At 52.6% G+C, this 60465-nt stretch overlaps 2 protein-coding genes across 2 annotated transcripts; both read right to left on the bottom strand.

The window, feature by feature from the left end:
- Positions 1-26: 26 nt before the first annotated feature.
- Positions 27-6173, bottom strand: XXYLT1 (xyloside xylosyltransferase 1). Its single transcript, XM_056852085.1, has 4 exons — positions 5706-6173; positions 4245-4392; positions 3951-4083; positions 27-428 (listed from the first exon to the last, which is right to left on the bottom strand). The coding sequence occupies exons 1-4, from the start codon at positions 6171-6173 to the stop codon at positions 32-34; spliced, it is 1146 nt and encodes a 381-aa protein (XP_056708063.1). The 3' UTR covers positions 27-31.
- Positions 6174-9932: 3759 nt separating this feature from the next.
- ACAP2 (ArfGAP with coiled-coil, ankyrin repeat and PH domains 2) lies at positions 9933-58611 on the bottom strand. The gene is made up of 24 exons (XM_056852092.1): positions 58542-58611; positions 52334-52391; positions 45844-45963; positions 44375-44428; positions 40978-41036; positions 40407-40590; positions 38685-38729; positions 37266-37361; positions 33524-33598; positions 30540-30652; positions 25942-25993; positions 25047-25147; positions 23096-23201; positions 22190-22398; positions 20967-21036; positions 19974-20068; positions 19035-19213; positions 17862-17950; positions 17733-17736; positions 15876-16063; positions 15624-15733; positions 14485-14595; positions 13393-13454; positions 9933-10036 (listed from the first exon to the last, which is right to left on the bottom strand). The coding sequence occupies exons 1-24, from the start codon at positions 58592-58594 to the stop codon at positions 9933-9935; spliced, it is 2337 nt and encodes a 778-aa protein (XP_056708070.1). The 5' UTR covers positions 58595-58611.
- Between the last annotated feature and the right edge of the window lie 1854 nt (positions 58612-60465).

A 60465-nucleotide genomic window follows, 5' to 3' on the forward strand; every position in this document is an offset into this window, starting at 1 on the left:
CTTAACCACCACACCAGGGAGGTCCAGGCAGCTACTCTGCTGGGATCGGTGTGTTGCAGTTGCCATGGTAGATCCTGACGTGGCCGTCGCACTGGTAGTAGTGGTCAAAGACCTCACTGTAGCCGTGGTCCCGCCACCAAGAGCAGAGCTGCCGGTTCCAGGTGCAGTCCAGAATGTGGAACAGTTCGGGGTGCTCCATGCCAGCCAGCGTGAAAAAGTCCTGGTCTCCGAGGTGACCCTTGAAACGGAACTTCTCCGCCAAGTGCCGCACCGCCTCCGGCTCCAGCAGGCGGTTGTAGAGCGCGGACTGGCGCATGGCATCCAAGTTCAGCAGCAGCACACCACTGTTGAAACCGGGCAGTCCATCTGGAGGGGGCTCCCCCACTTTGGTCCCGGGGTGCTCTTGGCGGTACTGCCAAAAGATATGCCTGGCGAGGGAAGAGCAGAGAAAGAGAGAGAGATGGTGAACTGAGAAGAGGGGAAGACATCGTTGCCTGCCAGCTCCACCCATACCCTTCCTGCCAGCCACAGGTATGCCCCTTACTGGCCAGTGAAAGGATGCCACCTCTGGGCACCTCAACAGCGAGGCTGTTTCCAAGGCCTAGCCCTGTTCCTGCAAAGGAAATAATTGTGTGCCACGAGAACCGATAGAGCCAGGGGTGGGAAGCACTTGCGTTCTTGACACACCTGACTGCTGAGCCCAGTTCTCCTCTGCCTGGGACACTGGCTAGCCAGGAAGCCCTGCCTGCTGCTCTTGAGGGGGCTGGGCAGAAGGTGGCACGATGGCAACAGAAACAGCCCCACGGCTGTGCCTGTGGTGGTAGGGCCTCCGGAAGGCCAACTCAGCCTCAGAGGAGACATAGAGAACAGCAGAGCATGTTCCACACACCCTCTCCATGCCATCACTTCAGTAGGGACTCCATCTCCACCTGCAGACCTTCGGGCTTTGTTCCTCAAAGTGTTTCATAACTCCTTCATTAACAAAGAATTTCTACTAACTGACCAGGAACTGATATTAGGTCAGCTCACCCATCATTTCCTGGTTCCTCTGGTCCTCTTTTTCAAAACTGGACCAGTCTTGCAATTTAGAGGCAAATTTTAGCAACAAATCACATCTACTGGTTAGCTGACCGATAATTTCGTATTTGAGTTCTCAATAACCTCAAGACCAGGCCCTACAAGGAAAAACTGAGGGAGCTGGATGAGGTTGAGGGTGGACATGAACACACATGAAGCTGCCTTATACTGAATCAGGCCCTGGGTCCATCAAAGTCAGTATTGTCCACTCAGACCGGCGGTGGCTCTCCAGGGTCTCAGGCAGATGTGTTACACATTACCTACTTGCCTAGTCCGTTTAACTGGAGATGCCGGGGATTGAACCTAGGACCTTCTGCATGCCAAGCAGATGCTCTACCACTGAGCCGAAGGGCTAGGAGCTGTTCCTGTTGGCAGCAGGGGATAGGACTTGCAAGAATGAGTGTAAATTATGGGCAAGAAAGTACTGGCTGGACATTCGAAAAAATTTACAGTAAGAGGAATCAGCCACCTAGGGAAGGTGGTGAGCTCCTCCTCACTGGCTGTCTAAGCAGAGGCTGGACAAGCACTTGTCAGGGATGCTCTAGGCCAGGGGTGTCCAAACTTTTTTCAAAGAGAGCCAGATTTGATGAAGTGAACATGCGTGAGGGCCGACCATTTTGCCTGACATTCTTAATTAAATTAATTAAATGCAAATTAACTATTTTATGCAATGTTTATTGCAAATGGCATACTTATTATGCCCATAACCACAGACTGCACCACAAAAACCATGGCTACATTCCTTCCTTTCCCCAAAACCCCTTTAAGCTCACCGGACGCAACCCCAGCTTCTAAATCTCCAACCTTCCTTCTGTAGGGAGGGAGCAGGAACTCTTCCTCCCCCCCCCCCCCCGCTCATGTGCCTCTCTGGGACTGTTGACTCTCCCCCTTCAACCATTCTGGGGGTATTCTGTCCTCCCCTCATCTGAGCCAGGAAATAAACTGGTTTTCATTCTCATGGAGTCCAAGATTCAAACACTCTGACATCTCCCGTGCAGGGAGGAATGTGGAGTTTTTCTCCCCATGAGAGCCAGTGTGGTGTAGTGGTTAAGAGCGGTGGTTTGGAGCAGTGGAGTCTGATCTGGAGACCTGGGTTTGATTCCCCACTCCTCTACCTGAGCGGCGGAGGCTAATCTGGTGAACTGGATTTGTTTCTCCTGCTCCTACACACGAAGCCAGCTGGGTGACCTTGGGCTAGTCACAGCTCTCTTAGCCTTACCTACCTCACAGGGTATCTGTTGTGGGGAGGGGAAGGGGAGGGTGATTGTAAGCCACCCTTAAGTGGTAAAGAAAGTGGGCATATAAAAACCAACCCTTCTCTTCTTCTTTCCTTCTGACCTCTTTGCTCGGGGCTTTGACCTCCGGAATGAACACAGGTGTCCTCTGCAGACTCGGCCCCGTCTGAACACGCCTCGTTTCCAAACACGATACATGCCAGGAGTCATTTATTTCCCCCACCGCATCCCTTCTTTCGAAGCAGCCACTTGCCTTGGAGAGAACCTGCTGGGGGGGGGGGTCTGACTCCAAACACTTCCTTCCCCCAAATCCAGCCCCCTCTCCCCCCTGCCTTTCCTTGACTCACAATCCCCCCACTCAAGACCCATCCAGTCTCTCCCCTCCCTCCCACCCACCCTGCAAATCTGGATCCCTCGTGAGGCCTCCGCAATGCATCTCCCCCCCACCCCAGCCTTCTGCAGAAAGGAAGGAGGAAAAAGGAGAGCCAGACGGAGGAGCCCCCCCCTCCCAGGCTTTTCGGTGTTTGTGTGTGTGTGTGTGTGTGTGGGGTCTTTCCTCTCCCGGATTGGGGCCAGCCTCTGACCTCCCTTGCATTTCCCTTCCCCCCCCCCCGCCACCTTTCCCACCCTCAAGTCCCCCCCAACCCATCCTCAGGATCCCCCTTGACCCACTCAGGAGGAGCTGCTGCTGCTTTTCCATGCGTCAGAACAACAAAGGCCACTCCCCCCCCCCCCCCGCGGGCTCTGGGTAAGAAGGAAGTGGCCTCTCTAGGGTTTCAGACTCGCTGGCCTTCATTCCGGGGTGGGGGTGGGGCTGAGACAGCCAATCAAGGCGGCCCTCCGCCCAAGCGCAGCCCCCACGCGCCCCCTTTTCTCTCTCTGCAAAACAGGCTGGGGGGCCATATTAAACCCGAAATAGAAGATTGGAAAGAAAAATTGTTGGACTATGCCAGTATGGCCAAAATGACTTATGTTAAATCCAAACTTTAACGAACATATAGAACAATTTGATGAAAAGTGGGAATCATTTTACACTTACATGACCTCCAGTTAATCAAATGAATGACACATACTGACTAGTACGAAAACGAATAACAGGCAATGCTCCATTTAACATGTCTAATATGTTTCAGCTGCTTGCTAAGTAAATGCTGGGCTTTAATATGCTATATTTTTAATGTCTCAGAATTAGATAGTTTGAATGATTTTTATACTTTTATAATTACTTTTTTAGATATATTATATCGCATTCGATCAGTATTTAGGCTTGTTATATGTTACTGTAATTGACCAATGTTTATCTCTCAAATGAAATTGCCATATTGTTTTTGTATATCAAATGGTTTACCTTTCCCTTTTTTCCTTTTTGTATCCCCTTAATTATAAAATTAAAAAAATTTTTTTTTTTAAAGTAATTGCTTTGCTAAACATAAAAAAGAGAAGGGATCCCCTGAGCAAAAGGCACCCTTCAACTATTCTTGAGGTCTGTCTCTTGCTTTTACATGGGGGAGGGAGGAGAGAGCACCCTGCCTGGTGTGGCAGGCAGAACTTACGCCGTTGTTTTTTAGAGGCCACCCCAGAGGCTACAATGTCAATTTGGCCCCACCTCCTTCCCCACCTTCCTGGGAGGAAACGTACCGGTAGACAGGCTGCATCTCCTGAGCGATGCCAATCACAGCTCCTTCTGGGAAGTTGTCAAATTCTTCAAACAGTTCCCTGATATTGGTCCTGTACTCCACGTCCAGGTCCACCTGGATGATCCGCGAAATCTCTGGAAGACAAAAGAAGGGGCTGTGATACTCCCGGCATCTCCCAGCCCTCCCAAGCCCGGGGCTTTGGCCCACACCGAGCCAATCAGATGCGGAGGGCACTGAAGACACTGAATGCATTGCTGCCCACTTGCAAGCTCTGCTGCTGCAGAGATCCACTCACCTCTGGGCATGACCCTGTGCATGGCAACCGAGAGGAAAAAGATGGAGTCACTGTAGTAGGTGCCGGTGCCTGCGCTGAACAGCTTCTGCATGGCCTCCACGATGGGCAGCAGCTTTTCAGTCAGAACGTTCACATCATGGAAGATCACCTGGAGGGGGGGGGGGAGAAGAACATGAGAAAAGCCCTGCTGGATCAGACCCAGGCCCAACAAGTCCAGCAGTCTGTTCACAGAGTGGCCAACCAGGTGCCTCTAGGAAGCCCACCAGCAAGATGGCTGCAGCAACATTATCCTGCCTGCGTTAAGAACATGAGAACCTAAGAAAGGCCCTGCTGGATCAGACCCAGGCCCATCAAGTCCGGCAGCCTGTTCACACAGCGGCCAACCAGGTGCCTCTAGGAAGCCCACAAACAAGACGACTGCAGAAGCACCATCCTGCCTGTGTTCCCCAGCACCTGATAGAATAGGCATGCTCCTCTGATACTAGAGAAAATAGGAATGCTTTATGGCACATTCATAGCCCTCTCCTCCATAAACATGTTCACTCCCCCCCTAAAGCCTTCCAAGTTGGATGGGCAAATTCATAAGAACATCAGAAAGGCCCTGCTGGATGAGACCCAGGCCCATCAAGTCCGGCAGTCTGGTCACGCAGTAGCCAACCAGGTGCCTCCAAACAAGACGACTGCAGCAGCACCATCCTGCCTGTGTTCCCCAGCACCTAATATTAGAAGTGAGCTCCCGTGATCCTGGATAGGCATGCATCATGATTTGTTGTCATTTTGACTAGGATAGCCCTCTCCTCCATGAACATGCCCACTCCCCTCTTAAAGCCTTCCAAGTTGGCAGCCATCACCACATCCTGGGGCAGGGAGTTCCACAATGAGAACATCAGAAAGGCCCTGCTGGATCAGACCCAGGCCCATCGAGCCCAGCAGCCTGTTCACACAGTGGCCAACCAGGCGCCTCTAGGAAGCCCACAAGCAAGACGATTGCAGCATTATCCTGCCTGTGTTCCACAGCACCTAATCTAATGGGCCTGCTCCTCTGATCCTGGAGAGAATAGGGATGCATCATGATTAGTATTCATTTTGACTAGTAGCCATGGATAGCCCTCTCCTCCATGAACATGCCCACTCCCCTCTTCAAGCCTTCCAAGTTGGCAGCCTGGGGCAGGGAGTTGCACAATGAGCACCTCAGAAAGGCCCTGCTGGCTCAGACCCAGGCCCCTCGAGCCCAGCAGCCTGTTCACACAGCGGCCAAGCAGGGGCCTCCAGGAAGCCCCCAGCCAGCTGCAGCAGCAGCAGCAGCACCACCTGTGTCCCACCCCCCCGCGCCCAACCGAACAGGCCGGGTCTGGGCTGCTCTGGAGCGGCCCCCGCAGGCAGCTCAGGCCCCGCAGTCTGGCGGGTGCGGCGGTGGCCCCCTCCCTCTCCTGCAGGGAGAGCGTCGCGCGGGCCGCCCACCTTGTACTTGAAGGGGGCGTCGCGCAGGGCGCGGCGGAGCAGGTCCTTGGCCAGGGGCGTGCTGGGCGCGTCGCTGAGCAGGTGGAGGGCCAGCGCCTGGCGGGGCCCCAGCTTGGCCAGGCGCGCCAGGGAGCGCAGCGCCGCCTCCGCCTTGGCGCGCAGCGCCGCGTTGCGCTCCGCCTTGGCCAGCACCAGCAGCAGGGGCAGCTCCTCGCCCGACGCCTCCGACGCCGCCTCCTCCACGCCGCCGGCCAGCCGCCGCTCGGCCTCCTTGGCCTTGCCCGCCGCCAGCCCCGGGGCCGGAGGGGCTTCGGGGGGCTGCCCGACGCGCGTCTCCTGCAGCCGCCGCGGGGCGCCGGACCCGCTCTCGCCGCCCGGGCCGGCGTAGTAGAAGGCGCACACGGCCAGCGCCGCCGCCGCAGCCAGGGCGCACGGAGGAGCGCGCCCCATCGCCGCCCAGCGAGCCATCATGGCCCCCGAAGCCCCCGCCCCTGCTTGGCCCGGCCCTCCCCTCTCCTCGGCAGGCGTCTCCGGACCGCCTGGCCCCTGCGCGCAAGGGATGGAGGCGGCTCCCGGGCCGGGGCCGCCCTCCTTGCAGCGGCTGGCGCAGGCGGCCGAGGGGATGGGGACGCCGCTGCGCTCCGATGCTCGGCCCCTTGCTCCGGGCGGGGTTTTGCAAACGCCGGCCTTAAGGGGCGGGGTGCAAGGGGGGGGAAGAGGGCATTCCCTGGGCAGGGCCTGGGCGCTGGCAGCCAAAGGGAGGCGAGCGCTTTTCTCTTGGGCTGGGGAGAGGAGCAATGAAGGAGCCGCTCGCTCTGCCCCGGAACACCGGGCGGGCGGACGGAGCCAATGGAAGCAGGGGCCGCCTACGGAGCAGCCGGCTCAGCCGCAAAAGCCAGGGCTCGCTGGCACAAGACGGTTTCGCGGGTGTAGAAAAGTCCTGTAGCACCTTGAAGACGAACACAAATCTTTTCTGGCGGGGTGTGAGCTTTCGTGAGCCGCAGCTCGCTTCTTCAGATAAGCTGTAAGCAAAGTTGGTATCTGAAGAAGTGAGCTGCGGCTCACGAAAGCTCACACCCGGCCAGAAAAGATTTTTGTTCGTCTTCAAGGTGCTACTGGACTCTTGCTCTTTTCTACTACTGCAGACACACACAGTTACCCACTGTGAATTATCTTGTGTGTGTTAAGTGCAGTCAAGTCGCATCCGACTCATGGCGACCCTATGAATCAATGGCCTCCAAAATGTCCTCTTTGACAGCCTTGCTCAGGTCTTGCAAATTGGGGGCCGTGGCTTCCTGTAGTGTATAGAGTCCATCTATCTCTTGTTGGGTCTTCCTCTTTTCCTGCTGCTCTCAACTTTTCCTAGCAGGATTGTCTTTTCCAGTGACTCTTGTCTTCTCATCATGTGATCAAAATACGATAGCCTCCATTCGGTTATCTTAGCTTTTAGAGTCAGTTCAGGCTTGATTTGATCTAGAGCCCGCTGATTTGTGTGTTTTTTTGGCAGTCCAGGGTATCCGTAACACTCCTCCAACACCACATTTCAAAAGAATCTAACCTTTTTTAGACTCCTGTTCACATCCACACTTTGCTTACATCATTCTCCTCACCTCCATTTTATCCTCAGAGCAACCCTGCGAGTTAGGTCAGGTGAAGAGGGTGACTGATAGGGATGGCAGCCTCCAGGTCGGACCCTGGGAACCCCCCAGAATTACAGCTCATCTCCAGACTACAGAGATCAGTTCCTCTGGAGAAAATGGATGCTTCGGAGGGTGGACTCTATGGCATTGTGCCCCACTGAGGTCCCTTTCCTCCCAAGGCTCCACCCCAAAATCTCCAGGAGTTTCCCAACCTGGATCTGGCAACCCATCCCCCACTAGTGGCTCTTGGGGACCTGGCAAAGCTTCTCAGGCACAGCAGGCATTCGAACATGGACCTTCCAGCTACACCATGTGGTGTTCAAGATGCATTCAGAAATGGAAGAGAACGTTTCTTGATGAGTAATGACACTTCTGTGGGTAAGAGCTATGCATTTCTTTGGACCCCCACCACTGGGGGGGCGAGTCTGTCTTGACTAGCGGCAATAGCCCTGGCCCTTCGCTGGATCTCCCACCCTAGTGTGGTCCAAATAACGTTGAAGAGTTGCAATCAAAGGACGTACGCTTAGTGTCTTTACGTCAACCCAAGCTGGACCTTGTTTTTCTCCTGGCCAAATAACATGCTTGAGGACTGAGTTTGTCCCCCCCCCCCGCCCCAACTATACGAGTCCGTGTAGAACACATTCCAACACAACCTCATGGGTGTCTTTGCAATGCAAGGAATCCTTGCAACCAAAAATGTCAGGGTGCTGCCAAACAGCATCACCATCTCAAATCTGCCATCTCGTGCAGCCTGTCAGGCAGGCTTCTGCCACAATCCCCCAAGGCATCCCATCCTCATAAAAGTTTGGACGAGGATTTTCTTCTGGTTTTTAAAATATAAACCACGGTGCTGCCCGCTCACAAAAAGAAGGGTTGGTTTTTATACCCCGCTTTCTCTACCAAAAGGAGACTCAAAGCGGCTTATGATCTCCTTCCTCTCCCTACAACAGACACCTTGTGCGGTAGGTGGGGCTGAGAGAGTTCAGAGAGAACTGTGACTGGCCCAAGGTCACCCAGCTGGCTTCATGTGGAGCAGCGGGGAATTGAACCCGGTTCTCCATAGTAGAGTCTTCCGCTCTTGACTATACACCACGCTGGTATTGTGGCTGCCCAGAAATTGAGCCTCCACAGTCACTGCAGCTGATTTTGCTGGGCAAAAGGAGACCCTGGACGTTTCAGTTGATTGACCTCTCAAGATGACATCCGCCTACTGCAATGACACGCCTTCAAGTAGTTGCAGACTAGGATTACCACTTAACCACTACAACATTCCCTCCAGCCATTGCTCTAGATCCCTTTCCCAACCCTGGCCCAATCCAGCAGAGAAGCAAACCTGAAATGCGTGTGTGTGTATGGCTAGCACCTGGCCAAAATCGCATTTGTTTACATGAGTGGTAACTAACGAGAGCCAAACCCACCCCCCGTGATGCACAGGGGCCAGGAGGCACGTGGCCCCTGCTCCATTACTATAATCGGGAAGAATGAAAATGCAGGAGGTGGGGGAGTGGACAATTCATTGCCCACTTGGAGGCAGAGCAAAGTCAACGGCATGTTGTTCCCCCCCCCCCACACACGCAAAATTAAACAGGAGTCCAGGGGCAGCTTAAAGACTTGACAAAATTTATTTTATTATTCTACTTGAAGAGGGGCTATGACTCACAACAGTTCATACTGAACTAGATGTTAAGTCTTTATGGTGCTGCTGGACTTTGTTTGTTTTGCTATAGCACACTATACCATGGCTACCCCTTTGTAGCCCCCCCCCTTTGCACCTACACTATCATTCCAATGCATGTGCCCTCTGGTCTCTACGAAATGCACCGTGTAATGTGCCCAGTCAGCAGTGTGGGCAACAGGAGGGTACAAGCTCTGTCAGGGACAAGGTCCTGCCGAAAGCCTAATGGAGAGCTTCAGCCCCATGGAGGAAACTGTCCAGGGAGGCACCGGTTTGCACCATGCTACAGAGTCACCTGCTGCAGATGAGGTCAGGACCAGGCGAGAGGCGATTCAGCCCAAGGCAGGGGGAACTGCCTAGCTGCCAAGTCCAGGCTGGGTAGAGCAAAGCCTTCAGCCGTCGGCCGGGCCTCCTCAGACTACGTGCTCCAATGACCTAGGGAGGCACCCGCAGGGCCCTCGAAGCGCTCTAGGAAAGGGGCAGCCATGGCCACGCTCCTGGGATCTTCCACTGCCCACGACGGCTTGGCCCAAGAGTTGCAGCAGCTGGGGTCTTGGAACAGCCCCAATTCTCACCTGGGAGAGCTGCGGAAACTCAGGGCCTCGTCCGCATCCTGCTGGCAACACAACCAGTCAGGGAAGGAGGTGCATGGAATACAGGAATAGGGGAGGATTTGGGGCAGCAAGAGTGTCGCAGACGCAAAGGGGACCCACCAGTTTAGAGGATACCCCTCCTTCTCAAAAATTGTCTCTGGCTACACCAGCCGCACTTCTCGGACAATGGAACTGCCAGCAAGACAAACATGTAACCAAAGCCTTTTTATGTATAAAAAAGAGAAAGGGGTGGGGGGAGAAGTACAGCTCTGCATGGGGGGGGGGAGCATCAGGGTCACTGCTTGCTCTTGTCTGCCTTTCAGGGCTTCCCTGCGTCCGGCGGCTGAAAGCGTTTCAGCTTCTCGGGATTGTTGGATGCCATTTGCGAAAAGTCACGAAATATGTCCTGGTAGGTTTCGTCTCCTGTGGAAGGAGGAACAAGCTTAGGAAAGGCAGATTCCAGCAGCCGAGAGGGAACTCTGCGCCCCACTACGCCCACACAGGCTTCTGATCAGCCTAGCAAAACGGATCCCGTTTTCAATGGTGAAAATCTTTTTTCCTACGCATTCTTTCCCCCAATGGAATTGTGCACTTGCACACAGAATCTAAACGCTCTTCCCTAACACATAGCATTTCTGTTGGGGGGGGGGAAAGCCTGCTGTATTCCCCCACAGCCTCAAAAAAAGCAGCACTTTGTTGCTGGGAAATGAACCCCAACCCCCAACCCCAGCTAGACCCTCCATGTGCAACAGGACTTGCTCCTTGAAATGGCCGCGGGTAGCGTCTTCTGGGCAGGACAGGCACCAACATGACAAGACACATGTTATCCCCCACACACAGCCCACTGCCTTTTTAAAGAAGAGTTGGTTTTTATATGCCAACTTTCTCTACCACGTAAGGGAGACTCAAACTGGCTTACAATCACCTTCCCTTCCCCACAACAGACACCCTGTGAGGTAGGCGGGGCTGAGAGAGCTCTAAGAGAACAGTGATTAGCCCAAGATCACCAAGCTGGCTTCATGTGGAGGAGTGGGGAATCGAACCTGGTTCTCCACATTAGAGTCCGCCGCTCTTAACCACTGCACCAGCCCTTGGATACTGGCAGCTTCTCCCTCTGTGATGCAGGTCTCCTCCCTGCCCCATGCCCAAATATAAAACCCTAGTGATAAAAGGAAGGTGTGGGGCTCTCCATCAAGGGAGTCCTGCTGCCAGGCCTGGCCCCAGTGGCCCACACCTAAACACATGGCACACATTTTCTTTGCAATCCAGAGGCCGCCTGGGCAGCATGCATACATCGGGGAAAACAAAGCAGAGCCAGACTCTACCTGAAGAGAGGACCTCGAGCGCAGCCACAGAGGGGAAAGCTCAGAGTTAGAAACAGATGGCAGAATGGCAAGAGCAAGAGCGAAGACGTGGTTATCAAGACGCAATGGGCAGGAGGGTGGGGAGGAGAGAGCAAGAGGAGGCTTTGGGGGCTGAAGGAATGTGGGGGAGGAGAGACCGGCCTGCACTCCCAGCTCACAGGTCGAGCCCCTCCTGGGTACCACTGCCAATTCCTGGAGCCCCCCCCCCAGGTTTCCAGGGGGCTGCTGGAGCCCTCCAAAGGTCAGGCATGTGGCCACTGTCTCTTCTGCAATTGAGAGGAGAGACAGAATAGAACAGAATCACAGAATCAGAGCTGGAAGGGGCCGTACAGACCATCTAGTCCAATGCTCTAGACCAGATGCTGCCGTCTCTTTTCAGCATTTGTGCTATGTTTTATTAGAAGGAAGAGAGTTCCCAGAAGCAGCAAATCAATTAATGGGGCATAAGTAGGGCCCAAAGCTGAAATCTCCAAAGCTGTCCCCACGGCCGCATTTTCTTTCTCTCTCACACACACAAAGTTAGTCTCTTATCTCTGTGATTATTATCAAGTAAACCAGGATGAGGCTGTGAGCTGCCATTCACCTTCTATGTAAAGGGGGGAGAAGCATGTCTTTGGGCCGTTCAAGGTATTAAGCAGAATCCCTACAAAGAGAAGGGAGTCAAAGAAAGCGGCTCTCCAGCTCCACACTGCAAACCCAACATTAGAGGCGTGCAATGCTTCACGTACCGGCTTGGATCAGAGTCTCCGCTTTCCTTCCAAACCAAATTTTGGTGCCTTCCCTTCCCACAAACTGAAAAGGCTCCCAAGCAAAATAACACAGCAGAAAAAAAAGAAGTCAAGAGAGCCTTGCAGATCACCAAGAGAAGGAAGTTCTTGGGCCAGTTTGGATTCATTTGGAACCCGCTGGGAAGTATTAGAGGAAGGGCGGGCCAGTGGCTGCCTTTCGAACACAGACCCCCTTAGGGACTCCTCCTCATGAATTTCCAAGGAGAAACGTAGCACGCTCCCCACACCCTCTCCAGCCCGGCTTACGCCTGACACGTAACGCAGCACTCCCCAGATCTCACTTTTTAGATCTGGGGGTCCCCAACCTTTCTGCACCTGTGGGCACCTTTGGGATTCTGACATGGCGTGGTGGGCGCAGACACAAAACGGGTGCCAGCTGAAGGAGGCGGGGCCAGCCACAAGATGGCTGCCACAGTGAAGATCCTTGTGCTGTGGTAGCAGCTGCCGCCAAAGCAACATTTTTAAAAAAATATGCAAAGGAATTCTAATCTCCAGTGGCCAATCAGAAGCCTAAATTGGCAAAAAACCCATCTGGCCCTGCCCACTTTCTAAAAACACTTGATGGGCATCACCACATTGGGGACCCCTGTTTTGGATCAATCCCTCAGCTGAGGATCCAGGAGAAGCTTTGTCTGTCTGCCCAGCAACACAACGGAGCTGTTAATGGGGCCACAACCCGCCCCCCCTGACAAGAGGGCCCACTGTGGCAGCCCCAGCCTGTTACCGAGGTTCTTTTAGCAAGAGCCCTCAACGGACGTGCCGCTCTCTGCTTAAACCATCCATGTGGAGAGCAGTTTGAGGTAGGAGGAGTGGACGACTCCATTCCTCTTTGCCTGGAAGACTGATTCTTTTTCTGTCTTGGACCGGAAGCACCGATCCAGCTCTTCAACGCTCAGCTGAGGCACGCTGAGAGCACCGCCGTTTCTACTAGTGATGATCTCAGAGGGAGGACCAGGAGGCCCCAGAAAAGAAGCCCCTTGCCGGCACCTCTGGCAACACCAGAAGACGAAGCCTTCGAAGCAGCCTGCGTGTGTGGTGTGGAAGTGCAGTATGATTTGCACGGGAGGCGGGACTCCCAGTGCAAATGCAGAAAAGTTATGCAAAGGGACTTATTTGCCTAATTTAACCAGCATTTCTGAGCGTTTTTTGGAAGTGCAGAACGCACGTTCCACTGCTAACCCTCCCCAGAAGAAGTGGCAGCTCTCCCAGTGGTATTCCCACACAGACCTCGGGACGACGTTACTGTTTGAACACACTGAACCAGCATCTGGGGCCCCACATTTGTGCTGCAAGGCCCAGCAGAGAACAGCAACCTGGCGGGGCCCCGGGGGAGGACCTGCAGAAGGGGGCACACCTGTCCGCCCCACTGCCTCTGCAGAGGTCACTCCTTGGGGGATGGGGTGGGCTAGGGGACCCAGCCCTTCCTGGGTGGCTGCCCAGTGCTCCTACCCACACCGGCCTCCTGGACCTGCCCTCGGTCAGTCCCAAACGGCCCCCGCAGCCTGCCCGCAGTAAGGAGAGGTCCCCTGCGGCTCAAAGGACTACGCCTCATCTAGCTGCAAGCTGATGAACTCCTGAATGCATTTCCTATACTGCATCTCAGTGTGGTTGTCAGTGGAGGGTTGACCTGGCTGGCCGTAGAGTCCTTCTGATTCCCGCATCTCTTCGTTCATCCTCGCTAAACGCAACCTGTGAGTGGAAGGTTGGAAAGAAGAGGAAAATCAAAGGCAGGATCCAAAGACTTGCAGAGCCGACAGGGTGGCTTCAAATCCCCGTGACCCCCAGCTCCATGCAACATCTGTTTCCCAAGCCCATTCCCAAGCCCATCTCAGCTCCTCAGCAAAGGCCCAGGTCTAGGCAGCCTGGCCATCTGCCTTCTATTAATTTATTTCATTTATTATTTACACTTATATTTCACCCTCCCCCTCCATAGCAGGGCTCAGGGCAGCTGACAACATAAATATAATACAAGTAATTTAAAACTGTTAAAAATGAGAACTATAAATATACTTAATTACATCTAAATTATCATCACATTTAATAAAACAACACAACAGCTGCCGTCCCCCCAAGATTAAATCTCAAGTAAAATAAAAATCATACAGAATCAGGGGGTGTATAACTGCCAACCGTTAGGACAGGCTGGGGGCATCTCTACTGAGACGGGACTAGCTTGCGCTTGGGCTATTTCATTGCATCAGACAAGAAATTCTCAGTCTTTGGGGGTTTGTTTCAGCCATATGAATTAAGTTATGCTAAGAATAAGGGGAAGAAGAGTTGGCTTTTATATGCCGATTTTCTCTACCTTTTTTTAAAGGAGAACCAAAATGGCTTACAATCTCATTCCCTTCCTCTTCCCACAACAGACACCCTGTGAGGTAGGTGGGGCCGAGAAAGCTCTGAAAGAACTGTGACTAGCTCAAGGTCACCCCAGCAGGCTTCATGGGGAGGAGTGGGGAATCAAACCCGGTTCTCCAGATTAGAGTCTGCCGCTCTTAACCACTCCACCATGCTGGCTCTCTACGTGTGCGTGTGTGTAGGGGTGGGGAGGTCGCGACTAGAAACACAAGACAGCAGACGCGGTCTCTGTATCAAAGTTATGCTGAAGGCCTGGAACACGAACTCGCAAGATCTAGACCAGAACACCTTGAGAAGGAGGGGTCCCTGCCGCCCACAGAACGTGGCCCTGAAACCACACAAGACCAAGCATGGCACTTACAGCGTCACAATATCTGCGCTGGCTGCTTCTAATGCGACACTCAGGGGGTCTTTCCCTTCCTCGTCAGTGGCATGCTGATTGGCACCTCGTTTCAGGAAGAGGCACACTTGCCTGTCCAAGAGAAAGTGCCCAGCTACAGCATTTCCAGCACAGATGCAACAGGGCCTGGCCCCTCACCCCCACCGCAGAGGCAGCGGCAGCAAGGAGAGGAGCTGGCCACAGAAGGAAGAAGAGTTGTTGTTTTTTATGCCGACTTTCTCTGCCATTTAAGGAAGAATCAAACCGCCTTACAATCACCTGCCCTTCTTCTCCCCACAACCGACCCCTCTCCCCACTTTCTCTTCCCACAACCGACCCCTGTGAGGCTGAGAGAGCTCAAAGAGAGCTGCGACCGGCCCAAGGTCACCCAGTAGGCTTCGTGTGCATGAGCGGGGAAACCAACCCAGTCCTCCAGATTAGAGTCCGCCGCTCACGTGGAGGAGCGGGGAATCAAACCCGGTTCTCCAGATCAGAGTCCACTGTTCATAATCACTACACCTCACTTACTCTGGAAAGGTGTCTTCAAGGAAAAGGCACTTTCTGAGAAAAAGCCTCCCCCCCATAGGCAGTTTAGCACTTGTTCAGATGAGCAAGGATAAAGGCTCTTCGGAAACCCGGGACTGTTAAATTACTGAAACATGGTAGAGTTCGCAGAGGAGGAAGGATACCTAAGAACTGAGTAGAGCTTACTCATCGAGCACGCGTTATAGAGCTGGAATAATCCAATTTTTTTGTATAGCTCTTAATAATTGATATAGATTTCCTTCCCCCACCCCTTAAGGCCGGCATTTGTAAAACCCGCCTGAAGCAGGGGGCCAAACGACCGCCAAGCGGAGCGGGAGGCGTCTTCAAGGGAAAGGCACTTTCCAAGGAAAAGCCTCCCCTGGCAGTTTGGGGCAATTTAAGCCTCTACTGGCAAGGATCCAAAGGGAAGAGGCGGGAGAGGAACTCAGCAGCCTTAGAGCAGCTTCCCCTTTGGGGAAGCTAGAATTTATTCATCCAGGAAAAGAAATGTATTCTGCCTCCAGATTAGAGTCTGTCACTCTTAACCTCTACGCCATGCTGGCTTCCCCAAGAAAGGCAAGTATGAGGTCACCTACCCTGTGTGCCCCAGAACCGTGGCATGGTGCAGAGGCCCTCTGCCTTGGGCATCCCTGAGGTTCACGTTGGCGCCATTCTGGAGCAGGAACTCGCAGCTGACCAGAGAGCCCTGTGAAACGGAGACACAAGACCACCCCGGGGGGGGGGGCTTTTCAGCAACGTTGCTGGGCTCAGGCAGCCCCCCCCATCCCAAGCCAGCAGAGCCATGAGGGGGGGAGTTGCCGGGTCCCGACCCCTGCAGCAGCACTCACCCCACGGACTGCCTGGATCAGAGGCGTGGATCTGCCCTCTGCCTCATTGACCCAGTTCACTGCTGCCCCGTGGGCCAGGGCCTCCGCCATCTGAGGGAGGTTCTTCTCGTAGGAGGCCTGGTAGAGCCACAGCCCTGTGGCGGACTCTCTGGAGTGACCAGCCGTGACGGCTTCCTGCTTCTCACCTTCTGAAAGCGGAGAGATGGTCAGACGAGCTCTGCTGGAACCAGCCAAAGATGACCCATCTTGGCTCCCGTAATGGTTGACCCAACTTCCCTGAAAGCCCATGGAGGCCAAATCCTCCCCCTGGCCACTGGCATTTGCAGGTATACTGCCTCTGCACATGGAGGTCCCACACAGCTACTGTGGTTGCAGCCCTCAATGGGCTTTCTAGGAGGCAAAAAGAAAGGGGGGCCCACCAAAAGAAAACGGAGACAAAAAGCAACAAATGGTGCAAGGCAATTAAAATGTAATAAATAAAGTACCCCTACGCGTTTTGCATGAGCTTCCTGAGGGGGATCTTCCTCTGCTCAAGCATCTCATGCAAGCAATAAAACAATTGCATGGGACGCCTGAGCAGAGAAAGATCATCCTGAAAAAGCTCGTGCGAAACGCGCAGGGGTACTTTATTTATTACATTTTAATTGCTTTGCAACGTTCGCTGCTTTTTTGACTCCGCTTTCTAGGAGGCAGCAAATTCCCGTAAATCCTACTCTCGGCACAGGCCGGCTCCAGCATCTCCAGAAGTGCTAACGTTATGAGGCCCTGTTTCCTTTGGGAGAGGGGGCTAGAGCAAGAGATCCACCTAGTCCTGCATCCCGTGGACAGACAAAAATGGTTGATCTTCTAACCTATATATGTAACTTGTCGATAAAACTGCTGTCTGTACTGAAGGACTGGGGGGGATTTTGGGTGCTGTCAACTCACAGTTGACTTATGGCGACCCCGTAGTGATTTCAAGGCAAGAAACGTTTGGAAGTGGTTTGCCATGGCCTGCCTCCGTGTCACGACTCTGGTGTTCCTTGGTGGTCTCCCATCCAAATACTAACCAGGGCCGACCCTGCTTCGCTTCTGAGATCTGATGAGATCAGGCTAGCTTGGGGCTATCCAGGTCAGGGCAGTTCTTCCCAGTCAGGGCCACCAAGGCAGTGAACCATTAAAAAGAGAACGTTATAAAGCACATTTAAAAACCAACTAAAGCACAAGAAAGATACACCAGAAGCAACCCAGGGAATTACAGGCCAGGTAGAAGAAGTAGTAGTGTTGGTTTTTATATGCAGATTGTCTCTACCTTTTAAGGAGTCTCAAGGCACCTTAGAATCTCCTTCCCTTCCTCTGCCCACAACAAGCACCCTGTGAGGTAGGTGGGGCTGAGAGAGCTCTAAGAGAACCATGACTAGCCCAAGGTCACCCAGCTGGCTTCATGTGGAGGAGTGGGGAATTGAACCCGGTTCTCCAGATTAGAGCCCGCCACTCTTAACCACTACACCACGCTGGTAGACTAATTTCTGTCCCAGGCAAATTAGTAGAAACTGTAATCAAAGATAGAAAGAAGAAGAGTTGCTTTTTCTAAGCCGACTTTCTCTACCACTTAAGAATCAAACCGGCTTACAATCACCTTCCCTTCCCCACAACAGACACCCGGTGAGGTAGGTGAGGCTGAGAGAACTGAGACTTGCCCAAGGTCACCCAGCTGGCTTCATGTGTAGGGAGTGAGGAAACCAACCCAGTTCATCAGATTAGCCTCCACCGCTCATGAGGAGTGGGGAATCAAACCCGGTTTTCCAGATCAGAGTCCACCGCTCCAAACCACCGCTCTTAACCACTACACCACGCTGGTGTCCCAATGTGTATCACCTGGCTGAAATTCTCTTAGATCGCTATTCTCTCATCGGTCTCCTCACCCAAGTAAGGCAGTTTCCCCCCATGTTTCCTCACAGAGGGATTCCCCCCGCCCAGCTCCCAGGAGAACTTACCTGCCTCTACCTCGTACAAGGTATTTGCGGATACAGTGGAGGCCAAATGCTCCCTGCTTTCCTCTGCGCTGTGCTGGAATCCGCTGTCGTTGCTTCGCACTGTTGGAATAAAGAGCTACTGTGGGGAAAGGAAGCGAGGAGAAGCAGCCCGATTCCCTGACGGGCCAGGAGGCCGCTGAAACCAAGCTAAACTCCGTCACTTTGGCTTCGAAACCGCTGAGAATGAAACAGTCATCACCGAGAACAGCCCCGAGCGCCCTCCCCCCGCCCCAAGCAAGGCAAGCAATTGAAGGAAAGGAGACGCAAGAACCTCTTATTCCCTCACAGAAGCACGCGGTGGCGGATGAGAAGGGGGGGGGATCAGAGAGGGCCGCCCTGCGTGTGGCGAGTCACGAGAACCGCTTGGAGAAGGGTACTTACTACTACGCAGTTTTGAGGAGGTATCAAAGTAGGAGAAGAGCGAGTCTAGCTCATCGGGACAGAAGAGAGACTCCCGCTTGGCCTCGTCGCTACTAACACCGGCCACTGGGGAACATGCGAGTTAGCAAAGCAGAGGGCGGGCAGAAGGGGCGGAGGTGGGGAGAAGAGGAGGCCGTGGGGAGGAAACAGGCTGGTTAGTACCCCGCAGAAGGCTCGCGTTCACACACACACGCACTTCCAACCCTGACAGAATTATGATGGTCTGAGGGCTTCCCCAGACAGAGGGGTCTCTCCAAGCATCGCCCCAACCGTGTGGATCTCCCTGGGAAATGGAGCCTTGACCGTCTCCCCACTGCATGGCAGAGCTTTTCCTCTCCCATTAGCACAAGGCCTTCCACCCCCCAGCTTCCGCTTCCCGCTGCTCTGGCATTCGCTTCCTTTCCCCCTGCCATGCCCGCCAAAGGGGCCCCCGGCCAACCACCCTCTACAACAAATCCCAGCCAGCCAGTGCAGCCCCTTCCCGCCCTCAGTCGGGCCTTCCGCTGCACTCCCCTCTTGCCTTGGACTGGAGGGCGGCCGGTGCTGACAGCGGCACCCCTGGGCCTGTCTGGGCACGGCCAGGAGGACAAGTGGAGCCCCAATTCGGTAGGAGCCCTCCCTCCTCCCTCTCCCCAGGCCGAGGGGGGGGGAGCCGTTCAGTTTTCTTGTTCTGAGCCCTTGCGCCCCCCCCCCCACTCACATGGATGCGTCAAGAAACTGGTACCTTTAGGAGACTCAGCCAGAGTCTCATTGGCCCCTGGGGGCTTTTCGGGGCCGCTGTGCCGTTTCACTTCTTGGCTCGGAGGAGGAGCTTTCACTGCCGGACTTTCCGAGGAGGAGGGGCCTCTTTCCACAAACCTCCGGTCCACGTACTTTGCCCGGACGTAGGCTTCCTTCTCCTGCCTGCACGGAGGAAACAAGCCGAGTAGCCCTCAGCTTTGCTTGTGTGATCCGCCCCCCACATAAGAACATAAGAAATGCCCTGCTGGGTCAGACCCAGGCCCATCAAGTCCAGCAGTCATAGAATCATAGAGTGGGAAGGGACCACCAGGGTCATCTTGTCCGACCCCCTGCACAATGCAGGAAATTCACAAGTACACCCCCAATGACCCCTGCTCCAGGCCCAGAAGATGTGGGGGACGGACTTTCCGGGATCCTTGGCCCATCTGGCCTGGAAGAGAATTGCTTCTTGATCCCTAAGTGGCAATCAGCTTTACCCTAGGCGTGTAAGAAAGGGCCACAAGAGCTGGACACTTACGCAACCCTTCCTGCCCTCCCTCTCATGATCTGCCTAAGTTCACAGGATCAGCATTGCTGACAGTCTGTTCACTCAGTGGCCAGCCAGGGGTCTCCAGGAAGCCCACAAACAAGACGACTGCAGCAGCACCATCCTGCCTGTGTTCCACAGCACCCAATACAACAGGCCTGCTCCTCTGACTGCTAGTCCTAAACGCTCTTCAGCCAAAGATGCAGCTTCCAGACCAAAACAAGAGAACAGCTGCATTCCCGCCCCCTCCATACACCTCTTAAATATTTCACGTCTTTCTCCCCCTCCAAAGGAATAAGGCGAGGGTCATTTTCTGCCCAGCAGCTCATTGTTGTGGTCTGGTCCAGTACCCATTTTTTTTGTGTTCGTTCGCAAGAAAGCAAAGACCGTTTGTACCTCTGGCTTCCAGGGTGGGGCTTCTTCACTCCCATTTTTTCATTCCGTGCTTCGTACACCCTGTTTATGACGTCATTCCCCAATTCACACATGAGCTGCAAGAAAAATGGCAACGAGTTTACCAAACAGCCGGGTCTAATAAGGTTCATCTTCATGTCTTCTGTGCAGTCCCACATGGGAACTGCGCAGGCGCAGGCCAACCACGGGGATATTAAAAGCTTCTATAAAGCCTCAGCTCTTCAGAGCGCTCCCCTCCCCCCAGCTGTTAGAGTGACCCAACAGGTCACCATAAAGAACAGGCAAGACCCCCCCCCAAGCCATGACAGCCCTCCAGCTATGGTCACCAGGTACCCCTTGGCCAACGACGGGGGATGGGGGGGTAGGGTTACCAGATCCAGGTTGGGAAATGCTTGGAGATTTTGGGGATGGAGCCTGGGGAGGACAGGGACCTCAGTGGGGTACAGTGCCATAGAGTCCACCTTCCAAAGCAACCATTTTCTCCAAGATCTCTGTAGTCTGGAGAGGAGCCATAATTTCGGGGGGTTCCCAGGCCCCACCCGGAGTTTGGCATCCCTAAATCCAGCCCATCTGAACAGAAGTTGCTTCCTCACGGCACTGGGAATACCAGCCAGACTTCAGCAGAGGGAAAGGGAACTGTTACCCCCATGAACGCATATGCACACCGGAATGGGTGTCAACAATCCTGGCACCTTCTGCATCTACACCCTGGTGCCAGTGGCTATGAGGGGCTTCCCCAACACTGCTATTTGGCCAGCCCCGAGGAAGAGACGCCCCCCCACCTGGGACATGGAACCAGGCCAATCGCTATCCGCTTCTAGATGTGGCCCCCACAGTCAGAAGCAGGACGGGGCATCAGCACTGGCAGCTGTTTCTCCTGAACATGCTTTGAAGCGCCAGCCCTGCCCACGCACAGGAAACCGTCAGTGGCCAGCACCCGATGCCCCCCCCCACTCCATTCCCTATGGCCAGTACCTTGAGAAGCTCCGGCTCCCACGAATCGAGGGTTAAGGACCGGACTTTGGAAAAATGGACCCCCAGGCTCCTAAGCGGAAAGAAATAGTCATGAAAACAGGGGAGGATGGAGGGTCCTCTTAAGAACATAAGAAACACCCCACTGGATCAGACCAGGGTCCATCAAGTCGAGCAGTCTGTTCACAGAGTGGCCAACCAGGGGCCTCTAGGAAGCCCACAAACAAGGCAACTGCAGCAGCATTATCCTGCCTGTGTTCCATGGCACCTAATATATTCGGCATGCTCCTCTGATCCTGGAGAGAATAGGCATGCATCATGTCTAGTATCCATTTTGTCTTGTAGCCATGGATAGCCCCATCCTCCATAAGAAAATAAGAAAGGCCATGCTGGATCAGACCCAGGCCCATCAAGTCCAGCAGTCTGTTCACACAGCGGCCAACCAGGTGCCTCTAGGAAGCCCACAAGCAAGATAACTGAAGCATTATCCTGCCTGTGTTTCACAGCACCTAATAATGTAGCCATGCTCCTCTGGTATTGGAGAGAATAGACATGAATGTAAGAACGTAAGGAAGGCCCTGCTGGATCAGACCAAGGTCCATCAAGCCCAGCAGTCCCAACATAATTGAGAAAGTGGCAAAATACCTTCAGAGTGTCATAAAAGTACGACAGGACAAAACTCAGGGATGAATATTGTTTATGTTTGTAACATTATTCGAGCCATATGTAATACTTTATTGTATAACTTAAGGTTTCTTTTTTATGCCATTAAAGGTTTTGGTATTGGACTGCAGCAGCACCATCCTGCCTGTGTTCCACAGCACCCAATATAATAGGCATGCTCCTCTGATATTAGAGAGAATAGGTATGCAGCATGACTAGTATCCAGTCTAACTAATAGCCATGAATACCCTTTCCTCCATGAATATGTCCACTCCCCTCTTAAAGCCTTAACATAAGAAACATAAGAAAGGCCCTGCTGGATCAGACCAAGGCCCATCGAGTCCAGCAGTCTGTTCACACAGTGGCCAACCAGGTGCCTCTAGGAAGCCCACAAACAAAACGACTGCAGCAGCACCATCCTGCCTGTGTTCCATGGCACCTAATATATTCGGCATGCTCCTCTGATCCTGGAGAGAATAGGTATGCATAATGACTAGTATTCCATTTTGAGGGGGCCTGGGGGGCTCAGAAAGGGAATAAGGACCCCCCCGGCCTCTGCCCACCTGTGAATGCCCGAGCACTCGATGCACAAGGTGATGCCCAGGTTGATGCTGGCCCACCGCGGGTCTGCTAGGCCACAGTCACAGCAGACAGCGTTGCCGGCGATGCTCTGGACCCTCTGGAGGGAGCTCTCCCCTTTCAGCAACTTCTCTCTGGTCTCGGCGCCAAATTCAGGGCTCCCCGCCGACGGGGCTGGCTTTCGCTCCACCTTGTGGAAGACGCACATGAAGTCAAGAGGTTCCCCCCGCACAACTTTACCTTCCCCCCCCCCCCACGGCTTGGCCCACCGGGAAGTCTTTGCCAAGGTAGCCCCTTTCTGCAGTGTGCCTGGTTGGAGAGTGGCACGCGTCCGAATGGGGGGCTGATGGGAAAGGCAGCCGCATGAACGGCAGCACAAAACACAGCCTGCCTTCATAAAAACATAGGAAAAGCCCTGCTGGATCAGACCAAGGCCCATTAAGTCCAGCAGTCTGTTCACACAGCAGCCAACCAGATGCCTCAAGGAAGCCCCCAAGCAAGATGACAGCAGCAGCATTGTCCTGCCTGTGCTCTCCTGCAAGGGAGCTTGGCTTTGACCAGCCAAGGAAACTCACTTTCGTGCTCAATTCAACTCCTGCCTGCAGAGTTCATTTGAATGAAACCTGTCCAGTAGAAGGAAAGGTCTCCAGTTGTGGACCGTCCAGCAGAAAGAAGGGTCACCAGTAGTGCTCCGCTGCCTCCCTACGTTCCTCCCCTTCTCCAGTTGTGCCGACTAAAGCTGGGCCCAGCTGCCCCCCACACACAACTGTCCTGCGGCCACCTCTGGGAGAGCTCTTCTTTTTTGTCTCCTCCTCCTCCGCTGCCAAAAGACCCTTCTGGCCCTCTGCACCCTTCCCCGAAGTAGTCAGAGCTGAGTTAGTTCTACTTGCTTCGGACTCGTCCCCCTTCTCCCGGTAGGCGGTGGCGATGCTGGCCTGCACCGCCTGAATCCACGCCTGCCGCAGCTTTTCCGAATCAGCCTGCAGGATGCAGCTTCTGCAAGAGAAAGCGGCAGGGGCTTGCATCTGCCGGCTGGATTTCCCAGCAGCAACCAGCCCTGCCGCCGCTCCCCACACCTCCCAGGCTGCCCCCTCCAATGCAGTCAGGACCCAGCACAATCCGGGTAAAAGGCCGGAGGAGAGGAGGAATGGAAAGTGCCGACCACCAAGGCTTGTTGCCAGAGACCACATGACCCCCCCCTCCCTCCCAGAGATGACATATTTCTGCCTTGAGACAAGCCAACCCAATAACTTATCTGCAGCTCCATCAGAATAACTGAAGCCAACAAAATAAAGCCCCTGGCAGAGTTCACTCTCATTTTATAGGCTTGAGCTCCAGAAGAAGAAAACCTGGTTTTTATACCCCGCTTTTCTCTACCTTTAAGGAGTCTCAAAGTGGCTTACAATCTCCTTCCTCTCCTCACAACGGACACTTTATGAGGAAGGTGGGGCTGAGAGAGTTCTCAGAGAACTGTGACTAGCCCAAGGTCACCCAGCAGGCTTCATGTGGAGGAGCGAGGAATCGAACCCGGTTCGAACCCGAGGAATAGAGTCCGCCACTCGTGGAGGAGTAGGAAATCAAACCCAGTTCTCCAGATTAGAGTCCTCTGCTCTTAACCACTGCGCCACGCTGGCTCCCTAATACTCATGCTGGCTCTCCAATGACAGCATCACAGAATCATAGAGTTGGAAAGGGCTAGAGGCCATCTAGTCCAACCCCCTGCTCAACGCAGGATTATCCTAAAAGTATCCCTGACGAGTGTTCGTCCAGCCACGGCTTGAAGACTGCCAGTGAGGGGGAGCTCACCACCTCCTTAGGACAGCCGATTCAGTGGCAGAGAGCATGCCTCAGACACGTTCCAACTTTCCTCAAGGAAGCCGGACATTCTGCAAGTGTCTGTTCTTGGCGCCAGCTGCCAGCACCGGCACAAATGCCAAATGGGAGTGAGCAGGGAGCTGAAATAGGGGGGGAAAGGAGGATTTAGTCCCTCCTCTTCCCCCAAAGGGGTTTTTTAGGAGGGGAGGAGGGGTAGAAGGGGCTTGTGGATCAAGCGTCCCCTCTCTCTTAGACTTAAGACAGTGCTTCATTTCTACTGTAAACGTCATTGCCGCTGCTGACCTCCAAATGTCTTGCCCTAACATTAGAAATTGGATAATTTTCACCCCCTACAGACCAGTGCAGAGTTTCCTTCTAGATTTCTGCTTTGTTTCAGATTTCTGCAAGTCCTAATCCTATCGTCTCACTTATGAGATCGCCCATCCTGTAGATATTACTGACTTACATTGTGAAATTCCACCTTGAATCTCAGTGAGAAAGGTGGACTATAAATCAGGCAAATAAAAATAAAACAATAAATACATTCTGTTCTCATAGCTTCACTGTGAGGGAGGCCAGGTGGGGCACTGTGAGGTTCATGGCTCAGCAGGAATTTGAAGAAGGGGAGTTGATTTTTTATAAGCCAATTTTCTCTACCACTTAAGGGAGAATCAAACCGGCTTACAATCACCTTCCCTTCCCCACAACAGACACCCTGTGAGGTAGGTGGGGCTGAGAGAATTCGGAGAGAACTGTGACTAGCCCAAGGTCACCCAGCAGGCTGCATGGGTAGGAGTGGAGAAACCAACCTGGTTCACCAGAATAGTCTGCTGCTCATGTGAAGGAGCGGAGAATTTAACCCAGTTCTCCGGATTAGAATCCACCGCTCCTAACCGCTACACCCCAGGTCCGAGTCTAGCAACCTACATTCCCAAAGCGCTAGAGAGAATCTTTCAGCAGTGCTTGAGCTCTGCGGGCCAAACACCAGCATTCCTACAACTGAGCTCTCAGAGGACTTCTCCTTACTTTGTCGGAGAGACCACCTCGAAACAGAAGCGCCTCTCGATGTCCTCGCAGGGCTTCACTGTGCAGAGCCGCAGATCTTCGACAACTACGGTGGGGTTATCCTAAAGAGGGAGGATGAGAAAGGTGATCAGATCCCATCTGCTTGCTGCTGCCGCCGGTCCCCCCGCCCCCGATACATGCTTAACTAGAATGCATGGACCACCCTAAAAGACCCCTAAGTGGCCATTCTCAGGAGGAGGAAATGGAATTTCAGTACCCTGTCCCCACAGTGGACGATCTGCTGGTTTGGGCTGGTGCGGTGCACACACTGCTAACCCAGTTCCTAGCAGGGGACAGTGTGTTTGAAAGGGGCCTAGGTACATTCACAGAGGACAGGCCCATCCGTGGATATTAGCCGTAAGTGTCTAAAGGAAACCTCCATGACCACAGACAGAGAAACTCTGAATGCCGGCACTAGCGGATAACATTGCGGGAAGGTCTTGGCCACTATGCTGTATTGTTGGCCCTCTGAAACAGCTGGGTGGCCGCAGTGTGAGATGGGATGCTGGACCGGCTGGACACCTGGTCTAGCAGGGCTCTTCTTACATTCTGATGTTCTTATGAAGGCCTCAGCCTCTATGCCCTGTAGTCGGCCCCTCCCTCCAGAGGAACTGGCTGGGCACTGTGTGAGACGTGATGCTGGACTAGATGGACCCCTGGTCTGATCCAGCAGGGCTCTTCTGATGTTCTTATCAGTAGGGCTCCTTATCAGGGAAAAGGCCTCAGCTGCTATGCCCTGTTTTTGGACCTCCAGAGGAACTGGTTGGCCACCGTCTGAGAAAGGATGCTGGACTAGACCGACCACCGGTCTGATCCAGCAGGGCTCTGCTCCATTTAGAGAACGCACGGGACTCACCTTAAACTTCTTCTGGTACACCAGCTGATTATTCTGTATAGAGAACCAGCGCCTACAAAAGGGAAGCAAAGAACATCACTCTTCTTGCTGTAAGAAACCAAACAGCGAGAGGAGTGTGGCCTCCCAAACAGCATCAGGAACTCTGTCACTAACCAGGCTCCACTCGATTCATCAGTATGGCAATGAAAGCTTTGAGCAGAGATTAAAAGTTGAGAATCATAGAATCATGGTTGGAAGGGACCACTAGGGTCATCTAGTCCAACCCCCTGCACAATGCAGGAAATTCACAACAACCTCCCCCACACACCCCCAGTGACCCCTACTCCGTGCCCAGAAGATGCCCTCCCTCTCATGATCTGACTGAGGTCATAGAATCAGCACTGCTGACAGATGGCCATCTAGCCTTTTAAAAACCTCCAGGGAAGGAAAGCTTACTACCTCCCGAGGAAGCCTGTTCCACTGAGGAAACGCTCTTAACTGTTAGAAAGTTCTTCCTAATGTCTAGACGGAAACTCTTTTGATTTAATTTCAACCCGTTGGCTCTGGTCCGACCTAGGGCAACAGAAAAAGACTCGGCACCCTCCTCTCTATGACAGCCCTTCAAGTACTTGAAGATGGTTATCAGATCCCCTCTCAGTCTTCTCCTCTCCAGGCTAAACATACCCAGCTCTTTCAACCTTTCCTCATAGGACTTGGTCTCCAGACCCCTCACCATCTTGGCTCCCCTCCTCTGGACACATTCCAGCTTGTTTACATCCTTCTTAAATCTGAATGGCCTGGGGGGTGGTAGGGAGCCGGGGGAAGCTCTAGGAGAGATGGGACCGAACACCGAGGATTCCTTACGAGCTCTCTGGCGACTCACTCTCAGCCTCACTTTGCCAGGTGAAAAAACGGGGATGACGCTGGCCCACCTCGCAGGGCTGCTGAGCATGCCCCAGAAAGCAAAAGCAGCCCAAATGATCTGCAAAGTCAAACTGCTGAAGAGGTCAGGAGTAAGTCACTCTTCCTCCCCCAGTTCAGCTCACTCGGAGGGGCCGAGAAGAAGCCATCCCTGGGGGGCGGGGTGCTCTTGGAAAGCCCGCACTAGAGGAGTGTTGCCCAGGCACACTGAAAAAAGGGAGGGGAGAGCATTTCCTTGGAGGCCTGCCCCTTCCTTCCCAGAAGAGCACCTGCCGGTCAAGGGGACACCAGGATGGGATCTGTTGCCTCTTCACGCCCTAAGCAAGAGACAACTCCGTTCTGACCAAGATGCAGAGGCACTGACCAGCATCAGCAAAGAAGGAATCCCCCGTTCAGCACAACACAACCGGCACTCATTGCAAAGGGATGCTAGGCTTTGTCAGTCCAAAGCAGCAGCTTCACTCAAGAAGTTAAATCGACACACAGCCAACTCGATCAGACCCAACTTTACACTGTTAAAAAGCATCCTGTGACTGCGGGGCATTGAGCAGACAGCTAATCAGGCCAGGGTGCAGATTTCTAGAACCCACAACAGGAAAAGGAGGAAGAAGAGTTGGTTTTTATACCCTGCTTTTCTCTACCTTAAGGAGTCTTAAAGTGGCCTACAACTGCCTTCCCTTCCTGCCCACCCCCCCACAACAGACACCTTGTGAAATAGGTGAGGCTGAGACAGTATGGAGAGAACTGTGACTAGCCCAAGGTCACACAGCTGGCTTCATGCGGAGGAGTGGGGAAACTAACCCAGTTCACAGATTAAAGGAAAAGTAGGGGTACTTGACTAAGAAGAAGAGTTGTTTTTTATATGCCGACTTTTTCTACCACTTAAAGAAGAATCAAACGGGCTTACAATCACTTTCCCTTCCCCTCCCCACAACAGAGACCCTGTCAGGTAGGTGCAGCTGAGAGTGTGACTAGCCCAAGGTCACCCAGCTGGCTTCATGTGGAGGAGTGGGGAATCAAACCTGGTTCTCCAGATCAGAGTCCACCGCTCCAAACCACCACTCTTAACCACTACACCATGCTGGCTTGCTACACGTTTCACAATTTGCTTTGTCAGGGGATCTTCTATAGAAACTTTTCAGCTCCCTTGAGAGCTAAGAAATTTCTGCAGAAGATCCGCTGACGAAGCAAATTGTGAAAACGCGTAGGGATCAAGAAGAGCTAAATAAACCCTCAAGTCTTGCACCTTGCTGTCCTGTCTTCTGAAAAAAAAAGGAGCGCATGAAATAGGAGAAAAATCACGAATTTGGGAAGGTTGGGGCTTTGCAAAGGGGATCGTTCTGAGCACGCTTGAGGGGGGCCTCAACCAGGAAGAGCCCAATCCCCCCAGTCAGTTTCCAAACACACGCACACACACACTCCAAAACGGCCATGTTCCCAGGGCCATGAGCGAGGGTAACCTTCATGCACATGTGCAGAAGGCGTCTGCCTCTCCCCACACCACATCCCGCCGGTGACCCAGAAGCCGTCAAACCTGTTTCAGCCAGTGAGGTGGTGGGCAGCAAGGGCCCTTCCCGAGTGGGACGGAGACACTTCCTTTTATCCATGGCAAGTCACACCTGAGTGGAAAGCGAGGGCTACATGCAGAGCTTGCATGCAGGGCCAAAGAACAGGGGGGAGGGGGAAGGGATGCGAGAAGCTGGCTGGTACCTGATGCGATCGGGCCTTTTCCTGTCGTGTGGAAAAAACGGGGCAGGGTTAAACATAAGAGGGGAGGAGGAGAAGACGAAAAGAACGCAGAGAACACCCCAGCAAAACAACCGCAGAAGCAGCAAGATGTGAGGATGCAGCGGGGGTTAAGGCGACAGAGGGAAGGCGCCCTCCTCAGCTAAGCAAACCGATGGCGGGATGCAACTTTTAATCCCCCCTGCATGTGTACCGTCTAAGGCAGGAAGAAGAGTTGGTTTTTATAAGCCAACTTTCTCTACCACTTAAGGGAGAATCAAACCGGCTTACAATCACCTTCCCTTCCCCTCCCCACAACAGACACCCTGTGATGGAGGTGGGGCATAGAGAACTGTGACTAGCCCAAGGTCGCCCAACTAGCTTCTTGCGGAGGAGCGGGGAAACAAATCCAGTTCACCAGATTAGCCTCCGCCGTTCATGTGGAGGAGTGGAGAATCAAACCCGGTTCTCCAGATCAGAGTCCACCGCCCCGAACCACCGCTCTTAACCACCACACCACGCTGGAAAGACCCTCTGAGAAACACCATTAGGAAGGCCTCCACAGCACTGCTGTGGGTCCAGCCGCACGTGCTGATCGAAGGCGTTGAGAGAGGGCCCTGGTGTGTCAAGCGTCACAAGCACAGCAGCTGCGTCGCTCAGTGTCACTCCTAAGCGCCACAGCCCGCACAATCCGCCGCACATTGTCCTGGGATGGGAAGTGGTACAACCCACATGCAAAGCAGCCCTTGAGCGCGCCAAAGGGCCCCTCAGCAGAAGAAGGACTGCGCTGTTGCTGAGTCTTCAAGGGCGGGGCCCAGAGCTGGGAAACGAGGGGAAGCCAGTTTGCAGAAGCCTGAATCTGTTACATCTTCATTCCTGGAGCAGGGGAAAGGCTTCTCACATTGTAGAACAGGAAGAAGAGGAGCTGGTTTTTAAATGCCAACTTTCTCTACCACTTAACGGAGAATCAAACCGGCTTACAATCTCTTAACCACCACGCTGGCACAAGGGGCAGCCCGTTGATTAGCAATGGTTTAGACTCCATGCTCCTGCACACACAAACACACACACAGTCAGAGCGAAGGGGAAAGGCGACAAATATGGAACGCGCCCACAGCAGCCGCCTTCCCCAGAACGTGTCCTGCTCAGAGGATGTGCTGGATGGAGCAGGCACCTCGGCCTGTGTGTCCCCGTGAAGGAGGTGTTGGGCTGCCCAGCCAATCTGCATGAATTGGCATCCAGGGGAACGCCATCTCCTACCCTGTGCCCCCTCAGCCTGCCACTCCTGATACCTGCTTTTAGGGTCAAAGGGCAGTGAATTGAAGCCAAAGCAAACAGCCTCCAGGGGCAGCTTTCAAAGATGTGACATCCCAGATGTGACTGACAGACGAGACTCAGCCTCTGAAAATTTCACCCTCGTGGTTTCCAGGGGTCCCAGGAGCACCTACCTAGGGTCTAGGCAACTGGTCAGCAGCAACCAATCACTGACCAGGCTAGGAAAAAAGGGATTCTGCCACAGATCTTAGGGAGATCATGAGAGGGAAGGCATCTTGGCCATCTTCTGGGCATGGAGTAGGGGTCACTGGGGGTGTGGGGGGGAGGTAGTTGTGAATTTTCTGCATTGTGCAAGGGGTTGGACTAGATGACCCTGGTGGTCCCTTCCAACTCTATGATTCTATGGGTCACTGGGGGTGTTAGGGGGAGGTAGTTGTGAGTTTCCTGCATTGTGCAGAGGGTTGGACTAGATGACCCTGGCGGTCCCTTCCAACTCTGATTCTATTCACAGCAGAGGAGTGCTTTAAAACGCCAAGCTGGAGGAAACGTGAAGCGTCCTCCGGACTCCCAGCCGGACGGTCCCTGGGCTCGCAGACACATCCGGAATAGGAGGGGGAGAGGTGGCAGGAGCCGTTCACAAAAAGCACACACGGCAAAGCCCAGGCGGAGAGGGAAAGGGAAGCGGGAGAACACGTCACCTGTTCCAGGTCTTGAAGGCGTTGCTGGCTCGTTTGAAGAGGTATCCTTCCATGACAATACCATTGGCCGCGTCGACGTTGTATTCAAGCTTCGTCTCATCGTTGGAGAAATCCTAGTGGGGAAACAAAGTCCTACTTCGACAAAGTGCCACGTGGGCCAGAATCCAGCAGATCCTTGGGAAAGCCTCCAAAAGGCTCTGCCAGGCACAGCCAAGACTGCGGGTGAAGAGTGTGAGCGAGGGGGACTCGCCAGGCTGTGGCACTCTGAAGAAGAAGAGTTGATTTTTATACTCCGTTTTTCTCTATTTTTGAGGAGTCTCAAACCGGCTTAAAATCACCTCCTCTTCCCCTCCCCACGACAGGTACCTTGTGAGGTAGGTGGGGCTGAGAGAGTTCGGAGAGAGCTGTGACTGGCCCAAGGTCACCTAGCAAGCATCACGTGGAGGAGTGGGGAATCAAACCCGGTTCTCCAGATTACAGTCCGCCGCTCATGAGGAGTGGGGGATCGAACCTAGTTCTCCAGAATGTCAGGCCTTTGTTGTTAGCAGGAGTAAAGGCTCTTTACATGAGTAGGCCAGGTTCTGGCTACACGTCAGGTCCTTGGTTCTCATGCCTGTAAACTCTGTGTACAGTTTCGCTCGTCCTGTTTTCCACAGCTGTGCTCTGATGTTTAGTCTTCCTTCCTGGGAATCGCTTATCTCGGGGTTGCTTAGCCATGTTTACCTTCACAGCCTGTAGTGCTTTTAAACATGTAACCTATGTTTCGCCATTACCAGCCTCACCTGCCTGTAGGCAGTCAGTCCTTTAATCTGTCTTTTTGCTCCTAATAAAGTATTACTGCTTCAGAGCTACCTGCCTGGATGAGTTTGTTTAAGGGATGCTAGGGACGGACGCCTGATCCTGACAGATTAGAGTCCGCCTCTCTTAGCCAATACACCACGATCCTGCTCATACTCACAAGAGGGGCCACTGCCACATGGCAGACTGGGCAACTGCAGCAGCCAGAGAGGGGGGTGGGTGTGGGACCTGGAATTGGGAACGTCCAGCTGGACCGTGGGGGCTCCTGAGCCGCTGAAAGGCACCGTCTAAGATATCTTCCTCTGCCTCTCCCACAGAAGGCATCAGGAGGACAGCTTCTCTTCCCTTTAAAGCGCTCAGAATGTGAAAGCGAGCTGGCCGTGCGTTCCCACTGCCCAAGCACTCTCCCAGTACTGGGACTCTGTGGTGGCAAACCACCTGGGAAGGGGCTGCAAGGGCAGACACACAGACAACCCCGCCTGGAGGACAGCCAGAGAGACCCAGCGCCCAAGCCCCCCCCTGACCAGACAGGCTTCCATTCTACACCCATTTGGGAGCAGGACGCATCCGGCCACCTTTCAGGCTGGGTCCTGGTGACACAAGCCTCTCCCAGAGTCACCGGCTGGGAGCCTCGCATGCCACGGAGAGCGCGGAAAAAGGCAGAGGTTGGTCCCCAGGAATATGGTGGAGGAAGTGAGACCCCTCCCCTGGGGACTACAAGCGGCTGGCCTTTGTCCCCACTCAGTGGCTCCAGCTTAGTGGAAGCCAATAACCCGGGAGGGCCACTGCGCCGCCTGATGGAGCAGGCCGAAGGGGGGAAGTCGCCTGGGGGCCCCAAGTGGCCTCTGCGTTTCCCCTCAAGAGACTTTTGCCTGAGACCCTGGAGAGCCGCTGCCGGTCTGAGTAGACAATACTGACTTTGATGGACCAAGGGTCCGATTCAGTATAAGGCAGCTTCATGTGTTCATGAGCACAGGCGACTCTGCTGAGAGCTACAGTTCCTGGCATTCCAAGACAGAGAGACAGTCTCCTTCGGAGCAAGGCGCTGCCTCCTCGGCTCTGCCTTCCCAAGCCTACACCGGCTGCTCCTGGAAGCTTGGCTTGGAAGAGATGATGCAAGAACCCCCCCCCCCCAAAAAGCAGGTTCTTGGGTCAAGCCAGCATCAATCCGTTATGCTTGTCAAAGGGACACATGACTACCCACTAGCCAGCCGGGGTGATTGCTTCTCTCCGTGTGGGGAGGTCATGTGAGGCACGCCATTGTGAGCCAGACTGTGAGACTACCAACGGTGTGCCCTGGGAATCACCCGCCTCCCACAGGGCAAGCGAGGCTCAAGGGGGCACCTCTCCACAGAGTCAGCAGGTGGCTCAAGGTCTCCTTCCGAACTGGCTTCCTCTCACTGGCTTGTCCAGAACTGCCGCCTGAGCGACCTCGGAGGCGCTCAAGCTCACCGCAGAAGGCACCCCCGCGCCCGCATCTCCTGAGTCTTCCTCAAGGATCTGTGCTCCACCTTGACACACGGGCTCAGGTCTCAGCTCCGACACCGGCTTCTGCTTGGGGAGAGTCGGTGTGGAAAGCGGACCCGGTTGTGGCTTCCTTCGCGCTCGGACAGACTATGGCCCCCTTTGGCCGGACAAGGCTACATTCAGCCAGTTCCGGCCCTCGTATCGCTCAGCCTCGCCTCCTCTGCCGGACGGTGGCTCTCCAGGGCCTCAGGCAGAGAATGTCCTTTGCTGCAGCTACCTGAGGACTCATAACTGGAGACACCAGGGACTGAGTGGGTGACTGTCTGCATGCAAAGCAGACGCACCAAGACAGAGCTACAGCCTCATATGGCCGAGGAACATCTATGCATCATGTCCCCACTGAAGGGCCAAGGCTGCGATCCACACAGCACCTCTGGAAATTCAGAAGAGTTCTCAAACGTACCCTTTCCTCCCATTCTTCCTGCCAGCAGCCATGCAGCAGGGCTCTGGAAACCACCTTTCAAACCCACTGCTGGGGTGGAAAAGCAGTTTGTGACGTGGCAGAGAGGTTCCTGTGTAAGGAGCAGAAAAGCAAGAGCCCTGCTGGGCACACAGGCCAGGCTCCAGAACTCTGCACCACCCGATGGGAGTCAGGCAGCGTCCTGCGTGTGACTGGGGCCCTGGACAGTCCACGTCTGGGCCTCCCTGTTGGTAGGTACCTTTTGCTGAATGGTGGAGTGCTTATGCTCCATCTCCCTCTTCTCCCTTGCAGAATCCGCTGCCAGACGGTCCAGCTGCAAAAAGGAAGAGAAAAAAGGGCACTTCAGGGGGAAAAACTGCTGGGAGCCACTTGGGGGACTTACGCGGGTGCCCCCCCGGAGAGGTACCTGGGCACCAGCGACCCCGCCTGCCCTCCCCCGCCCCCAGGAGCTTTCCTGACTACGGCTGGGCAAGAGACCTGTCCTGCCTCCTGCCTCCCCTTCCAAGGAGCTGGCAGCTTTCAAAAATAGCAGCGGTGCCAGGGACATGCGGCTGGTGCATCGCGCTGGAGAAAAAAGGATGACTCACGCCCGAGCAGCTTTAGCAGCCGGCTGGCCCTCCCCTCCCCTCCCTCCTTCTAGCAGCAGGAGCCCTGAGCCAGAAGCTGGAACGCCACCTCTCCCGCAGAAGCAGGGCAGAGGACCGAGCTCCCAGGCAAGAGCAGCATTCAGGCCCCTCAGGGTACAGCTAGACAGGATCTTCCTTTCCTTCCAAGCTCCCATGACCCACAGGTCTTGAGCAGTTAACAGGGAGGGATTTTTTTTCTATTTCTTTCAGGAAAATATGGTGGAGAGATTTTTGGCCACTGCCAATGTTATTCTTGCATCTGTGTCCACCTTTCCTTTCCTTTATCCCTTAGAAGCTCCTTGATCCATTGATCTTGAGCAGCGTGATTTTAGATCTAACGATTGAGGGATATAAGGACTGAAATAAAACTTGCCACTGACAATGTAGCCTTGGGATCCCTGTCACTTAATAAAAAAGCCATTATGTCAGACACAGAGGCATTGGATTTACATGTTAAAAGGGGAAAGATATAACGCGATCTAAGTTCCTCATAAAAGCGGCACTCCAAAAGGGCACGAGCTAATGAATCAACAGAGCCAGGAGACCAAGGACAGGTCCTGTCTGGGCATAGTATATTCAAAATTCTGCCCTGCATGACCATAGAGGGGTTAGCATTCAGTCTAGCTAAACAGAAGGCTCTAGAAAGACGAGGTAAAAAGGTAAAGGTCCCCTGTGCAAGCACCAGGTCATTCCTGACCCATGGGGTGATGTCACATCCAGACGTTTACTAGGCAGACTTTGTTTACGGGGTGGTTTGCCAGTGCCTTCCCCAGTCATCTTCCCTTTACCCCCAAGAAAGCTGGGTCCTCATTTTACCGAACTCGGAAGGATGGAAGGCTGAGTCAACCTTGAGCCGGCTACCTGAAACAAACTTCCGTCGGGATCGAACTCAGGTCGTGAGCACAGCATGGACTGCAGTACTGCAGCTTCCCACTCTGCGACGAGGGGTTGTCAAATAACAAGTATAAGCGGGCAAACTGTGTGGTGGTGGTATTCCGAAAAACTGAGATGAACAAACACGGCGATCTCTATCCACCGGCAAAGAGGGGACTATTTTATCATCTGTTATGGTGGCAGGTAATTTCGTTAAAATAGGAGTGATCCACTGGTCACGTTGGAGTTTAAAATGGGGACACTCCAGCATCATATGAGATAGCGTATCAATTTGCTTCATGTTACACGAGCAAAGTCTTTCAGGGTAGGGTAAATGTCCAAATCTTCCATTTAGCACTGCTGAAGGTGTAGCGTTCAGACGTGCAAACATAAAGGTTCTTCAGAAACCTGGGACTGTTAAATTACTGAAATATGGTGGAGTTCGCGGAGGAGGCAGGGTACGCAAGAACTGAGTAGAGCATACTCTCCGATCACGCATTGTAGAGCTGGAATAATCCAATTTTTTTGTATAGCTCTTAATAATCGACATAGATTTCCTTTTCCCCATGCTTAATAAAGTTACTAGACAGGATCTGGGATAGCCTTTCAAAGGTAAAGGGGTTGACCCCTTCCAGCCCCACCTGGTTTTGCCAACTGAAGCCACATCCTCAGCCCTTTCCAGGAAAAGAGGGGTAGCCTTTTTTTTAACCATTAAAGGATTATGGTTGAGGCCAGCTACAGTTCCCTATATATAAATGCTGGCCTCCCTAACCCCCACCGTGGTAGTATCTTTTCCTTGTCAATCTGGGATTTATTCCATCTGCTTGCCTAGTTGAAGTTTGTGTTTTGTGTTTTACACTCTAGAGGCACCTTAGGTAAACTAAGACAATGTTTTATACAGTTTTATATGGCTATTTTAAATGTTTTAATGCTCTTACTGATTTAATAGGATATCTATATTCTTGTAAGCCACTCTGAGCCCGGTTCTTGGAGAGCAGAGTAGTAAGTGGAAATAATAAATAAATACATCAGCATGGGGAGCCTGTTCTCAGTTTGGGAAAGGCAGGGTTGAACCCCCTCTCCACTCCCCATATGGTCTGGGCAGCTTCAACCAAGCTTAAAATGATACTGTGAAGATCTGGCCCCAGAGATCTCAGAGCTTTCGGCCCCCATGCTGTGTGGCGGGGGATTCTCTCCCAAGACGGGACGTACTTGGGGGGGGGGGGGGACAGCAGCGTTGAGGCAGCTGTTTGCATGGCCAGCCTCAGCTCCTGCTGTGTTAAGTGCTGTCAAGTCGCTTCCGACTCACGGCGACCCGATGAATCAGTTTCCTCCAAAAAGTCCTATCCTTAACAGCCTTGCTCAGATCTTGCAAACTGAGGGCCGTGGTTTCCTTTATAGAGTCAATCCATCACTTGTTGGATCTTCCTCTTTTCCTGCTACCCACAACTTTTCCTAGCATGATTGTCTTTTCCGGTGACTCTTGTCTTCTCATAATGTGACCAAAATACGACAGCCTGTTTAGTCATTTGAGCTTCTAGAGCCAGTTCAGGCCTGATTTGATCTAGAACCCACTGATTTGTTTTTTGGGGCAGTCCACTGTATCCGTAACACCCTCCTTCAACACCACTATCCGGCTTCTGCTATAATAATAATACACTTTCATTTCTATCCCACCCTCCCCTGGCAATGCCAGGCTCAGGGCGGCTTGCATCATGATAAAAATACACTACAATTAAAAAAAACACATCGTACAATATGATAAAAAATGCATCTACTTTTAACAACGCTAAATTAAAAAGAAGAAAAAAAACCTAGCTCCCAAGGAAGAACTGGTCCTTTCAACCCAGGAAGACCGAAGCCCCTCTGCCAGGGAACACGACTGCAGACGGCTTCTTGCAACCAAAAGGAAACGGAAGGGTCCAAATCTCACAAATCTTGGTCTCCCTAACCTCCCTGCTGCGGTAATATCTTTTAATTCATTCTGTATTTATTCCATCTGCTCGCCTTGCTGAAGTTTGTGTTTTGTGTTACGCTCTAGAGGCGCCTCAGGTTAAATTATATTATTTATATGATTTTATAGGGCTATTTTAAAATGTTTTAATGCTTTTACTGATTTAAGGGGACATTTATATTTTGTATGCCGCTCTGAGCCTGGTTTTGGCCGGGGAGAGCGGGGTAATAAGTGGAAATAATAACTAAATAAATATTACCTGGAGAGGAGGTGTTGGAAAGACCCTTCTCAGAGTGGGACTGAACAGACAGTTCTCTTAGTATGAGGCAGCTTCATCTGCTTCAAATCAATGATTTCACCGCTGAGATGAGGTCTCCCTTCCCCTGGGACCACCTTAGGCCCTAACACGTAAGCCACAGGAATCAGTGCTGGCCTCCTAGAGGGTCTGTGTGCCCTCCTAGTCCACTGGGCCGTCAGGCCCTCCTGACACATGCACGCCCTGCTCAGATGCCCTCAGCGTTCCTTACCTGAGCTCCAAGGTCTTTCATGTAGGGCCCCAGTTCGCTGAAAAGGTCATAACCTTGATGAAAGAAGGCCAGGTGGGCATACATGAAGGACAACATCTAAGCGTACAGAAAAGACGGATCTCAGAGGCATCCCACATCACAAAACGCGCATTATTTATTTTATTTTATTTTTCAAATTTATAGCCCACCCTCATCCCCAGCAAACCAAGCTCAGGGCGGGTAACAACCATTAAAATGCATAAAACAACCAAACATCAATAAAAGAAGAAGAGTTGGTTTTTATATGCCGACTTTCTCTACCACTTAAGGAAGAATCAAACTAGCTTACAATCACCTTCCCCACAACAGACACCCTGTGAGGTAGGTGGGGCTGAGAGAGCTCTTAACAGAGCTGTCACTAGCCCCAGGTCCCCCAGCTGGCTTTATGTGGAGGAGTGGGGAAAACAAATTCAGTTCACCAGATTAGCCTTCACCGCTCATGTGGAGGAGAGGGGAATCAAACCCGGCTCTCCAGATTAGTTCTCCAGATTCACAACTACCTCCCCCCCACACCCCCAGTGACCCCTCCTCCATGCCCAGAAGATGGCCAAGATGTCCTCCCGCTCATGATCTGCCTAAAGTCAAAGAATCAGCACATTTCACATCACCTACCGCCTGATCTTCTGAACTGGAGATGCCAGGGACTGAACCTGCAGCCATCTGCGTGCCAAGTAGATGCTATATCACTGAGTCCTGGCCCCTCCCCTGAATCCTGTGCCATGCTAGCCCAGATGATATACCTTCGTCAGCCAGAGCCCACTTCACGGAAAGCATGAAGCAGATGGGCACATACCCCATGAACACGCAGACTTTAAGAGGTCAATGCCAGGCTGATGAGCAGTCAGCAGTGGGCATTGCATGCTTCCCTGCTGGCAGTCACATTGCTGTAGTCACAGGAATACCACAAACACCCCCTTCAAAAGGAATAACTGCTTCCTGTGGTGAGCTAACCACACCCGGTCTCTACCGGGCCCAAGTGCCACAGGGTCAAACTTGCTAACGAATTCCCAACTTGAAAGGCTGTCACATAGGGGAGGGTGCCGAGTTGTTTTGTGTCGGACCAGAACCGATGAGTTGAAATTAAATCAGAAGAGTTTCCGTCTAGACATTAGGAAGAATTTTCTAACAGTTAGAGCGGTTCCTCAGTGGAACAGGTTTCCTCAGGAGGTGGTCAGCTCTCCTTCCCTGGAGGTTTTTAAGAAGAGGCTAGATGGCCATCTGTCAGCAATGCTGATTCTATGACCTTGGGCAGATCATGGGAGGGAGGGCATCTTGGCCAACTTCTGGGCATAGATGACCCTGGTGGTCCCTTTCAACTCTTATGATTCTAACTCAGTAGCTCCATTAAAGAACAAAACAAAGCTGCATGTAGAAACTTACTGATTTTAGGATCTCGGATCTCCTCTTCGACTGAAGAACGTTGATCTAAGAAAAACAAAAATGTTGGGTTCATTGTGCCAGCCATGGCGGCTGAGAGGTTTCCACAGCGAGCAACGGGACCTGCCAGATGGGCAGCTCAGCCAGGTTAAAGCCGAGCCTGCCCAGGACGGCAGAGACACAGAGCCGGGCGCCATGTCAGTCACCAGCTTTGCCTGCAGAGACAGAGCGCCCGGACACCTGGCAAAATCCACAGTCTTTGGAGGCAACCACCCAAACTCATCTGTAAGCCAGCTCCCCCTCAGACCAGGTTTGCCACGCCATGTTGCTAAACAGCTTGACCTTGCTTGCCTTTCCAGTACCTGCTATGGCCCAAAAAGTCCTTTGTTCCCCTCCTCCACACACACACACAGGAACTCTGCAGGCCAACGCAAGGCTGCAGAATCTTCTTGGTGCTCCTTTAGGAGGGGCTTCTCTTTGCAAGGTTTTGCCAAGAGCAGAAGTCAATACAGGGGGCAGAACCACAGATCCAAACGGTCCACAGAAAAAAAAGGGGGGGACACACAGACTGAATGTCTTGAAACCCACAGAGGGCCTGAGAGCTCTCTCGACAAAGAGTCCTGCAGCCCACTGCTTCACAAGGAAACGGCCCTCACAGCCAACATCCCCCCAGCAGCTGTCCTGCCCTGTCTACCTCCAGCGGAACAGGATTCCTAGAACCTGATATCGGGCAAGGCTGCGGTGGCACTCCCTGGCCACCCGAGCGTTGCCCAAGGAGCCAGCTTTTGGGTACAGAAGCAGAGAAGAAGAAGAGAAGAGTTGGTTTTTATTCTCTCTATCTTAAGAAGTCTCAAAGCGGCTTACGATCGCCTTCCCTTCCTCTCCCCACAACGGACACCTTGTGAGGTAGGTGGGGCTGAGAGAGTTTGGAGAGAACTGTGACTAGCCCAAGGTCACCCAGAAGGCTTCATGTGGAGGAGCGGAGAACCAAAACCAGCTCTCTTGATTAGAATCCACCTGCTCATGTGGAGGAGCGGGAAAACAAACCCGGTTCTCCAGATTAAAGTCCACTGTTCATGTGGAGGAGCAGGAAAACAAACCCGCTTCTCCAGATTAGAATCTGCCGCTGATGTGGAGGAGTGGGGAATCAAACCCTGTTTTCTAGATTACAGCCCACCTCTCTTAACCACTACACCATGCCGGCTCTTAAGAACATAAGAACGTAAGAAAGGCCCTGCTGGATCAGACCAAGGCCCATCAAGTCCAGCAGTCTGTTCACACAGTGGCCAACCAGGTGCCTCTAGGAAGCCCACAAACAAGACGATGGATGGGGCTCTTAGGCAGTCTCTGGATCTCTTTACTCCCTCACACTTCCCATGGGAGGGGGAAGGAGGACAGCAAAGGCTGAGACCAGATCAGACTGCATGGAGAATTCCCAAGTCACTGGGACCACCCTGTTGGCAAACACTCAGGCCTACCCCTTACGTTCATGCTTTGCTTGGCGCCTTCAGATCCACCTTCCTCTGCATTCTCCTCCGGGCAAGCAACAGCTCTGCCCGAAGAGTGTTCCAAGAGGCCGCTGTCTGACAGCTCTGCGGTGGCCCCTTCCCAGCCCTGACCCAAGTCCACATCCAGGGCTCTCCTTTGCCTGAGAACCTCCACGCTGAGCCCAATATATAAACACAAATGTTTCCGAAAGGCTGCTTCCGAGAGCCTCCCGCTCACCTGAAGAACGTAGTCGAGGGCAATGTGGCGGAAGCACTTCCGGGTGGCAGTCAGAATATGGGTGGCTTCCTCGACTTCGTGCTGCTTGGTTCGAGGGACCTGTGCGTTCTTGGCTAGCGCGTTCTCTTTCTCCTCACTGACTTTCTCAAACTGCTTCTTCGCGTCTTTAAACTTTCTAATATCTCTGGAACGCAAAGGAAAGGGGCAGCCGCCTTTGGTCACAGAGCAGCACTTTCCAAGCGCAGCAGAAGAGGGGAATCCGTCTCTCGGGGGTTCTGCCACCATCAGGAGGAGGGGAGGGACAGACACAGCGCATGGATTTCCATTACAAGGTAGGGCAGAAGAGGGACATGAAGGACCTGAGCTGGAAAACTTAAATTCTGACTCCTGCTGGAGACATTTGTATTTACCCCTTTAATACATTTTCCACTAGCACCCCCCCATTACTCTCCGTTTCCAACTCCCCACAATCAAATAAAAGCCAAGAGAAGCAAAAATACCATTTAAAACATCTTAACCTACACTTTACTCAGCACGTATCTCTGCAAAAGAAAACCGACAGTGGACTTACTCTTTAACGAATGTTTGAAGCTGCATTTTAATTGATCTTTGCGTTTGGTCAAACAGGATCTGAAATGTAAAAATAATGCCGGTTGAAGCACAGATATGAGAAAGGAGTGTGCTGAACATAATAGAGCACACTATCCATCCAAATTCCCGGCTATATGCACAACATCCACTGTCCTCCCCATATTGGTAGCATCTCACCCCACAATTCAAACAAAACAGAACAAGAAGAAGAGTTGGTTTTTATACCCCACTTTGTTCTACCTTTAAGGAGGCTCAAAGCTGCTTACAATTGCCTTCCCATCTCTTCCCCACAACAGACACCTTGTGAGGTAGGTGGGACTGAGAGACTTTGGAGAGAACTGTAACTAGCCCAAGGTCACCCAGCAGGCTTCATGTGGAGGAGTGGGGAAACCAACCCTGTTTTCCAGATTAGCCTCCGCTGCTCATGTGGAGGAGTGGGGACTCAAACCCGGTTCTCCAGATTAGAGTCCACCGCTCTTAACCACTACACCACACTGGCTTTCACAACCAAACTCCCACGAATCCACTGTCAAGCTGTGGCAAAAGTAGGGCTTCACTAATACTTCTTCAGGGGATAAATTGAAGCATCCCACACAGCCCTCCCGTGTAGCCTTTGCTGCACATTCTCAACTCAGCAGACACCTCAGTCCGGCCTTCCACTCTGTCTCCAAAGATATGGTGAAGAAGAACAAGAAGAGTTGTTTTTTATATGCCAACTTTCTCTACCACTTAAGGGAGCCTCACACTGGCTTACAATCACCTCCCCACCCCCACAACAGGCACCCTGTGAAGTAGGTGGGGCTGAGAGAGATAACTATGACTAGCCCAAGGTCACCCAGCTGGCTTCATGTGCAGGAGCAGGGAAACAAATCCAGTTCACCAGATTAGCCTCCGCCGCTCACGTGGAGGAGTGGGGAATCGAACCTGGCTCTCCAGATCAGAGTCCATTGCTCCACACCACTGCTGTTAATCACTACACCACGAGGCGGAAATATTCAGAACAGACTTTTTTTTCAGCACAAGGACCTGAAAGAAACTAGAAATTATGGGGTGCGCTGGAAAACCCCCAAAGAAATATAGCCTATGGAGTGAGTGAAATGCTTCAAGACAAATCTTCCTAATTCAACATGCGTACCACAAGGATTTTTATGGAAGACTATTGACAGCATTAGAAAACAATAACTCCCATGTATACTACACATGCAGCATCTTTCCAATGTTAATTTTTTTGTTTAGATGTGACTAATCTTTGCACAATTAATATGGCATAACGATAATGTGCTCGAGTTAATTGCTTTCAGTGCTATGAAGTTTAACTCTGTGACAGGACTCCGGCTGTGACGGCGTCACACTGCAGCTGTCCAAACAACACACTCTCTTCTGGGTTCTGTTACAAAATGTGTTGTCTATTCTCAACTTTCCCTAAGAACCATGTGCTCAGGAAGCGGATGGTGCCGGAGTTGGCAACACTTTCCCCCTCGAGTACCGGCTCTATTGCTTGCAGAAAACTGCAAGCAATAGGTGTTTATACTTTAAAGCAGTCAAATTTTATGTGCTATGTTAACACGCTACACTCTTTATGGGTTAGATCTAGCGATCCATTCACATCAGGACAACAGTTCTTCCCTGCCTTACAACCCTGGAAAAGCTACACCAGGCAACAAAACCTGCATGGTGCGGTGGTTAAGAGCGGCAGAGTCTAATCTGGTGAACCGAGTTGGTTTCTCCACTCCTCCGCATGAAGCCAGCTGGGTGACCTGGACTAGTCACAGTTTTCTCTGAACTCGCTCAGCCCCACCTACCTCAAAAAGGTGTCTGTTGTGGGGAGAGGAAAAGAAGTGGAGAGAGGAAGGGAAGGAAAGATTGTAAGCCGGTTTGAGACTCCTTAAAGGTAGGGAAAATTGGGGTATAAAAACCAACTCTTCTCCCTCTACCAAAGGAGGTGGTGCCTTCTGTCTTCGGATGCCACGCAAGGCAAGCGGCCATGTTTGCTGACAAACACAACCTTCCTGGCACAAGGCCAGCCTTTGAAGGATGGAGCCCAGGGATGAGATGCAGACTTGCAAGGAAGGGGAAATCTCTCCTTCCCAACCCCCAAGAGACAGTGAGGGCCTGGGGGGAGGATAAGAAAAGTCAGGGGTAAAAATGTTTTCCTGCCTGTTTTTTCAAAGGACTGGATTTACTTATTTTTGAAAAATCTGAACACTGACAAGGCACTCCTATGAAATACATTTTCTTTTAGAATGAGTAAAGTTCTTCTTGAGGCAAGATTTTTTCACACTGAAAATGCATTGGATGAAAAAGTCGGAGGACTCTCCCAGTTTTTTTCCCAATGGAAAAAACTGGGTGATCTGAGGTAGCACTGAAGAAAACCTCCTGTTAAATACTTTTTTTGCTTTTAGAGTAAGAAAAAGGTTTCTTACAAAGCATTCAACTTATTCCAAATGTCCAGCATGAAAACAAATCTGAGCACTTTTGGGCGGGGACAGTCAAGAGTCGACAGAATGGAGCAACCTGGACCGGTGGTCACATTCTGCACCCGGCCGACATCCTTCTAAGCTAATCCCCCCATTCATCTGTTTGCAGAACAAGCCCAGTGCCACGCACCTCCTACAAAGGGGCACCGCGAGGCAGCAATTTGCTCAAAGCATCCCAGGAAATTCACAGTCAAGCTGGGATTTGAAGCCCAGTTAAACTCAGTGTGTGGGATCCCAGCTGCAGGAAAGCCCTGGGGGTGTGGAGATGGGGGCTCTTCCTCTCTCCCGGTTCGTCTTTCATCCTTCTTCCTCTGCACATCTCGCTCTCAGGAAAACCGCTGACCCGCTCTCTCTCTCCCTCACACACACACACACACACACACACACACACACACTCACACTCCCCACTTTGCAAGGGTTGCTGATAGACGCCCAGCGAACACTTCCTCTTTCCCTGCGCTCAACATCATCTGCCACATAGACAGAAAAATGGCTACAAAGCCCAGCTAGATGTGATGAGGAAGACTCAATCTCAGGCAAAACCTCCACATTTAGAAGTCTGGAAACTTAAAAAAAAAGGGTGGGGGAGGAAGAAACCTACAAATTCTGCCTTCACATTCACCCTGTTGCCCACAAGGCTGGTAAAGGAGGGAGGGTGAGAGTGGCAGGCATCACACCGCTGAGTTTCCAGAGAAACATCCAAGGCTGCAGAGAGCGTGCCAAAAAGCCAGCATTCCCGGAAGCCCAGAAGAAAGTGACACACAAGCTCCCCCCAAGAACTCAGCATCTCAAAAAATGAAATCTGTAACAAAAGGAGCAACCTAGAGATAATAAAGGAGAAAGCAGAAGCCAGTACTGAAGAAGGGCCCGTTGCAGCCGGGTGATTTCCTCGGAACTTACGGTATGATAATTGACCATCTCGTGAAGGCTGTCGGAGAACTTCGTCAGGCTGGTCTGAAAGGGAAGAGAGAAGAGGGGGGAATCACAGAGTTGGAAGGGACCACCAGGGTCATCTAATCCAACCCCCTGCACAATGCAGGAAATTCACAACCATCTTCCCCTCACACACACCCAGTGGCCCATACTCCATGCCCAGAAGATGGCCAAAAAAACAACAACTCTTAATAATTTCCCCCCTAATGTCCAGCTGGTACCTTTCCGCCTGCAATTTAAACTAATTACTGCGAGTCCTATCCTCTGCCGCCAACAGGAACAGCTCCCTACTCTCCTCTTAAGTTACAGCCTTCGAAAGCAATCATGTCCGTGACACCAAAGAGTCACCACTTTCTTGAGCACAATAGCCTTTTCAATGCTAAGGACATCACCCAATGTCTGCACACCTCAAAGGTAACTGGCCAAGCCCAAGGTCAGCGAGGGTTAAGGAAGACACTTGCAAACTCTGGTTTCCTTCTGAGAACCGCTGCTGCACTCCACCGGCTTCTTCTCCCTGCTTTGCCGTCTCCTCACTCTGCTACTCAGACCTCCGCTGCTCTCCAGAATTCGAGCCTCGGATTTAAGGTTGTACACCCCTTCCCAATTTCCTCCCTTCTCCCTCTAATAAGGTGACCCTCTTGTTGGCGTATGCGTGTTTAGGGAATCAGTTCTCAGGTGCTCAGTATAGGTTCTTTATATTTTGATTTTTTTTCATTATTCTATTTCCTATACAATAAAGTTATTTACGATCACTCTCTCTTTCCTTGCAATTCTAGCTAATGCCCCCCAGCCCAGTTCAGGTAACAACTCCACCCCTCACACCTTCATGGGTTTTTTTTTTTTTTTAGGATGCTCATTGGATCATAAATACTTTGCACACTTGTGGTCTTTGTCATAGCTGTCCCTACCCACCTCCCCATCTGTGCCAAAGCACCCAAGAAAGCCTTTCTGGAGGAAAAAAAAAAACATTTTCTGCCCAGAGGAAAGACACGACAAAAAGGGTTTGTCTCTTAAGAGAGCAGATCTTCAAAGCCAGAAGCCTTCCTGACTTGGTTCTGGATTGGCCAAGAAAGCGTTGGCCGATTTCGTCTTCCGTGCGCCAGAGTAAGCAGCCTAGCAAACTAAGGGCGCCCTGGCTTTCCCATTTGTGGAAGTGGGTACCTTCCAGAACACAGAACGAAGAGAAAGGAAAGGCTTCTGGCTGTGGAGAGCCAGGAAAAGGATGGAATGGGAGGAACACCACCCACCCCCCCCAAGGCGAGGGCACTGAAGTGGCCCACATCACAAGAACTGAGTGTGTGTGTGTGGGGGGGAGGATCAGCAGCTACCTCTCCCCCGGCTGCCCTGCTAAATGCCGAACTGCTCGCAGGACCACTCCGTTTGAGTTGCAAACAAATCCCCCGAGGAGCTCGAGGGGAAACTGCGCCCAAACTTACCTCCACCAGAGCATCTTGACTAGAATACTGGGCAAGGTCTTGGATGCCGTTCATAAACTGCTTGTTCGCCACACAGAAGGCTTTTCCCGTGTCAATCATTGCAATGCAGAGCTTCACCAGCTGGAAAAAGAAAAGGACCTGGTGAAGGGCCCAGCCCTCTCGACTCTGAGCTCACGCAACGGGATGCTGAGGACCTGCTCCGGGGCATGGCAAGGATGCAACAACACATTTTGCTGGCCTCTCCCAGAAGCAGACCTTCCTTGGCCTGGCGCAGAAAGCTTTCCAGAAGACGAACCTGATGGCTTCCTGCTAAAGACACACCAAGAACGTGGCCAGGGGGACGCCTCAGTCCCCAAGATGTCCAAACGCACCCCAACAAAAAGGAAACAAGAGGAGAAGCAAGCCAAGGCCCTGGTGTGGGGTAAGCTCCACAGTGTGACGTTCACACAAGCAGGAGGCATTTGGTTTTCATCCATCAGGAAACAGAGGCAAGGGAAACTGGGGCACCTTCGGGTGGAGGAGAACGCAGGGAGAGTAGCAAGCTGGCTGTGGGGAGTAAAAAGAAAAGCCCACCAGAACACCATTTCCTCCCCTTACACTGTCTGGGACCTTCGTATCTGCGGGACCGCCTCTTCTGGTATGAGGACCCTTCGCCCAGCTAATACCAATCCTTTGGTGGTCCCCAGCCTGCGGAGTGTCCGGCTGGCCTCGACCGGGGCCTTTTCTGCCCTGGCCCCTGCCTGGTGGAATATCCTCTCTTGTGAGACCAGGGCCCTGCGGGACCTCACAGAGTTCCGCAGGGCCTGTAAGACAGAGCTAATCTGCCAGGCCTATGGTTGAGACCAGCTACGGTTCCCTTATATATAAATGCTGGCCTCCCTAACACCTCCCCTCCCCGTGGTTATATCTCCCTTATTCAATGCGGGGTTTTCCATCTACTCCCCTAGTTGATGTTCTGAGTTTGTTCTTTTACACTCTAGAGGTGCCTTAGGTAAACTAGAACAACGTCTAGAATAACGCAAACTAGAACAACGTTTATACAATTTTAATAGGGCTATTTAAATGTTGCTTTAATGTTCTTACTGGTTTATTGATCATATTTTTGTAAGCCGCTCTGAGCCCGGTTTTGGCTGGGGAGAGCAAGGTTAGAAAGTGGACCCAATAAATAAATGACAAATATTTCTTCAGGGCAGCCTCGGCAAGCTCCCTTTTTTGCCTGAGCGGCGGCGCCTCACCCTGAGGAACGGGAAGGCAGAGAGGGAAGGCCTTTCCCCTCACTCCAGGCACACAAGAGCTGGCTAAGGCTCAACAGTGGTGGGGAGAGACAACTCTACACGCTTGAAGGTACTCTGGTATAGTTGTACATTTAATATTAATAGCTACGTTGACATTATCCAGCTGTCCTCAACCAGGTAAAGGTCCCCTGTGCAAGCACCAGGTCGTTCCTGACCCATGGAGTGACGTCACATCCCAACATTTACTAGGCAGACTTTGTTTACGGGGTGGTTTGCCAGTGCCTTCCCCAGTCATCTTCCCTTTACCCCTGGCAAGCTGGGTGCTCATTTCACCGACCTCGGAAGGATGGAAGGCTGAGTCAACCTTGAACCAGCTACCTGAAACCAACTTCCGTCAGGATTGAACTCAGGTTGTGAGCAGAGCTTGGACTGCAGTACCTCAGATTGCCACTCTGCACCACGGGGCTCCTCGTCCTCAACCAGGGCTAGGGCTTTTTCGGCTCTGGCCCCGGCCAGCGTGGTGTAGTGGTTAAGAGCAGTGGTTTGGAGTGGTGGTGTCTGATCTGGAGAACTGGGTTTGATTCCCCACTTCTACACATGAAGCCAGCTGGGTGACCTTGGGCTAGTCACACTCTTTCAGCCCCACCTACCTCACAGGGTGTCTGTTGTGGGGAGGGGAAGGGAAGGTAATTGTAAGCCGGTTTGATTCTGCCTTAAGTGGAAGAGAAAGTCAGCATATAAAAAGCCAACTCTTCTTCTTCATCAAATGAGACCTGGGCCCTGTGGGACCTGGCTCATGTTCCGCCAGGCCTGTGGTTGAGGGCAGCGACAGTTTAGACATAAGATGGCCTTCCCTGTGGACCTACCAATAAAACACGGTCCCTGGCTATTTGTTTTTGGGTCTCCCATCTTCACCCCTCCTATCTGGACACCACACTGTAGGTGCCATATTGTCACAAAGAGGTAGAATAAAAATGCTGACTTTAATTGGAAGCAATTTTAACAATTAGAGGAGCTTTGTTAGAACTGTTGCTAGAATGGTTTTGTGAATGGCTGACTGTGATTTGTTGGAAGAAGAATCATAGAATCATAGAATTGGAAGGGACCACCAGGGCCATCAAGTCCAACCCCCTGCACAATGCAGGAAATTCACAACCCCTCTCCACACCCCTAGTGACCAGAAGATGGCCAAGATGCCCTCCCTCTCATCATCTGCCTAAGGTCACAGAATCAGCATTGCTAACAGATGGCCATCTAACCTCTTCTTAAGAACCTCCCGAGGAAGCCTGTTCCACTGAGGAAATGCTCTGTTAGAAAATTCTTCCTAATATCTAGACGGAAACTCTTTTGATTTAATTTCAACCCGTTGGTTCTGGTCCGACCTTCTTGAGCAACAGAAAACAACTCGGCACCCTCCTCTCTATGACAGCCCTTCAAGTACTTGAACATGGTTATCATATCCCCTCTCAGTCTTCTCTTCAGGCTAAACATACCCAGCTCCTTCAACCTTTCCTCATAGGACTTGGTGTCCAGACTCCTCACCATCTTTGTTGCCCTTCTCTGGACACGTTCCAGCTTGTCTACATCTTTCTTAAATTGTGGTGCCCAAAACTGAACACAGTACTCTAGAAGAAGAGTTGGTTTTTGTATGCTGACTTTCTCTACCACTTAAGGGAGAATCAAACCGGGTTACAATCCCCTTCCCTTCCCCTCCCCACAACAGACACCGTGTGAGGGAGGTGGGGCTGAGAGAGCTCTTAATAGAGCTGTGACTAGCCCCAAGTCACCCAGCTGGCTTTGTGTGTAGGAGCGGGGAAACAAATCCAGTTCACCAGATTAGCCTCCACTGCTCATGTGGAGGAACGGGAAATCGAACCCCGTTCTCCAGATTAGAGTCCACCGCTGCAAACCACTGCTCTTAACCACTACACCATGCTGGCTTTCTTCAGGGAAGCTGCTCTGAAATTGAATTAAATAAATTAAATATATTTCATATTATTATACACGCGTGCGTGATGAGATGGAACAGGGCAGACAGCAGTCACTTGGATCTTTTGGCTGATGGTATTTGAGACTGTGGCTCGGTGCAGATGAAGTACCGTGGGTTTCAGATATATCATATCTGATGCGTTTTGGGGTTTTTTGCATTGCTTCTAATTTTTGCAACCCGACCGTAACATTGTTTGCTAGATGACTCATGCCTTTTTCTCCACTGTGTAATCTGCTGAGTTTTAGCGAGACAGGCAGGTTATAAGGGAAATAAAGGGCCCAAGGCACACTTCACATCTCGATACTTGTTTTCACCCCAGACTCTGCTGCAGGGTTCCTCGCGCCCACGGTGCCCGTGGACGCCGTGGCACTCGCAGGCATTTTCCCCTGGTGCCCACCATGCGCTCCAGGAAAGTAGAGAGGGCTGCTATGAAGGCGGAAACAGTGGCTTCGTTAAACACGGGGGCTTTGCACTGGGACCGTCCCCACTGCTCACCGGAGAAGGACTCAGGATCCTGGAAACAAGACCTGTAGATCAGCTGGTAGGCAGGGGGGGCCAGGCACCAGCTGAACAGCGGAGGTGGCACCCAGGTCAGCTGTCCAGCAGGGGGAAGAGAGAGCGTGCGGGGCAGCAGCAGCGCCTCCATCAGCCACCTGAGCACTGCAGTAGGAAGTCCAAGACTTTTCCTCCATGCTGGGGCAGGAAGTAAAGCAGAGAAGTGCTCACTTCCTGTTGCTCCCAGGCAACTGCGGGGAGGGCGGGGGAGAGAGAGATGCTGGGACAGGGAGAAAAGCCCAATGCCTCCCCGCCTTGGCATCTCTCCCTCTCTGTCCCCAGCAGCCCAGAGGAGTCAGCAAAGCAAGTCCAGCACTTCTCCCATTCACACCTTGCCCGGCCTTGGAAAAGGAGCTTGAACATAAGAAAGGCCCTGCAGGATCAGACCAAGGCCCATCAAGTCCAGCAGTCTGTTCACACAGTGGCCAACCAGGTGCCTCTAGGAAGCCCACAAACAAGACGACTGCAGCAGCATTCTCCTGCCTGTGTTCCACCGCACCCAAACTAATAGGCAAGCTCCTCTGATACTAGGGAGAATAGGTATGCAGCATGACTAGTATCCATTCTAACTAACAGCCATGAATACCCCTCTCCTCCATGAACATGTCCACTCCCCTCTTAAAGCCCTCCAAGCTGGCAGCCATCACCACATCCTGGGGCAGGGAGTTCCACAACTTAACTATGCGTTGTGTGAAAAAATACTTCCTTTTATCTGTTTTGAATCTCTCACCCTCCAGCTTTAGCAGATGACCCCGTGTTCTAGTATTATGGGAGAAAAACTTCTCCCTGTCCACTCTCTCCAAACCATGCATAATTTTATAGACCTCTATCATGTCTCCCCTCAGCCGCCTTCTTTCCAAGCTAAACAGCCCTAAGCGTCTTAACCGCTCCCCATAGGACGGTTGCTCTAGTCCGCTAATCATTTTGGTTGCTCTTTTCTGCACCTTCTAGAGCTCTGTAATATCCTTTTTAGGTGTGGTGACCAGAACTGTACACAGTATTCCAAGTGTGGTTTCACCATAGATTTGTACAAGGGCAGTATGATATCAGCAATTTTATTCTCTATTCCTCATCTAATTATAGCCAGCATGGAATTTGCCTTTTTTACAGCAGCTTGATTTGCTCATGTTACATCCAGACAGCGACCAAGGAATTTAAAAAACTGTGATTTATCTCACACACACACCAATCCTTCTGCATGTGTTTTATCCTCCTTCCTGGTCATCATTTGTGTGTGTGCTTTATCCTCCCTTTTCCCCACCGGCGCGTGTGCACACTTGGCTCCACCTGCGGTGGAAGCCATTTTGTAGCTCTCAAAATTCCCACGGTGTTCTCTGGCTCCAAAATATTGAGGATCCCCGCATTGCTTTTGGCATTTCCAACACCACTAGGCCCGAATTTTTACAGCATATTTTCTCTTTGTATTTTTTTTTTAAACTTACAACTCCTTTAAAAAGACTCAACCTTTTCTAGGTAGGAGGGAAGAGAGACGGGTCAGTTTCATGACAAGAAGGACAAAGGGAAAGAACAAGCAGGCCGCCTGAATATTTACAGTGTTCTTGCCAGTTGTTTTTATTTTGTGAGAATATGCAGCACCAGATCCTAAATGATGCTCCACACAGCAGTCTCCCTCACACTTCCGTTAATGCACCAACTGACTTTTGACAGCAACCAGGTCCCTTCAGCTACCAGGCCACAGGCCATGCAAACTGGTACCAATCAGGTGGCTGGGCTCGTAGGATTCTGGACAGTAAACCAACTGCTTGGACTTGATGGGCCTTGGTCTGATCCAGCAGGGCCTTTCTTATGCTTTGTGCACACCTGGGAGCAGGGACTTCCTGAGATCACATCCAATTTTTCCCTAAGCCCAGGCAGCATCTGCCAGGATCCCCGGAGGCATCTGAACTTGAAGCCCCCACCCCCTTCAGCTCTCATGTCTGCACTACCCATTTAGAATCAGTAGCGTGCCCAGCGAGGCAGCCCTCCTCTTCAGCACGAAGAATCATACAATCCTAGAGTTGGAAGGGGCCAGGCAGGCCATCTAGTCCAACCCCCTGCTCAATGCAGGATCAGCCTAGAGCATCCCTGACGAGTGTTTGTCCAGCCTCTGCTTAAAGACTGCCCGTGAGGGGGAGCTCACCACCTCCCGAGGTAGCTGATTCCACTGTCAAACAACTCTTACTGTAAAATTTTTTTTCTAATATCCAGCCGGTACCTTTCCTCCTGCAATTTAAACCCATTATTGTGAGTCCTGTCCTCTGCTGCCCACAGGAACATCTCCCTGCCCTCCTCTAAGTGACAGCCCTTCAGATACTTCAAGAGAGCAACCATATCCCCTCCCCCACAACCTCCTCTTCTCTAGACTAAACATTCCCAACTCCCCCAACCTTTTCTCATGGGGCTTGGTCACCACTCTTAGTCCCAAAAGTAAGGAAAAAAAGAGTCTCCATTTCGGTCCTTTGCTTCCTGGCTGGGGATTCCAACTACCCAGTTGATGACAAACAAAACGAGCTTTTTGACACCCAAGAATCAAATACAGTTCCAGGCCGGCAAGACGACAGCTGACTGTGCAGGGGGTGGCATGTGGGAGTGAGACAAGAGCTCTTTCAGTCCCAGTGTTGCTCCCCAGTGGCTTGGGACTCTGAACGTTTCAAAGGGATGCCCCCCCCCCAAGCATGACCAGAGAAGTCGTTAAGTCAAGAACACTCACCTTCTCCAGCTTCAGCTCCAATTCTGTCACGTCTCCTTCTACCTCTTCCAGAGCAGCCCTACAAAACAAAAGTGCAGAGGACCATGAGGACTCACACAACAGACACGGCCCTCAGTGCAAAAGATGCAGGAACCATAAGGTCAGAACCACATTCTCAATTACCAGAGCAGGAAGGCTTATAATAGAGGGATCATGGCCTTACAGAATCTTAGAGTTGGAAGGGGCCATAGAGGCCAACATAAGAAACATAAGAAAAGCACCACTGGATCAGACCAAGGCCCACCAAGTCCAGCAGTCTGTTCACACAGTGGCCAGCCAGGTGCTTCTAGGAAGCCCCCAAACAAGACGACTGCAGCAGCACCATCCTGCCTGCGTTCCACAGCACCTCATATGACAGACATGCTCCTCTGATCCTGGACAGAATAGGTATGAATCATGTATCCATTTTGACTAGTAACCATGGATAGCCCTCTCCTCCATGAACACGTCCACTCCTCTCTTAAAACCTTAAGAACGTAAGAAAAGCCCTACTGGATCAGACCCAGGCCCACCAAGTCCAGCAGCCTGTTCACACAGTGGTCAACGAGGTGCCTCTGGGAAGCCCACAAACAAGATGACTGCAGCAGCATTATCCTGCCTGTGTTCCACAGCACCCAATATATTAGGCATGCTCCTCTGATCCTGGAGAGAATAGGGATAGCATCCATTTTTTTACTAATAGCCATGGATAGCCCTCTCCTCCATGAACATATCCACTCCCCTCTTAAAGCCTTCCAAGTTGGCAACCATCACCACATCCTGGGGCAGGGAGTTCCACAATTTAACTATGGGTTGTGTGAAGAAATACTTCCTTTTATCTGTTTTGAATCTCTCACCCTCCAGCTTCAGCAGATGACCCCGCGTTCTGGTATTATGAGAGAGGGAGAAAAGCTTCTCCCTGTCCAATCTCTCCGTACCACACAGGCCATCTAGTCCAACACCCTGCTCAATGCAGGATCGACCTAGAGCATCCCTGACAAGTGTCTGTCCAGCTACTGCTTGAAGACTGACAGAGAGGAGGTGCATACCACCTCCCTAGGCAGCTGATTCCACTGCTGAACTACTCCTACTGGGGGGGGAAATCCCTAATGTCCAGCCGGTACCCTTCCGCCTGTAATTTCAACCCATTATTGCAGGTCCTATCCTCTGCTGCCACACAGGAACAGCTCCCTGCCTTTTTCAAAGCTAGAGGCTTTCAAATACTTATCTCTACTCCTGCCTACAAAATCCACCTTCACCATGAAGTCCTTTTCCTTACCCCCCACCCCCATATGTCACTTTAATGAATACAGATTCTTCCGCTCTTCATTCCTGCCTTCGCCACCCTCCCTTCCCTTTGCCATCTCCCTTAGGTCAAACCTCACAATGCAAGCTCCTTGGGGCAGAGACTTGCTGCCTTATATTGACAGGCAGTCCTCTGTACTATCAAGGCCGGAAGAGATGGGGCTCCCAGAAGCAAGTCACCAATCAAGGATGGAAAGCCACAAAAATAAGCCAGAGCTGCTCACTGTAAAGTTTCCCTGATGCGTCACAACTGATAAGTATTGAATGTCCCTCCATCTGGGCTCTGGAGCTGGCAAGCCAGTGTTCAGATGGCTTTCCTGTCATGTGCACATGAATGCAAAGTGTCTTAACTGCATGCAGGCATCTGCACGGCATCATCTGCAAGCTAACCAGAGCCCCTGAGCAGGTGAAATGGGATATAAATACCATAAAATGTAGCAAAACAGATCAATGGTCGCTTAAAGCAAAATTAAAGATTACACCTCTTGACCGAGATCACATTATTAACGTTAGGCTGGGGCACCAACGATAGCCCTAAATTCTTCAGAAGTGTGTTCGGCTTTACTATTTCCTTGCAACATCTCCTAATTCTGCAACAGCCAAGAACCCCACCCAGGGCTGGGACCGCTTCTACACGAGAGGCTGCCCCCAGGGCCAAGTCCAGCCACTCGGCTGCCTGCAGACGCTTAGCTCTGGCATGGAGGAGGAGGAGGAGAAGGAGGAGAAGAAGAGTTGGTTTATATATGCCGACTTTCTCTACCACTTAAGGAAGAATCAAACCGGCTTACAATCACCTTCCCTTCCCCTCCCCACAACAGACACCCTGTGAGGTAGGTGGGACTGAGGGAGTGTGACTAGCTCAAGGTCACCCAGCTGGCTTCATATGGAGGGGAAACAAATCCAGCTCACCAGATTAGCCTGCGCCGCTCATGTGGAGGAGTGGGGAATCAAACCCGGTTCTTCAGATCAGAGCCCACCACTCCAAACCACCGCTCTTAACCGCTACACCACGCTGACTCAAACAAAAAGGATCAATCACTGAAGGCGAGGCTGGAGCTTTCAGGCCGTGCTTGTTTAACATCCGGATTCTATATTTGTGGACAGAGGATTTGTAACCTTATGCAACAGCTGTCCCAGATAGAGATGGAAAGGGCCAGGGGGGAAAAAACTGGAGAAGGGGGGGGGGGTTCTAGGCTTCCCTTCCATTTTTTCCCCTGAGGACTTTTTAGAGCCAGCGTGGTATAGTGGTTAAGGGCAGTGGTTTGTAGCGGTGGACTCTGATCTAGAGAACCGGGTTTTATTCCCCACTCCTCCACATGAACGGTGGACTCTGATCTGGAGAACCAGGTTTGATTCCCCTCTCCTCCACATGAAGCCAGCTGGGTGACCTTGGGCAAGTCACAGCTCTCTTAGAGCTCTCTCAGCCTCACCTACCTCATAGGGTGTCTGTTGTAGGGCGGGAAGGGAAGGCGACTGCAAGCCGGTTTGGTTCTTCCTTAAGTGGTAGAGAAAGTCGGCATCTAATAACCAACTCTTCTTCTTTATGGAATCATAGAGCTGGAAGGGACCACCAGGGTCATCTAGTCCAACCCCCTGCACAATGCAGGAAATTCACAGCTAACTCCCCCCCCCCCCATACTATGAGGGATGTTGTATAATACACCCTTCAATCACGCCATTTTGTACTTGTGCTTCTAAAGGATCTCATCACCACTAAGCATCCTGGGAAGGCAAAACATGTTTCCTGGGAAACCACTCAACAGTTATACGGCATTTGCCAAGCTGCTATTTCAAACGGACCAGATCCCTCTGTGGCAGTTTTTTCTTTCTTAAAGGGAGCCAGCATGACGCAGTGGTTAACAGCACCGGCGGACTCTAGTCTGGAGAACCAGATTTGATTTCCCACTCTTCCACATGGGTGACCTTGGGCTAGTCACAACTCTCTCAGCCCCACCTACCTCACAAGGTTTCTGATGTGGGGAACAGAAGGGAAGGCGGTTGTAAGCTAGTTAGAGATGCCTTAAAAGGTAGAGAAAACCAGCATATTAAAACCAACTCTTCTTCTTCTTCCCTAAAAATGTCTTTCTAGAATGCTGTGGTCGATGACAAAGGGCAGGCGGAGCATTTTACCAAACAGTCCTGAAGCCCCCTGCCTTACCTCCTGCAGGATAACGGTGCAGGTTAAACACCGTTATCCTGCTTTTTGCACAAGCAGGGCCAACCTGGTTACAGTCGGGGGGGGGGGGAGGAAGGAATTGCCAATACTTTGCCCTTTACTGAAGCCGAGACCATAGAATCATAGAGTTGGAAGGGACCACCAAGGTCATCTAGTCCAACACTCTGCACAAGGCAGGAAATTCACAACTACCTCCCCCACCAAACCTCCAGTGACCCCTACTCCATGCCCAGAAGATGGCCAAGACGCCCTCCCTCTCATCTGTCTAGGGTCACAGAATCAACATTATTGACAGATGGCCATCTAGCCTCTGCTTAAAAACCTCCAGGGAAGGAGAGCTCACCACCTCCCGAGGAAGCCTGTTCCACTGAGAAACAGCTCTAACTGATAGAAAATTCTTCCTAATGTCTGAATGGAAACTATTTTGATTTAATTTCGACCCGTTGGTTCTGGTCCGACCTTCTTGAGCAACAGAAAACAACTCGGCACCCTCCTCTCTATGACAGCCCTTCAAGTACTCGAAGATGGTTTATCCTATCCCCTCTCAGTCTTCCCCTCTTCAGGCTAAACGTACCCAGCTGCTTCAACCTTTCCTCAACCCACGTTGTGGTTGCCTGGCCTTCACAAGCCCAGTCCTACTCAGCACCCTTCCCTAGCGCAACTTCTTCATTTGATATCTGTCCTTTGCACAACCGGGAGAATCGGAGTCCAGTTTCCTTGTTTGGCTTCGCTGGCCTTTGCCAGGAGGAAGTAGGCGGCGGCGAAGGCGTTTAAGCACCGAGCAAAGCCCAGCGCTTGGTTTCTGCCAAGGGGTTAAAACCAGCCCTGGGAAGAGGCCCCAGGGACCAGAGTGGAGACTTCTATGACCCAGAGTTCTCAACACCCTGCAAACCTCTGACATACACCAAACACTGCCCATCTCAGAGGACTCCACACAGCCCTTCACCAGCTCATGGCTTTCCTCTTCACTTTCTGCCACATTTCCCATGAGCCTGGGAAGATAAGGCTGCTGCGGCAGCTCTATTCTATGACCTTAAGCAGATGGTGAGAGGGAGGGCATCTTGGCCATCTTCTGGGCATGGAGTAGGGGTCACTGGGGGTGGGGGTGGAGAGGTCGTTGTGAATTTCCTGCATTGTGCAGGGGGTTGGACTAGATGACCCTGTTGGTCCGTTCCAACTCTATCATTCTATAACAAGGAATGGACCAGAGTCCTCTTTGTGGCCACCGCTGGGGAGCACGGGCGGGAGGATGCTGTTGCGGTCATCCCGCTTGCGGGCTTCCTAGAGGCAGCTGGTCGGCCACCACGTGAACAAAATGGTGGACTGGACAGGCCTTTCGTCTGATCCGGCAGGGCTCTTCTGATGTTCTTATCATGCTGGAAAAGTCAAACGAGGACAAGAGGAGCGGAAACACCATTTTGAGGTCGAAAGCATTCCCACAACTGACACAGTTGCTTTCCAGAGGCGCCAGTCCAGCATTCCAGGGATTCTGACAAAGCCACTTCCGCAGCCTGACGTCCAGCAGCATAACGGCAGAAATGAGTAGCGGTGTGGTGAACACATGAACAACACACGAAGCCGCCTCATACTGACTCAGACCCTCGGTCCATCAAAGTCAGTATTGTCTACTTAGACTGGCAACGGCTCTCCAGGGTCTCAGTCAGGGCTCTTTCCCATCACCTCCTTGCCTGGTCCCTTTAACTGGAGATGCCGGGGATTGAACCTGGGTCCCTTCTGCATGCCCAGCAGAGGCTCTACCGCCGAGCCACAGCACTGACTACAAAGCGTAACTGGGACCTGGGAGGCTCAGAGCCAAATCATTGCCCTGCAATGAAACCTGCCTGGTGCCCTTGGGCAGCAAGCACGCTCTCAGCCTAACCTACCTCACAGGACCGTTGTGAAGATAAGATTTGGAACGGGAGAGATGTGCAAACGCCCCAGGGAAAGGGTGCCTACGGCCCACATCCGGAAGCCACACCGTGGGTGCCCGGAGAAGCGGTGGCCGCAGAGTTCTCCTCCACACCACCTGTGTCCTCTTCCCAAGCAGCCCTGGAGAAGCCAGCCTGGGTCAGGTTCGGAAGCAAAGGGTGCCAGCTGCGCATGCCAGGTCTCCGAAGGGCTTCCTGCACACCTCTCCAGAGCCCCGCCGGCACCTGTCATCCCCACACCAGGGAGGCGGGCAGCAGCCCAAAGGCCTCCACGGAGCGAGACCAGGCAGTCAGCAATCCAAGGGACCGGGGCCCTGTGGAACTCCCCGACACTGGAGACCTTTCGTGCCAGGGGGCGTGAGCACCTCGCCCACGGCCCCCCCAGCCTCAGCGAGCCTGCTTCAGACCCCCGCCCCCCCCGGGGGGGCTCAGGAGCACAGGCAAACCGGCAGGAGCCGACGCGTGTCGAGCAAGGCAGCCCTCCCAGCCCCGCCCTGCCCTCTCTGAGGTCCCTGCAACGGAGAAGGCCGAACCTGACCCGGGATACCCGGCTACCCGCGCACGGCTGCCGGGCGACACGCGTCGACCTGTTCCCACGAGACGTTGCGTGCAAGGAAAGGCCGGAGGCCCGGGAAAGGCCGGGGAGAGCCCGCTCTGCGGGCGGCCCTCAGCACGACGCCGGCCGGGCCGGGGAGAGCCGGGGACGGGCGGCGGGCTGCGAAAGGCCGGCCACCGGCCTACCTCGCAGGGAGGTTGGCAAGGGAAGGGGGGGCAGCCCGACCTGAAGCGGGGCGAGTCCTTGAGGCACTCCTCGAAGTCGACGGCCACCTTCATCGCGGCGCCTCCTTCGTCCCTCTGGCGGCGGCGGGGCGGGGCTTTCCGGGAGGGGGAGGAGCCACCGAGCGTCGCGCCTCAGCGTCCCTCGGCGATTGCCATTCCCGGCAGCCAATCGGGGGAAGGCGCCGTTGGCGTTCGTCTTCCGCGGACCGCCCCTCTTCCCAGCCAATGGTGGGCGGGAGCGGCGGACGCCTGCGCCAATCGCCGGTCTCCTTTCTCCACCAATCCAGGGGAAGGACGGATTCCCGTGGAGGCGCCCGGCTCGTCGATGAGGAGTCACGTGGTAACTCTCAGCCTATCCCGACGCATTTTGGCGGAGGCTTTCCGGGCTCAGGCCTCGCTGACGCGGCGGAGGCGTTAAAGAGGGCGCGGCCAGAAATCAGCCCCGCCTTCTCCTGAGCTTGGAGGCGTGCTTGTGCTCGACACGCTTGTGCACGTGTGAATGCGCTTAGTAGCGGGCTCGCGGAGCAAGGGCGGGGAAGCCCGCCTACACATGAACACATGAAGCTACCTTATACTGAATCAGACCCTCAGTCAATCAAAGTCAGTATTGTCTGCCCAGACCTGCAGCGGCTCTCCAGGGTCTCAGGCAGAGGTCTTTCACATCACCTGCTTGCCTGGTCCCTTTAACTGGAGATGCTGGAGATTGAACCTGGGACCTCCTGCATGCCAAGCAGAGGCTCCGCCACTGAGCCATAGCCCTTCCCCTCCAGAGCCTAGCTTCTGAAGGCCCCAACTTGGGCTGCCAACTTCAGAAATGGTCACTGATCTCCACACGGCAGCTCTTGAGTTCCCCAGGAGGAAGGAGAGTTGCCAACTCCAGGTTGGGAAATTCCTGGAGATTTGGTTGTGGGGGGCCTGGGAAGGGCAGGGTTTGGGGAGGGGCCTCAGGGATGGGATGCCCAAGAGTTAGGGTTGCCAACCTTCCTGTGGCACCAGATCTCCCGCTATGACAAATGATCTCCAGACAACCAAGATCACGCGAAGCGATGGTACCGTTTTGCTCTGGTCACCTGGAGTATTGTGTTCAGTTTTGGGCACCACAATTGAAGGATGTAGACAAGCTGGAACGTGTCCAGAGGGCAACAAAGATGGTGAGGGGTCTGGAGACCAAGTCCTACGAGGAAAGGTTGAAGAAGCTGGGGATGTTTAGCCTGAAGAGGGGAAGACTGAGAGGGGATAGGATAACCCTCAAGTACTTGAAATGCTGTCATTGTCTTTACTGAGCACCATCACACCAAGAGCAGTACAGAACCCAAATGCCAACCTCTGTCCAGACCACTCACAAGAGGAGACGTGTCCAGGAGGCAAGAGAGGAGAGCCCGCATGCCTGGAAAGGCAGCCGAGGCAGGCAGGGTTCAAGCCTGCTTCAGGTCACCAGGATGAGGACTCAATCAACAAGGACCATGCACTTTACTAGGTTTCGCTTTACTGGAAGAAAGCAGTGAGCTAGGGAAGTTAAGAAGAGGAGGAGTTGGTTTTTATACGCCAACTTTCTCTACCACTTAAGGAAGACTCAAACCGGCTTACAATCACCTTCCCCTCCCCACAACAGACACCCTGTGAGGTAGGTGGGGCTGAGAGAACTGTGACTAGCCCAAGGTCACCCAGCTGGCTTCATGTGGAGAAGTGGGGAAACCAACCCAGTTCACCAGATTAGCATCCACCAGTCATGTGGAGGAGTGGGGAATCAAACCCAGTTCTCCAGATCAGACTCCACCACTCCAAACCACCGCCCGTAACCACTACACCACGTTGGCTCTCTTTCCTTTGCTTGCACTCAAAGACTGTCTCCACAAAGCAAGACAGCTTCCTTGCTTGGTCCAATTTTCACTGACCGGATTGTTTGGGGAAAGGTTCAGCTTGGA

Source organism: Euleptes europaea, chromosome 6 (assembly GCF_029931775.1).
Source record: "Euleptes europaea isolate rEulEur1 chromosome 6, rEulEur1.hap1, whole genome shotgun sequence".
Taxonomy (NCBI): Eukaryota; Metazoa; Chordata; class Lepidosauria; order Squamata; family Sphaerodactylidae; genus Euleptes; species Euleptes europaea.

What these genes read in the sequence shown, in the direction of transcription:
- XXYLT1 (XM_056852085.1), bottom strand. Translation starts at nt 6,173, where the DNA reads ATGGCTCGCTGGGCGGCGATGGGGCGCGCTCCTCCGTGCGCCCTGGCT. An exon ending in GCACAGGGTCATGCCCAGAG is followed by an intron (nt 4,084 to 4,244) that starts GTGAGTGGATCT and finishes TTTGTCTTCCAG; the next exon opens with AGATTTCGCGGATCATCCAG. An exon ending in GAGATGCAGCCTGTCTACCG is followed by an intron (nt 429 to 3,950) that starts GTACGTTTCCTC and finishes TTCCCTCGCCAG; the next exon opens with GCATATCTTTTGGCAGTACC.
- ACAP2 (XM_056852092.1), bottom strand. Translation starts at nt 58,594, where the DNA reads ATGAAGGTGGCCGTCGACTTCGAGGAGTGCCTCAAGGACTCGCCCCGC. An exon ending in CCCCACCCTGGAAGCCAGAG is followed by an intron (nt 19,214 to 19,973) that starts GTACAAACGGTC and finishes TCCTCCGTGCAG; the next exon opens with GCAGGAGAAGGAAGCCTACG. An exon ending in TCTGGCTGAGTCTCCTAAAG is followed by an intron (nt 17,951 to 19,034) that starts GTACCAGTTTCT and finishes TTATTCCAACAG; the next exon opens with TGCGAAGCAACGACAGCGGA.